Source organism: Eumetopias jubatus, unplaced genomic scaffold, assembly GCF_037043125.1.
Source record: "Eumetopias jubatus isolate StellerSeaLion01/CBP00866 unplaced genomic scaffold, mEumJub1_p1.0 scaffold_4, whole genome shotgun sequence".
NCBI lineage: Eukaryota > Metazoa > Chordata > Mammalia > Carnivora > Otariidae > Eumetopias > Eumetopias jubatus.
Genome location: NW_028274810.1, coordinates 78,044,702 through 78,114,182, shown reverse-complemented (window position 1 = coordinate 78,114,182; position 69,481 = coordinate 78,044,702). Strand labels below are relative to the sequence as shown.

Sequence of the window (69,481 nt, the reverse complement as noted above, 5' to 3'; positions counted from 1 at the left end):
TATGTGATACATTTTTTAAGCTCCTGGAAAAATATCTACCATATTGTTAAAAAGAGTAGACCATGTGCATTTTTACTTTCTGTAATACTTCGGTTTTTCACAATCACAATGTATGATCTTTATAGGTAGAAACACATGAACGTCTGGAAAAATAAAAGCTCTAATACATTCATAAAATGGTATATATGTATAATGGTATCTACTGTAATTTCATTGAGTTATTTTTACAGATACGAAAAGATGGCCAAACTATGTTTTTGTTTTTTTTTTACTTTTTAAAAAAAGACTAAGTAACAGTATATATCAATGATACTATATTTGGGGATTTTTTTTTTTATTTGTGAATATGGACACTGAAAGGGTATATATCACAGTATCTCTGATGGAGCTTGCTTCATACTTTTCTACACTTATATTTTTTTCTACAGTTTTCCTATGACTTTTTAAAAAGCATATATATCACTTTTGTAGTAAGAAAAAAGTCATCTTCATTTTAAAAGTATCTATACTCTTTATTAAACCTCTTTACATCCAGTGACCCAGATTTGTCCACAGCCCCCGAAGCTGACAGGTCTGGAAGTACCCGACCATTTCACAGATGAAGGCACTGGGCTTCAGAAACGTAGCCCTGATGGCCTGATTCTGGGCGGTCTTCTCCCACCGTGCAGCTACTCCAAGATCAGAGGAATGTGGCAAATCAGGCGCCAGCTTTGGTCAAAACCCCTGTCATTTTAGCAGTCTTGCTACCCCCAGCCACTTACTCTCAGACGGGGTGGGAGGACAACTCCTCAAAGACAAAGCTCTGAGCCTAACTCATGCTACACCACCTCCCCCTGGTGGCGGGCTCCGGAAACTGTCATGATGGCTTGGAGCTACAGCAGTTGGAAAACAATGACACACTGCCCTGACCTCAGATGGTTCGACTGGGGATTTTTCAACTCTTCTGTCGCTGCAAAAGGCAATACGTGTCCACCAGAAACCGTACTTCACAAACGTGGGTCTCTTCCCAAGCTGGCAACATGCGGCCCGCTCCTCTCTCGTGATGCTGGGCAGCAGCACACACACCACAGCTCAGTCCGCCCCCAGATCACGAGGGTAAACAACTGACACAGCCATTCGGTGCCCATACATTGTCCTGTTTTTCAATCAATTACAGAGATAGTCAACATTTCATTATAAAACAGGCCTTGTGTTAGATTATTTTGCCCAACTGTAGGCTAATGTGAGTGTTTGGAGCACATTTAAGGTAGGCTAGACTAACGTTTGGTAGGTTAGGTGTATTAAATGCATTTTTGACTTACAATATTTTCAATTTACGATAGGATTATCAAGATGTAACCCCACTCTAAGTCGAGGAAGAGCTGTACTGTCTTCCATCAATTATCACCTTTATTTCTTTAAATCATCAAGAATCATCATCTTCCATCAAAGAATCAGGGACCGACACAAATACACAGAACAGGGCCGGGTGTCAAACAAGCTCAGAGCTCTGGGTGATGCTCAGGGTGGTGCCACACCCCCTCCCCTACCACTTCTGTGGCAGTAGTCCCTACCCCAGTGTTCTCCTGCATTGCCTTTCCTGCATTCTCTCTGCCTCCTCCACTCTGGAGCCTAGGAAAGGGCAATGTGCCCTCAGCCGTGACATCACAGGGAGAGACCCCAGCATCAGAAGCCAGTAGTCCTCAGGCTCTAGGCACTGATTTTTCAAGTATGTCAGGTTACCATACCAGAAAGCACCAACATCAGTCTTCAACTGTGTCCCCCTAGTTTGCTGGTAAACACACGGCTTCCTTACTCTTCCAGGAAGAAGGAAACATTCAACAGGGTATCTGGAATAGGAAGAGAGAAAAACTGGCATATCACCTCTCCAGAGAACACAAAACATCCGATTTATAAAAAAACAGGGGCACTGCAAGGGCATCTCTGTAATGCTTCCAAAGAAGTGAGACCTACAAAGAGACCACAGACATGAAGGAATAAATGAAAACCAGTACCTTGTACAAGGCTTTGGTGTTCATCTTCTGAAATTTGGTTCCAGGCCTTGGGCAAAGCTTGGATGTTTGCTAAATCTCCCCACTGGATCGAGGACAGGAGGTACTTCCTCTTCAGGTAACTTCCTGGAAGTTAAGGACTGCTCAAAAAGCAAATGAGGGTGCCTGGGTGGCTCAGTTAAGTGTCTGCCTTTGGCTCGGGTCATGATCCCAGGGTCCTGGGATCAAGCCCCGCACCAGGCTCCCTGCTCAGTGGGGAGTCTGCCTCTCCCTCTACCCTTCCCCCCCTGCTCGTGATCTCGCTCCCAAATAAATAAATAAAATATTAAAAAAAAAAAAGCAAATGAAATATGCTGAAGGGGGAAAATGCCCTGGGGAGAGCTACAGGAAGCAAAGAGTGAAAGAGGGGCTATCATTCTATTCACCAGGTGGCAGCACTCACCTACACCACCCATCTTTACCAAGCACCCCTTCACTCACAGTCCTATGGGGGTGGAGGGATGAAACATCGCCCCAACAACCTAGGATCTCACTGTGGTGGGGAAAAAAACCAGCAAATGAAAACAAAGAGTCTCAGTGATAAAGAGGACACTGCGGCGCCTACCTCCCACTTAGAGGGCGGCAGGGAGATTCCGGCTGGCAGGAAGAGCATAAGCAAAGGCACAGAAGTGGGGAAGCATGGATTAGTTTCAGGGCCAAATCCCCCAATCTGGCCGGCAAAGAAATGTGTGGAACAGTAGGAAAGGTGGCTGAGTCATTTGCAACGACATGGATGGAACTGGAGGGTGTTTATGCTGAGTGAAATAAGTCAACCAGAGAAAAACATGTATCATATGACCTCACTGATATGAGGAATTCTTAATCTCAGGAAACAAACTGAGGGTTGCTGGAGTGGGGGTGGGGTGGGAGGGATGGGGAGGCTGGGTGATAGACATTGGGGAGGGTATGTGCTACGGTGAGCGCTGTGAATTGTGTAAGACTGTTGAATCACAGACCTGTACTTCTGAAACAAATAATGCAATATATGTTAAGAAAAAAAAAAAGATAGCAGGAGGGGAAGAATGAAGTGGGGGAATCGGAGGGGGTGACGAACCATGAGAGACGATGGACTCTAAAAAACAAACTGAGGGTTCTAGAGGGGAGGGGGGTGGGGGGATGGGTTAGCCTGGTGATGGGTATTAAAGAGGGCACGTTCTGCGTGGAGCACTGGGTGTTATGCACAAACAATGAATCATGGAACACTACATGAAGAACTAATGATGTAATGTACGGTGATTAGCATAACAATAAAAATTTTAAAGAAAAAAAAAAGGAAAGGTGGCTGAGAGGTAGGTTGAACTAGCACACAAAAAGGCATGTAATCACCATCCACCTTTTTCAAAGAAATGGAACAAACAATCCTAAAATTTGTATGGAACCAGAAGAGACCCCAAATAGCCAGAGGAATATTGAAAAAGAAAAGCAAAGCTGGCGGCATCACAATTCCAGACTTCCAGCTCTATTACAAAGCTGTCATCATCAAGACAGTATGGTACTGGCACAAAAACAGACACATAGATCAATGGAACAGAATAGAGAGCCCAGAAATGGACCCTCAACTCTATGGTCAACTCATCTTTGACAAAGCAGGAAAGAATGTCCAATGGCAAAAAGACAGTCTCTTCAACAAATGGTGTTGGGAAAATTGGACAGCCACATGCAGAAGAATGAAACTGGACCATTTCCTTACACCACACACAAAAATAGACTCCAAATGGTTGAAAGACCTAAACGTGAGACAGGAGTCCATCAAAATCCTAAAGGAGAACACAGGCAGCAACCTCTTCGACCTCAGCCGCAGCAACTTCTTCCTAGAAACATCGCCAAAGGCAAGGGAAGCCAGGGCAAAAATGAACTATTGGGATTTCATCAAGATAAAAAGCTTTTGCACAGCAAAAGAAACAGTCCACAAAACCAAAAGACAACCGACAGAATGGGAGAAAATATTTGCAAATGACATATCAGATAAAGGGCTAGTATCCAAAATCTATAAAGAACTTATCAAACTCAACACCCAAAGAACAAATAATCCAATCAAGAAATGGGCAGAAGACATGAACAGACATTCTTCCAAAGAAGACATCCAAATGGCCAACAGACACATGAAAAAGTGCTCAACATCCCTCGGCATCAGGGAAATCCAAATCAAAACCTTCCATGAGATACCACCTCATACCAGTCAGAATGGCTAAAATTAACAAGTCAGGAAACAACAGATGTTGGCGGGGATGTGGAGAAAGGGGAACCCTCCTACACTGTTGGTGGGAATGCAAGCTGGTGCAGCCACTCTGGAAAACAGTATGGAGGTTCCTCAAACAGTTGAAAATAGAGCTACCATACGATCCAGCAATGGCACTACTGGGTATTTACCACAAAGATACAAATGTAGGGATCCGAAGGGGTACATGCACCCCAGTTTATAGCAGCAATGTCCACAATAGCCAAACTGTGGAAAGAGTCAAGATGTCCATCGATAGATGAATGGATAAAGAAGATGTGGTATGTATACATAATGGAATATTATGCAGCCATCAAAAGGAATGAGATCTTGCCATTTGCAACGACGTGGATGGAACTGGAGGGTGTTATGCTGAGTGAAATAAGTCAATCAGAGAAAGACATGTATCATATGACCTCACTGATATGAGGAATTCTTAATCTCAGGAAACAAACTGAGGGTTGCTGGAGTGGTGGGGGGTGGGAGGGATTGGGTGGCTGGGTGATAGACATTGGGGAGGGTATGTGCTATGGTGAGCACTGTGAATTGTACAAGACTGATGAATCACAGATCTGGACTTCTGAAACAAATAATGCAATATATGTTAAGAAAAAAAAAAGAAGATAGCAGGAGGGGAAGAATGAAGGGGAGTAAGTCGGAGGGGGAGACGAACCATGAGAGACGACGGACTCTGAAAAACAAACTGAGGGTTCTAGAGGGGAGGAGGGTGGGGGGATGGATTAGCCTGGTGATGGGTATTAAAGAGGGCACATTCTGTGTGGAGCACTGGGTGTTATGCACAAAGAATGAATCATGGAACACTACATGAAGAACTAATGATGTAATGTATGGTGATTAACATAACAATAAAAAAATAAAAAAAAAGACTTCCTGAAGCAGCTCTGGACACTGAAACGTGTGCAAAGGATACGAATTTCGATAATGTCTCTCAATATCTTGCAACCATTCCAACATGTCAGCCACAGAAGGGCTGACCACTGAAGCCTGCAAAACAGCATCAATGCCAATCGAGTCTGCATGCTGCTCATAGATCTCAAGCACCTGCTCCACGTGCCTGCTGACGGTGTCACGCACCTTGAGGAGGGTGGCTCTGGGGGAAAAAAGGCTATTAGACAACACCATGAGAAGGCCTGAGGCAGGATTCCTCAACCTCAGCACACTCACATTTCGACCTGGATGGTTCTTTGTGGTGAGGAGCTGCCCTGTGCATTTTAGGGCACTGAGCAGCATCCTTGGCCACTACCCACTAGATGACAGGAGCAAACCATGCCCCATCCTCCCCAAGTTGTGACGATCAATAATGTCTCCAGATACTGCCAAATGTCCAAACGGGAAAAATTGCTCTGGGTGCACATAGACTACTGTGGAATTTAGGAAAGTTACTTATCCTCAGTCGTGTATAAAAACGGTCTGTTTTGCTCACTGCACACCCTAAGTACCTAGAATACTGAGATTGGCACATAGAACGACAAACACTTGTCCAATGAATGAATGAGTGAAAGGGTTCTTGTGAAGATTAAATGCAATAGTGCTTATAAGGTGCTTAGGGAAGTGCCTAGCTCACGGTCAGTATTATTATTCCACTGGTGACTCCAAGGGACTCAGCCACCGAGAAGGCCACAACTTCCCAGAGGGCAAAGCATGCCTTAACCTAGAATTGTGGCTTTCAAAATGTGTGGCCACAATTAAAAAAAGAGATTTAAAATAACAGCCCAATACTCACACACAAAAATATGCCATCAACTAAAATAAAAGTTCACTACCTCAGAACATACCACAACATAATTTGACAGTCTCTCCTCTAATCAGCTAAGAAACTAAGTCTGGTTCATTGTTATATTCCCAGCACCTTGCGCTTGGCATCCCATAGGTGCTTAGTTATTTTGTACAAATGCTACACAGAAGGTCCCCATATTTGACCATTTCCCATTAGTCTACAGCACAGACTATATACACCAGAAACTTCTTTTGTTCTAGTCAAGAAAAGGCCTATGTGCGGGGCGCCTGGGTGGCTCAGTTGGTTAAGCATCCGACCTGTGATTTTGGCTCAGGTCATGATCTCATGGGTCATGAGATGGAGCCCCATATGGGGCTCTGTGCTCAGTGCGGAGTCTGCTTGAGATTCTCTCTCCCTCTCCCTCTGCCCCTTCCCCCACTTGTGCTCTTTCTGTAAAGTAAATAAATCTTAAAAAGAAGGAAGGAAAGAAAGAAAGAGAGAGAGGAAGGGAGGAAGGGAGGAAGGGAGGAAGGGAGGAAGGGAGGAAGGGAGGAAGGGAGGAAGGGAGGAAGGATGGAAAGGCCTATGTGCCAGGTCTCTTGTCTATCCTCAATACTTACAACTGTAAGATAGAGGGTCTCACTTCAGAGTTTAACTGTTTAACAGAGTTAAGCACTAAGAGTTTAGAGATGTACTATTACTGGCACAGAGACACCAATGTACAGCAGAACAGAGTGGTGGTTGAACACTCTGGCCTTGGTGTCAGGCAAACTTGAGTTAGACTCCCAGCTTTACCATTTACTAGCTGTGCAACCACAGGCAATCTGAGCCTGTTTCCTCACCAGCAAAATGGGATTAAGTGCGGTTAAGTCAGAGATGTTGAAAAGATTTTATATGAGAATATATGTAAAACCCTTAGCTCTAGCACCTACTAAGTTTAAAGTACAATTCCTCATTGCTTTTGACAAAAGAAGACAATAGAGAAGGGCTTAGTAAGCTTTCTCCATTGCTTTTCTTTTCCACTTTTGTAACTTCTACTGAGACCACCACTGCCGTGCCCTACGTGACAAGGGAAATGCCATAAAATGAGTTTTTAAAAAAAGACTGATTTATTTATTTGAAAGAGGGAGAGTCTCAAGCAGACTCTGCACCGAGTGCAGAGCCCAACATGGGGCTTGATCTCACCGCCTGAGATCACGACCTGGGCCAAAACCAAGAGCCGGAAGCCCAACTGACTGCACCACCCAGGCACCCCATAAAATGACTCTGACAAGAGGTCCCATTGCAACAAGCAAGGTTGAGACACCTCCAAATACCATGTTCTCAAGTAAAGGGAAAAACACTCTTCTGACTGATCCTCGCTACTTATTAAACACCAAGTTTTTCAAATCTTTCCACCAAGAAGGAGTGGCATCGAACTCTTACAGCCTCTCCCCTAACTTGTCCAAGACAGTGTCGCCAGCCGCCAGCTGCTTGCGCCTCAGCCGCTCTTTTAAGTCTGGGAAGGCCCGAAGTGGAGGCACGTCCCCAAACCGCAGATTGTGGGCCGCCTGCAGCTGCTCTGCCAGGTTGCTGAGGGAGGCCAGGAGGGGCTGGCTGTCCCTCAGCGTGCTCTGCCACAGGCCCTGCTGCTCCTCCACCACGGGAAAGCATTTCCTCAGGGCCTCGTGCACAGCAAGCAAAGGCTGCTCTGGAGTCATCTTCTGCCGAGATAAACAAACAACAGAAAGAAAAACAAAACAAAACAAAAAACAGCATTAGGGTCTCAAGTCGGAAGGGGAAGTAGCGGGTCCAGTGATTTCCGTGCGCAAGTGAGGTCCCGCTAAACCAGGATCCCCTCACGAAGGACTGTGTATCCCTTCCGACAGGACGTCCTGACGCGAGGCGTTGTCTTACCTTTAGAGGGGCTCCGGAGGCCGGGCCTTGGTTTCCCACCTCCGGGAGGGCTTCCCGACCAGCCCTCGGAGGAGGTTCGCCCGCGGCTCGGGTAGTCTCCAGCTTCAGACTGCGGATTCCCCGGGCCGAAGCGCTGTCTCCGAACCCGTACTTCCAGAGCCAGAATCTTGTCTCCTTTCCCGGAAACTGCCGGTAGCTTTCCCTAAACCAGCGGGAAAACTTCAATCTAACTTCCTCAAAGTTTCAGGACCCGCCAGGGCCGCCACCAAGCGCCCGCGGTCTCTCTGCGCATGCCCCAACGCAGCTACCCAGTCGCGAACGTATGTCGTAGACCGCAGTGCCTTCTGGGTGCGGTAGTCCTACGTGTGCACCGGCGGCCGGGCCGCGGAGCTTCCTTGTGATTGGATGCTATGGGACCCTCCTAAGACGGCGACTTCTCATTGGTCAGTCTGTGGCAGTTTGAATTTGGTGGCGGCCGTCGCACGTCCGGTTAGGCACGGAGCTGCTCCCTCCCCTCAGCTGGAGGGGCGAGGTTTTTCTCAACCCGTTTCGTGACACGCAGGTACGTGCCTCGCGACTCCTTTATGCTCGGGTCTGCAAGGGCAGGGCCCCCCCATTAGCCCCGTGGGGCGCCCGTCCGCCCTCTCCCGCTCCTCCGCGGCCCCCTTAATCTCCCTCCCCAACCTCGGCCGCTGACCCCCCAGTGGCTGCATCCCCCGCTCCCCTCAGCCTCCACCCAAGCGCCATGGCTCCGGCTAGGAAGGGCGGCAGTCGGGTGGCCAAGACCAACTCGGTTCGGAGCCGGAAGCTGGCTTCCTTTCTTCGGGACTTCGACCGTGAAGGTAGGGGGCGGAGCCCGGGGCGATCGCGGGGTGCCGGCGGATTGGGGTGCGGGCAGCACGGGTTCCAGGCGCCGTTCACCCGCCAGTGACCCGTGTTCTGTCGGCTTGGCCCTCTCGCAGTGCAAATACGATCCAAGCAAATTCAGTCGGACAGGCAGAACCTCCTCAAGGAGATGGATAACCTGTACAACATCGAGATCTTGCGGCTCCCCAAGGCGCTGCGCGAGATGAACTGGCTCGACTACTTTGGTAAGAGCTGCTCCTGTTTCCCCAGGCCTCGGCCTGGGGCGCCTCTGTGGTCACCTGAGTGAGGTCTTCAGGATCACTTTAAGGAAATTGCAGCCTTACCGCTTACCCCGCTCCTTATCTCACTTCCTTGCTTTACCTTTCTGCATAGTACTTAACGTCATCTACCCCTGCAGGTAGGCGAACGTCTTCTGTAAAGGAGCAGATAGCAAATACTTTAGGCTTTCTGGGCTAGAGGGTTCTCTATTGCAGCTACTCAACTCAAGCTGTTATATGTCCAGAACAGCTGTAATGAATGGGCAGGTATGTGTCCCAGTAAAATGTGTTTATGGACACACTGAAAAGTGAATTTTGTGTGAATTTCATGTGTCACAAAACACACACTCTCTCTCTCTTTTAAATACTTTTGTCCAATCATTTAAAAACAAATAAATGAATAACTTGGTTTGCTACCAGAGCTCAGATGGGAGGATAACCCCCAAGCAGTGCTTTCTGCATCTTATGGAAACTGTCAACTAAAAAATGAGCAAATCAAATTGTGAAGTGCAAGGACTCTATTCTTTCTGGCCAGAGAAAAATTGCAGCCTGTTCTCCACTCCCTTGTTAAATGTCCAAGGACATGCAAGAGGCTTTCATTTCTGCTGGGTTACCCTTTTCCTATTTTCCTTATTATTACCCATTTCGTAGGCTCCTTCCTGAATAGAAATGCGCATTCTATTCAAATAGATATTTAATGATTCTTTGACTTGCCCTTTTATTTGCATGTTTCTACAAATATTCATTGAGCATGTCTCAGTCACAATGCTAGGGGCTGAAAATGCTTTGGGAAATAACACTGATGTTGCCTACCCTGAGGAGCTTATGAGTTAGTAGAGGAGGATCCTTTTAAAAGTGCACACGTGATTATATAGTCAAAATTATAAGTACCAGAAAAGGGAAAGAGTAGTAGTCAGTAGGTACATTTATATAGTGCTTCCTATGCCAGACAGGTATTATCCTGAGTGTATTGCATATGTTAACTAATTGTATGTTCATAACAAAGGTATTCATTGTTAACATTGTTCCTCTTTTGTAGATGACAAAATTAAGGCACAGAGAGGTTGGTTACTTTGCTCAAGGTCTCATAAGCTAGTTAGTAGCAGAGTGTATTTAAACCAGGCATTCTGGTTCAAAGTGTGAATTCTTAACCGTTCTACAGGACACTATGAGAGTTTCTGAAGTAGGCTTAACCGAACTTTATTCTACATCTACAACTTGCACAGACCTCTTCATTCAACACACATTGGCTACATACCTACCCCATGCCATATTTTTGTCCGAAACTGTCTTCAAGGAATTCAGTTCAAGGCAGGGTGGACACTTAAACAGCTCTGAGTAGTTGTTGGGTATGATGAGGGTGAGCAACTAGCTCAGCACTTCGGCGCAATCTGTTGTGATAGAAAAATAAAGACTTTTGGATTTGAACTGAGTTTTGAGAGATGAATTAGAAATTTGTCGGGCGCAGAGGAGCATTTCTGGTAGAGGAAATAATAAGTGCCAAGGCACAGAGTCATGAGAGATGGCGGCACATTTGGGAAATAAGGACTTGGGTGTGGTGGGACCTAGAATATGTGATAAGGCGGCCAGCCAGATGTGGAGAAAAATTAAACAAGGTTGTAAAGTTCCTTGACTGTTGAAGCCAGGGCTTAATCTGGTCCAGTTCTAGACAGATAACGGGTTATATCAGGGAAGATGGTTTATCATTAAGATCTGAGAGTAACTAAATAAAATGTTCTTTTTAAAGCCCTTGGAGGGAACAAACAGGCGCTGGAAGAGGCAGCAACAGTAAGTGATCTGTCCTAATTTGGAACTGTGGTTAGTTTTTAAGTTTAATCCTGTCACAAAGTCCAACCAGAGGGTGCTTACTATGGAAGCGGTTTCGCAGGGGACATATCCTGTTTTTGTCAACTGAAGATCTATGGTGGTCAAATGCTGAGTCCGTGAAGCCCAAATACTGTCAAGTTCTACAGAGGGAGGCAGTTCTGTTATTGGCCGGTTCCTTGTAGCTCTCTGCCCTGACCTCTCAGGCAAAGCAGAAGCCTCAAGCCCAAGTCCCTCTAAGCCCCTGGGTCATTACCTAATGGCCTGGTCTGCTAGGTGTCAGAGACCCCAAAAATCTACATTCTTCTATGCGTTATTAGAATCTCTTGGAATCTCAGGGTTTGAAGGGACCTGACTACCAAGGATTCATAGTAGCATGGAATAGCAGATCTCTACTGGCCTCAGAAGTTACAGGTGTTTCAGAGCCAGTTGTTCAATCAGGAAAAAGAGAATTTGGGGGTGAATATTGTAGGAGAGGAGTGGGGATCACTGAAAAATAAAATCAAGAGCTAGTAAAACATTCTTAGTTCTGGCTTTCTCTTTCTTTGTAATATGTTCCTGCCTCCACCCACCCAGATCTAATGTTTCAAAAGACTTACCTCTGAGGTGAATTATACTCATTAGCTAATACATCACCCTCTTTTTTAATTAATCAGACATATAGAACTACAAATCAGAGAGCTTCTAATGTAATATGAAATAGCCAGTATCATCATACCAAGCTGAGAGAATTGTAGCCTTAGCTAATATGATTTAGAACTCAGGAAAGGATTGATACTTTGGCACAAAAGTTCATAAAGATTAGGTATGTGGCGGTCTCCCAAGACCACTTCCAGGAAGACTCAACAGGGCTCAGCATATAGTCATACTCATGGCTATGATTTATTACAGTGAAAGGATACAAAACAAAATCAACAAAGGGAAAAGGTGCCTGAGCCCCTGGGTTCAGAGGAAACCAGGTGCAAGCTCCCAAGAGTTCTCTCCCAGTGGAGTCACATGGGACACCTTACTTCAACACATGTGAAATGTTTTCTATCAGGAAAGCTTATTAGAGACTCAATGCCCAGGATTTTTATTGGGAGCTGGTCACATAGGCATCTTCTGCCTAGCATGTACCAAAATTCCAGACTTCCAAGAGGAAAGCAGGTATGCAGCATAAGCCATGTTGTTTGTACAAAGCTTAGGCCCAGAGACCCACTCTAACCAGGGAATGGTGGGAACCCTAAAATCCAAGTTCTCATGCAAGCCACCAGCCCATCCGTGCAAACAGGCCCTTCTGTGGATATCCATCTTAGGCCTGTTAACTCTTCTGCACGAAGGTGATCAGTGGCCTGCCACCACCGATACCTTCATAACATGCCAGTTATTTCTAGAGATGGCACATAGTTGGCCACTATCTATTCCATCAGCCATTTCAGACCTCGCTAATCTCCTAGAGCTCTGTTTCTTGCTAAGATTGGACAGCCTCAGGATGCTCTTCTGAGCACTTACCAGTCTGGAGATGAAACCTGTCATCCCTAGTCTATAACAACTCTTCTGATATTTACATGTGCCCTGCAAGGAAAGGCATAGAATCATGCCTGCTTGTGGCTATTCTCATTCACATAGGTAGTCACCACTGGGAACACATTTAATTAGAATGGCAGCGACTAGAAGCCTTTTTGAAGGGCCCGTGGGTGCAACAGAAAACCTTATTGACTCTAGACTGGAAAAAAGTCTACTACAGCACCAATTGTAGATAATGTGAGTCATTAGCAACTTGTATTGTTTGCCGATGGGACATAATGAAGTGCAACCACTTTGGAAAATGATTTGGCATAATAGGTGGAACAACCCTCCAGTGCTCCATCCCTACAGCCAAGAGAGAACTTGGGCACATGCATCAGACACATGTAGAAGATGTTTGGAGTAGCAAAAGACTGTTGACAGGAGATTGGAGAAATTCATTGTGATAGAGTCACACAGTGGGATGCTACATGGCATTGAAAAACAAATGAACTACAACAACAAATAGTGGTCAGAAGCAAAACCAAATAAAATATTATTTAAGCACATATATGTTTGTTTAAAAAAATGCAACAAAACACACACACACTTTCTTTTAAGCAAATGGAATGATAGTGGTCACCTCTGGAGGAAGACAAGGATATAGAACAGGGAAGAATACGGAGCTAGAAGCAAGTAATCAGCAATGTTTTAGCTCTTGGGTTGTATTGTGCATTTATAGGAGTTCACTATATCATGTTATGACTAATACATAACAGTCTTTTGCATGTAATAAATAATGTTTTTGAAATTAATTGTTTTGAGTCTTAAACTATTCCCCATATTTGATGGAATATGCCTGGTGTTTTCTGACTGTGTTTGTCATAGGCCGACCTGGATATCACAGAAATAAACAGACTAACAGCAGAAGCTATTCAGACACCCTTGAAATCTGCCAAAAGTGAGTACTTTTTAGAACCCCTTGTTGAACTGGGAGAGTGGAGGCCAGGTGGTTGGCTGGCTGCTCAGAGGCCTCAGTGGTGGGGCCTCTTCCCTCTAATGCCTGGTCCTCGGTCTTGCAAATCCAAGAATGTGATTTTGGCCCACTGCATTGAGTTAATTGTATGCAGGACTAATAGTGCGCAAGCTCCCGGCCAATGTGGGAGCAAGAGTGAGAGTGGAAGGAGAGGGAAAGCTGTGTGGGAGCCATGACTGCCATCAGCTGCTCCAGTTAAAGAGGTTGGTGGGCCTGAGAGGCATTCCAGAACATGGTGGTAAGGCCCGCCGAGGCAGTCCCATGTGATCAGAAGGGTTGAGAGAGAATTGTGAAAGGGCCGGTATCCTCCAGGCGCCCCCCACGTTCCTGGATTCAGTGCCCTGCTGCGGAAAATCATCTCTCCCGCATGCCCCACACGCTGAGAAATGCTGTCCTAGAGGGAACGTGTTTGGGAAGCCCGGTTGTAATTGGTGAGCGTGGAACCAGGACAGGATGCGCTCTGTTACAGACTTTATGTCACTGTCATTAAGCTTTCATAGCTCAGTGCGTCCACATCTTGCGAGGACAGGCCTGACCCAGGGCCTGGATTTTGGGGCTGCCCTGGTCAAACCAGGGCACTTTTCCACTGGGTTGGGCCAGAAGCACTGTCCAGTTCTTATTCCATCTTGCTTCCCATCCGAATGGCCTTGTAGCGTGAGGAGAGCGTGAGGATTTTGCTTTGCCGGTGTCATGTCCCAGTGCCGCCTCCATGAGGCGATGACATGATTGGACTCAGGTGTTCCTGGAGCTCCTCCTAGTTACAGTCTTTTAGTTCACTTTGGCTTATCTCCACATTTAGGTAATACCGGTTTCTTTTCTGGATTCCACAAGTTTTGCTCAAGTGCTGGTGGAGGGGGTCTTCTGATTTCATCCCTGGGAACAGACACACCAGGACCCGAGTCAGCCAACAGTAAAAATTGTTTTTGTGCCCTCTTGACCACTGGGCTTTGATTACATTATAAGCTACTTCCAAAAAGAGAAAGGAAAAAAAAAGATAAATATATAATTTAATGTGTCAGGAAGTAAAAAGCTAAAAATTTGTCTCGTCTGATCCCCCACCCCGCTCCATGATCAGATGCCTGAATTTTCTCTGTGGACTCCCTGCTCAAGATTGGCTGGCTAATGGTTGTACAGATTAGCAGTGAGACACTAACTTTCATCACTAAACAGCTGCGGTGCTTAGAAAGTTTTTTCTAATCTATGTAAATGATATTTTATTGTAATAAATAAACTTTTTTTAAAAAAAGTATTTTATTTATTTGACAAAGAGAGACACAGTGAGAGAGGGAACACAAGCAAGGGGAGTGGGAGAGGGAGAAGCAGGCTTCGCATGGAGCAGGGAGCCTGATGCAGAGCTCCATCCCAGGACCCTGGGATCATGACCTGAGCTGAAGGCAGACGCTTAACGACTGAGTCACCCAGGCGCCCCTGTAATAAATAGTTACTTCTTATAACATGTGTCCAGTACTGTCCAAAGGGCTTTATGTTCATTCATTCCACAGACACTTAAACACTTACAGGCACAATTCTAGGGGAAATGAAACAAGAGTAACAAAGATGCTGTTCTTGTGGAGCACATCCCAGGTCTCATAATACCCCTATGAAGTGACTACTCCTTTTTATAGATGAGGAAACTGAAGCAGCACAGTGAAAGCCCCATGACCTGGGCAGTGCTAGGACTGGGCCTCACGCTCAAGTCTAGCAGAGTCCAGCGTCTGCGCTCTCACCGGAACGCTGGGCATCACATGGGCTTCGTTAACCAGTCTGGTTAGTTTTCTCTGTCTAAACCCTCTTTAAAAAAAAAAAAAAAAACTCATCTTGTTTATATTCAAAGTCTATTTCTTGATTACAGCCTAAGATTGCATATGTTTTATTTCCTGTAAGAAATGTGAATGCATGAAAGTTTATTCCTATGAGAAAGATCACTTTGTTAAAACTGTTTCTTATAGCACGAAAGATAATGAAAGTGGATGAAATGATAGTGGAAGAAGAAGAAGAAAATAAGAACAGGAATCTTCAAACTGCAAGAGTAAGTAGGCACTCGGGTTTGGGGCTAGGAGCTGACAGGAGACAAGGAAACAAAAATACCTAACCTCCTCTTGCCCAACCCCACCCGCCAGAGTTCACTGTTTAGTAGAGAAGAACCCATTTAAATGGCTCATAACAAAAGCGATCAGAGAAGTGTGTATAAAGCATATAGAAGGCAGAAGAGGAAGCTATCAAATTTTACCTCCCTGCTTAGGGTACACCCAGGCCTTTAAAAGTGAGGGAGATTTCACTAGCTGGAGAAGAAAGGGAAGGGAAGCCCAGGAGGAGGTAGGAAAGTTCCTTCAAGTTCCATTTAAGGAACAGGGAGCTGTTGGGGATGACAGGGCTGTAAGCTGTGGGTGATCTGCGTACAGGAAGGCCCAACGATGAATGGCCTTGTGTGCCAGACTCGGAAGTTTCCATTTCATCAGGTTGGTCATGGTGAGTCACAAATGGGAGAGGGGAAAAACCGGAGACAAGGAAGCCAGTTGGGAGGCTGTTGTAATTCGTAAACTGAGGCCCAGATCCTATACACAGAGAAGGGATGGTTTTGACAAATGTGAGCAGGACCAGTGGAGGAAGGGAGGAAGCGGGGATGACTGATCTGTCTGTGGCTTAGGCTCGCCTCATCTGTGGAAGGCGGCCCACAGGAGGAAGAGCAGTGCTGGGTTCAGGTGAAGGCGAGCAGCCAGGGTGCCAATTACTTGACATGTCGAGGGATCTATCCTTTTCTGAAATTTCAGCCTGGAGCTCAGGAAGGAGTAGGAGATAGAGGCACACTGACACCCAGCGTGGGCGTCCATGAGGTTGTGCAGAGAGGGCGTGGAGGGGGAGGCTGAGGATGGGCACCTGGGGGGAAGCTGGAAGGAGGGGCTCATGCGCAGCCTGTGCAGGGACAGCCAGAGCAGCAGGGAAGATTGGGCACCCCGGGATGGCCTGAGTGACCTTCACAGCAGCATTTCATGGGGGAGCGGTGGGGGGTCCCGGCCAGGCTGCAGTCAGTTTAAAAGAGATTTACCTTTAATCTTGGCCAAAACCCTCTACTTTGAAGACCCAGGTGGTGGAAGTCCTTAATTGATCGGTCACATTCCGTATTACTTAAGCCACTTACTTCTGGGAGATAGAGCGCATGTTCATCAACCCCAATTTCCGGAGTGGGTCCCCCTCCCCTCCTTTTCTTACTTACCCTTTACCCTCCCTCACTTTCCCCTTTTTGGGGCTTTTTATAACCACAGTGTCATTTGATTGTGAATCCAGGTCAAAAAGTGTCCTCCGTCCAAGAAGAGAACCCAGTCCGTACAAGGAAAAGGCAAAAGCAAAAGGTGACGGGTTTTCCAAACGTCCGTGTGTGTTTTGGTGTTATTGGAGAGCCCCATCCCTCATGGCAGAGACGGGGGTGAAAGGGTTCTTGTGGCTTGAACTTGAGTCTCCAAGCTGGACGGGCCTCTAGAAATGATCTGACCCAACACGTTCTCCAGTTCTGCCCACGTCCTCTATCCTCCCCGACTTTTTTTGTTTGTTTTAATGCCACCAGGGAGAGTGAAGACCAGAAACCTGTCATAAGTGCTGCAAATTTTGTTCATTTGCCTGACAGCCCACGTGCAGAGCTCCCCTGTGGCCAGTCACAAAGTGGCTTTCACCTACCTACTATAGTTGTTTCTTCAAGTGTTCCTCTTGGTCCTAGTCAGTTAAGAATCACCATCGACTTGAACTAATTATGCTGGGCCCTGCTAAACCATTTGGGATGGGGCCCGGAGGCCACATCTCAAGAAGGTTAGAATGTAGTGGCTGGGATGTGTGTCTGTGAAGGAGACTCTCCCTGAGCGGTGGTGGGTGCCTCGAAAGAGGACAGGAACTCTGGCTGAGGGGCCTGCAGGGTGTCAAGAGGCTGTCTCCTTCCTCCTGTTCCGTTAGCCTGACTGAGAGGCCGGACTCTGGAGGCTGACTGCCTAGCTTCAGAGTTCTGGCCCCACCTTCATGGGCTGTGTGATCCTGGCCAAGTTGTTTGACTCATTATGCTCGAGTTTCTGCGGCTGTAAATGAGGATCACAGCCATGTGTCCCGGGTTGTTGGGAGGGCTGCACGAGTTAGTGTACATGAGGCTCTCGGAACGCAGCCACATGGTCAGTGCCCTCCATGTGGGACCTGTGCACCTAATGGCCTCTTCTCACCTGCAGGTCAAGCCATTATAACACTATCACCCCAGCTGTGGGCCGGCTGGAGTTGTCTATGGTGAAACCAACTCCAGGCCTGACCCCCAGGTTTGACTCGAGGTGAGTAATGGGGGCAGCGCCTGCACCTGGGTGGGAGCCCAGCAGTTCACCTCAGTCCATAAGAGGGGCATGTGGGAAAACACTCAACTCCTTGGCCCGGCAAGCCCTCTTGGAAGAGGGTAGCTGTCTGGGCTTCCTAGTGTCTGCCTCTCCCCTGAGTGCAGGCTCACCTGTTTTCAGTGACAAAATGAGTCTATTTGATGAGAGGAGAATATTCTGCCTCTGAGGACTAGGAGGCCTCTAGTGACTCTCGTTCTGCCTCTTCTGTTTCTGACCAACAAAAATATTTTTTCAAAATGGGTAGGTACTCTCCTATACCCTCGGTAAGAGTGAGAATGGGCACCACATCACACCAGGGAGACTAGTGTGACCCAGGCTGGAAGCCAATGTCTTCCACCAGGCTGGTCAACTGGATAGGAAATGCTCTGGGGCCATAAAGAAGCAGTTCTGTATGTGCTGATGGAGCAGCGTCATGACCACGGGTGTCTCCAAGCACGCTGCACGACTGTGTCCTAAATGATCCCATTTGTGTCTATATACAGAGAATGTTTCTGGAAGGCATAAGGAATTGAAAGTCGGGATCTCTGGGGTGAGGAGAGGGAGGAAGACTTCTTTTAATTCCCACTCTTGAACTCTTTTTTCACATGTGCATAAAGCAAAGGACATTTAGAGAAAAACAGGTAGCAGGATTTTAACTGTCTTGAGAAAGTTTATTTGGGAATTAATGTAATGATGTAATCTCTGAATCCTCCTTTTTTGACCCTGGAAAATTCCTCTTGCTGGAAGCACTTAGCCACTCTTGGAAGTGCATTAACCATAGTTTATTTCTAGCTCTGTGGATGGATGGATGACTGGTGTCCATGCAGAGCTTGGGACCTAAGATTTCCATGGATAAGAACTGACTTTGGCTAGATGCGTGTTTAATCATTACACGCTCCCTTCTCCAGCTGTGTGTAGTCATTATCGTTTAAAAAGACTTTTTGCCCTAAATTTAGAACTCGCCTTCTTAGAAATGCAGGATTTGAAAACTACAGCTTGAGGCCAGATGGGGGTTGGAAGAGCTCATGGCGCCTTGTGTCACTCACTCTGCCAAGCCATCTTGACAGAGATCTTCCCACTTCGCAGGGTCTTCAAGACCCCGGGCCTGCGTACTCCAGCAGCCAGAGAGCGGATCTACAACATCTCCGTGAATGGCAGCCCTCTTGCCGACAGCAGAGAGATTTTCCTCACAGTGCCAGTGGGCGGTGGAGAGGTGAGCATCTCACAGGGAGGCCAGCCCGCCACGCACAGCTCCCTGGGCATTTCTTTCCTTGGCCCATCACCCACTCCTCACCCCCACAGTCCTTTGGGTCACATGGATCCTGATGTGCACATTTCTGCGGGACTCCGAACCAGTTTTCTCACCCCGGCTGGAGGCCCAGGCTGGGATCCTTGCCTGGCTCCATGTTCCGTTTGTTCATCAGCTAACATTTGGCCACCTGCCTTATGGCAGGCCCCAGGTGTAGACGACATGATTCCTGCTCTTGAGAAGCCGCTCAGTAGTCGAGATAGGTTCACAGTCAAGTCTAGGGTCACAGGACACGTGCAGTAAGGGAGATACTAAAGGGAGTGCAGAGGAAGGCAGCATCAGGGTGTGTGCTCTAGGAAGGGGAACATGAGCTGTGTCTCCCACTCCGGGTAACTTGGAGGGGTTCTGACTTGGGCTGAGCCCAGTTGCCCTGAGCTGGGTAGAGCAAGTTGCGGACCTCGGGTCCTAGGAGGGAAGGAAGGTGTATCTCAGATATGTCTGCAGGGCACGTCTAAGCTAATGTCCGTGCCCTTAGTCCCCGGGTGGGCCAGCCACGGGCCAGTGAGAACACTGACGTCATTACCTCCTAACTGCCTCGCCACTCCCCGCTCCCCCTGCCCAAAAGTGCAGGATATCAAGGGGACCCCTGGGGCACACTGAGGCACTGGGTGCAGGGTCCTGCCTCAAGGGACACGGCAACTGAACCACTCTACTCTCCACACAGAGCATGCGATTACTGGCGAGTGACTTGCAGAGGATGGACATCGCACAGCTGGACCCAGAGGCCTTGGGAAACATCAAGAAACTCTCCGTGAGTCTTGTAACCCTCCGCACAACGGGATACCTCCAACAGCTTGCTGTCCCTAGGATTGTCTTTTTGGCCTGGGCTTCACACTTAGCATTGTGCTGTCGTCTTTCTCCCAAGGAATTTTTAGCAGCACTTCTGTCGCTGAACTGATGTTGCCTTTCAGTCTGTCCCGGGGTGCCTGCCGCAAAAGTTCCACAGCAGAATCAAAATTCTGCCTCGTTCGGGCAGTTGGTGCCATTATGCGAAGGCGTGATCGACTGCCAGGGAGGGAAGCTTCCTGGAGGGAGGGGCTTGTTCCGAGGAGTCCCACAGAATCAAAGAAAGCGCTGGACAGCCAGGCCCCTGGAGCCGTGGGACCTTCGGTGACAGGCGTTTACGGAGCCCCATTCTGGAGCGCCGGCTCCCGTAGCGCCTCTGTCTCTGAGGCCCCCCCATGCGTGCACTTCTGTGACACTCCGTCATCCCTCCCTCTCCACAGAGAACCCCCTCCACGCCCCGGTGCGTTCTCCTTCAGTACTGGCTTGCACGCGGCTTCCGGCAGCCACACTCCCAACCCTGACGTCGCTGCCCTAATGCCCAGCACTGACTGTCCAGCTTCTTGGCTCCCCTTCAATCCTCAGGAGGGGAACTGAGTTGGTTCAGCTTTGGTCAGATGGGCCCCCGTGGTCCAGTCAGTGCCGTCCCAGGTGGGGGATGGGAGCCCTCTGTGCAAACCTGGCTGCCCCCGGCGCCCCCCCTCAGGGGGTCTGGGAAGGGTACATCCAGGGGAGCCAGCCCCGCGCCGAGGTCCCACACATACCCGGCCACCCAGATCTGGTGACGTTCATCCCCTTAGCTGCACCACCAGCCCTGCCGGCTCATCTGAGGTCTTATTTTACTCCTGTGTTCAGACGAGAAGTGGGGTTTCGGGCCAGTTCATTCGTTTGGGGTACAGAGAACGGAGGGCTGAGCTCACTCAGACTTGCCAACCCCAAATCCAGTGTCACCCAAGGGGAGTCTCTAAGTGGCTACCAGGCAGGCATGGCCAGTGCTGTCTTCACTCGGTGACCCGCCTCTTCCCTTTGTAGAGCCGCCTCGCCCAGATCTGCAGCAGCATACGGACTCACAAATGAAGTTGCCGCGCCGAGAAGCCAAACCTGACTCGATGGACCCTCAACGGGCACTTCCAGGCCTCTGAGGAGACCTCTTCCCTTCCGGCTGTTTGTTTGCGTGTGAAGTTCCAGAGCAGGGAGTGGTGTTCCTCTGGGAGAATTTGGGAAGTGGGGAGACACGCTGCTCCCCCATCGGTTAGATAAAGCTTTGTTGCTCACGCCTCCCAACCCCACTGCCTGCTGCATCCGTGCAGCCGAGATTTCCTGTCATTCTCCCGGCAGAATTCTCCTTCCTGCTCTCAGAGCTGCCGCCTCTGCCTTGTGTAACCCGGCATCCTGTCTGTCCTCCAGTGGCAGTGGCGTGGGAGCACCTCAGGTCCCCAGGAAGACTGCCCGCTCCCCCTCCTCAGAGAACTCTCTGCATCTGCCATTTCCGCTCCGTGTTGCTCGAGGCTGGGAGTTTTAGGCTCAGAGAAGTGAGAGCTCTCTGAGGGGAGAGGACGGGTCCAGGGAGCTGGGAGGAAGCATACAAATGGGGACAGGACAGCAGAATGGGACGTGTCCCAGCAGCGGCCACAGCTGAGCCCATCTCAGCCCGGCGGCCCCCATCCCTGCTTTCCGCTGTGGTGGATACTAAATGGGGCTTCGGGATCGAACACCCGCTGTGCCCAGTCGTTTTTTCCAAGCTGATTGTGGAACCGCGGTTTGTATTTATCCCTTTACCGAAGACCAAAAACTGGTTTGGAGGCAGCTTCCATGTCTGGCACCTCTACCTCTCTAGTTAGTAGGAATTTGGGTAAGAGCATTCTAGGGCTTAGCTTAGTCTAGGGTTTTATGTGACCAGCTGCAGAGGAACTATCTCTAAGCTCTCCATGGTCCAGTGGTCCCTGCCAGGTCCACAGACTTTGCAGAGAACACTTCCCTCTTATGGGGTTCATTGGGGGGCAGGTGTAAATTGCCTGGTGGCCTCATTCCACGTGTTTGGCCTGTGCCCCGGGCATCAGCTAGTTACTCCATACCTCGGTCCCTGTGCCCCAGCCTGTACCTCTGCCCTGGCGAATCATGAGATGTGGTCCAAAAACATGGGAACTGGGAGTTCACTGTGTCCTCCTGTGTGGCTGTGTTCTACTCCGTGTCACTTTGCTCTGTGACCCGCCTAGCAATCCAGTCCTGTAGCTGTATTCCTTGTTTCAAGTTGTTTTATTCTCCCTTTCCTGAAACTTGTGCTTATCGTGTTCCCGATTAATGGCATCTTTTAAGCTGTTGTAATCAGGGCTACTGAAAGGTACCCGTTTTCAATAAATTGTGGGTTTGTTTTTAAAGATTTATTTATTTGAGAGAGAGAGAGAGAGAGAGAGCATGAGGGTGGAGGGTCAGAGGGAGAAGCAGACTCCCCGCCGAGCAGGGAGCCCGATGCAGGACTCGATCCCGGGACTCCAGGATCATGACCTGAGCCGAAGGCAGTCGCCCAACCAACTGAGCCACCCAGGCGCCCGGGTTGGTTCGTTTTTAATCGATATTCAGCCTGCCTGTCCTCTCCAAGCTGTGCTACCTGGACTAGAGGCCATCTGGGAGCTGAAGCTATCCCAGTGGGGGGGCTCCGAGCAGCTGCTTTCCTCAGAAGATATGGAAACCTTCCTGTAGGCAGAATCTCTCTCATATCTGAAGATGGAGCCCTCACCCCAACACGCAGGCCATAGGTAACCCACCCCAAGTAGGTTTACCCCAACACATTTGTTCATGAGCAAGAAATTGAAACATGGGAAGTCTCTAGGCTATCTATAGTATTTACACGTAGAGTCAAGGCTTGTTGGCCTGCAACAAAGCAGGGGCACAGGTAATGCAGTTTTCATGCTTCTCGCTTCCCAGAGTTCCAGGGCTCTGGCAGATCTGCCTGCCTAAAATTCTTTCTGCACTGAAAACCATCCACATGGACCTAATGGCAGAAGATAAAAATGGCTCATCTAGCCCGGTCATCTGGCACTGACAGTGATGGATGGGGAAGGATCCTGTGGTCAGTGACAGCTTTGGAATAAAGGTCACTCGTTTTCAGTCACCAAACCTGAAGCTTACACCTTTTCCTTTATCATCTGGGGCGGTGTCAAGAAGAGCCTGGTATCAAGGAAACACTTAGGACCCAACCTGCTTGACCAAGAGCCATCCTCACCCTATTTCATTCCACTTGCACCACTGCCTAAATGAACCCAGGTGTAGGGAATGTGTAGTACGTAGCAGGTGCCGTACAGGTGCCAGTCATGTGATGAAGATAGAGCAGCCTTTCATTCCATATAAGGGGCGGACTTGGAGGGTAATGAATTCCCCACCCATCCCCCGATTTAAAGCATGGTCTGAACTATCACAGGGTTGGGATGTTGCAAAGAAAATTTAAATCATACTGCCAGCCCACAAACCAAACAGGCTTACTTTCACTGGATTTTGTTTTTTCAAGTTAGTTACAATTTAAAAATTGCGAGATTTCACAAAAATGCTAGCCTCCAAAAAATAAGATCTGATAGCAGCCAGCTGGAGCGGAGAGCAGCTTTCCTTAGAGAATCCTCTCCCCATTCAAAACAACCCCTGGTAGATCACTTCCCTTTGTTACATGCCTCGCCCCGGTAGGCAGTTTACTTTGTACCCTCTGCTGTGTGGATGAAGGGAATAAAAGCAGAGTTGCTCTGGGTTGGAGGGAGCATGGGGCTCCGAGTCCTCCCCTTTACCAGGGCACCTGAGGCAGCCGCCAAGAGTCCTAGAGTTTCAATAAACACCAGGTTCATTCTTGGCCCTGCAGGCTTCCTGATCTTTCCAGAAGCCCTACTTGGGGCTTCCTGTTGAAAGAATTCCAAACGTATGGCCTTACAAAGAGTTAAATTATTCGTATGAAGAGCTAGTTCTTGGGATGTGAATGGTAGGACCTCACCTAAGCGTCGCTCGTTCACGGCGTCAGACACACTTTGTAGCTCAAAGGAACTGCGATCCCCATTGCCACCGATGAGTTTGCATGCGATGGAAAACTGTCTCCGTGCCCACATGTGCACAAGCTCTGGGAAGTGTTTTCCTTTCTAATTTCACACATTGACAGCTGTTGACCCACACCTAAAATACAACATGATACATATGTGCTGAAGGTTTTACTAGTAGATCATTCCTGAGGCTTCAGAAATGGGAGGCGTCGGAGACACTAGGAGAGAGTGTGGTCAGAACTGGGGTCCACGTTGGGCTCTGCACTCCATGGGAGTCTGGAATCCAATTTGCTTTGGCTCAGGCGCCTGCCTCCTCCGTCACAGGATGAGGCATTACCCCAGCCCCCCCTCCCCCGCCTGCATCACCTCCCCAGTTAAACAGTGCCCACCCCCCACCCCCCCATCCCCGCTGTAAGCTGTAATCCGCACTTGCCTTCTACACTCTGCCATCGTCTTTCCCTTAGTTGATCTTAGGGTCTATGAAGTTGGCATCTTCCGATCCTCAGATGATGCAGATGGTGGAGCCCAGAACACACCCTTGGCACCAAGATACTGGGAAGAGCCCAGCTCCCCATCTGCAAACTTTCAGGGCCGTGTGCCACAATGTGCTAAGAGCCATCAGGGTGGAGGCAGGGGACACTCTCCAAGGCTACATGCCTTCAAATCAGACCTCTCTCTTCACCGTGCCCCAGCGGACTGTCGAGGATGAGTGCAGTGGGCGAGGGAGGAGAAGGGGCAAGATGCAGCCTATCTGGGAGGAGGTGTAAGGCGCTTGCAGCAGGGAAACATCTCGTTTTGGTTTTCTAGTTCTTCTCTTCAACTTCCACGAGCAGTCTTAGTCCACACATATTGCCTGGAGCGAGGCTTGAGAGAACCATAATCTGCCCACAAGATGCTGGTAGGCATCAGGGAGGAACCCTGAGGAGACTAGCTGGGTTCTTTCAAGATACTGGCAGAAGCCTGAGTCTAGATGGCGAAGGGCACCAAGAGATTTAAAGAGAGGGCTCCATACAGTGAGGAGTTTTGCTTGAGGCCTGAGCGGTGTGAAGGGGACGATGCGAGGGAGGAGCTGAGCCCAGAACGTAGTCATGCTGAGTAAGGGCAGTGACGGCACTACACGGCTTCCCCCCCCCCCCCCCCGGGCCCTCCTGCATCTCCCCAGGACTTCCACAACACCTAGGGTTTATCCCTCTGTGCCTTTCGTGCTTTTTACTTAACTGACCCCCATTAGGCCGTGAGCTCTTAACTTCCTAGTGGCTGCTACAGGGTAGGAGCTGGGTTCACCGAATGACCAAATAGGGGGTCACACCACGTCAGCAGCCCTGCTGCCCGGAGGTGTTCATTTCAACCCCCCACCATATACTGTATGTCTACCCGTGCACCTTGCTACACCTTGCTAATCCTAACATTTAGTGAGCACTTACTATGTGCAGTGTGAAGGGTCGGTGGGGGTCCCCCATTCCTCGGCTCCATGCCTCCACTCAGGCAGACCTCCACAGAGCAACACTGCCGACAGCCCCAACCTGCTCACTCACTCCGCCCCGCCTGGGAAAGAAGCGACTTCCTGAACGGAACAACCTGCTTGAATTGGCGCCACCTGGCTTGTCCCGCAGGTCCGCCTGCTCGCAAGCGGGGTGCGCGCCGGTCTGCTCCCCACCCTGCAGGACGCTCTGGCAAAGCTGCCCGGGGCAGACGAGGCTTGCAGCTTCCTGGCTCAGCCTGGGACTGGGTGGGTCTAATTCAGAGAAAGGCACTTTGTCCCAATACAGCACAACTCATTTATCGAAGACGTACATTTTATCCATGTTAACGTCTCTGAAATCAGGATGCATCTTCCAACCAGATGGCATGACACAGCTGAATTGGCTGTGATGTTTTCTTAGTGGTACATCTCACACTCAACGGCATCTTCGATTCGAAGAAACGTGGTAAGCAGCATTCTCCAGTCAGCCTTATCAAGGAGCCGGTATCTTGTGCTCCATCTGTCCCGGTGAACGGTGCTCAACTGGTTCCGAGCACAGGAACGGAGGAAAGGGGTGTTCTTTATTGCCACCCCGCCGCCCCAGCCCCAGCCCCACACACTCCCCCTGGCCTAGGCAAATAAATACGACACCTTCTCCAAGCTGTGAACACGAACAGCCTGGTCTAGGGAGAGCAGAAGCACTAGGAAGCCGGAAAGGGCAAGGGCTCACGTGGTGCGTGTGTGCATATGCGTGCACACGTGTGAGCACTCAGGCGGCGCTCCAGCATTCAGCCCACACTCCCACTCCGCCCTGATCACTGTCTTATCCCACCTTCCTCCCTTTGCCGCTCGCCCCAAAATGTTCCCACACTCCACTCCTCGATCCTCTCACGTGGCTTCTGCCCCCCACGATTAAGGCCACTGTTACGGGCTGAATTATGTCCCCCTCGAAATTCACAGGTGGAAGTCCTAACCCCGGTGCCTCAGAAAGTGACTATTCGGACACAGGGTCTTTACAGGGGTTGTCAAGTTCCAGGGAGGTCATTCGGGTGGGCCAGTCTGGTTCGACTGGTGTGCTTCTGAAAGGGGAAATGTGGACACGGAAGGCGGGGTGAAGACGCCATCTGAGAGCCCAGCAGAGAGGCCCAAGTCCTCAGGAAGAGCCAACCCTGCCAGCACCCTGCTCTCCGACTCCTAGCCCCGGGGGCCTATGGGACTGAGCGGAGCTGGGCGGTGCAAGCTGCCGGCCTGCCGTTCCATGAGGCAGCCCTGGGAACAGCACGGCATGGATAAGAGCCCCTGACAGCCGCCCCCACCCCCTCTGCTCACGTGGCTTCCCCGCATTTCACAGCCCCACTCACTGCCCCTTCGCCTCCATGGCTGACTGCTTCCTGGCTTCCCTCCATTGCTCCCCTCAGGCTCTGTCTCCTGCTCTTCTTCACCTGCTGTCTCCCAGTGGCAGACTGCCCCAGCGCTCCCTCTGCGCCACGCCCCCCCCCGACCCGGGCTGGCCCAAGGAGACCTCCTTCTCACTCGGCCTCACCCCCCCGCCCGCACCCCCACGCCCAGGAGCTACAGCCCTCAGAGCTCCGCCTCTAGCCGGCGTCTGTGCCAAGTCCCAGGCCCAGCACCCACCCATCTCCCAGACACCCCCACCCGCACGCCTCAAACACATCTAGAACCAAGCGTGTCATTTTCCGCCTTCCTCCCCATAATGCCTACCCACCCTGCTCCCCTCCCCGTGTGCTGTCTATCTCAGAAAATGGCACCACCACCTGAGTGTTGCCTCCCTTGGGTTACTACTCCCGAGATCAGGTGAGCTCCTTCTCTCCGCTCCAGGGCCACCCTCCCTAGACTGGGAGATCTTTCATGGCAAGGGCTGTTCAATTCATGTCTACACAGAGAGACCTCAGACACACACTCTGGAGACACCACACGGCGAGTGGGGGATGGTGGAAACCTCCCACATAAGATCTTAATGGGTAAGCAATTGCCACTGAAAGAGGTACCCTATCACAGACAAGTTTTTATTACTTTGTCCTGCATACAGAACCCACGAAATATAAAAACATCTCCAGAATTCGTCAAAGGAACCACCCCCCCCCACCAGCCCCTTCCCTCCCTGGATGGGCTCAGATGGGGGAGCTGGAGGGTTGCACGCCACCTCCCTCCATCCAGTGAACAAGTTCCATATAAAAATAGATCTGTAGAGAGCTCCCAGAGAGCCATCAGCCCGCATCTGTGCAGGGCAGAGGTCTGGGACCCCTCAGGGTTATGGGACCTCACTCCTCCATGGAGGGGAGGTCTACCCTGGACACCGAAGTCCTGCCAACACAGCCGGGGGGGGGTCCCTCTGCAGAACAGCCGGGGGATGGGGAGGGGGCTTGGGCCTTTAGAGCATGACCGATGTTGCTGGAGATGGGGATGAGGCTCCCTCCACCCAAGACAGGATACTGGTCCTCACACCATGGCCTTTCTGGGCTTGGGTGGGGGGAGGGGGCGAGGCTGGAGGGCAGCTGGCATGGGAACAGACCCCCCCCCCCCAAGCCCTGTCAAGGGTGGAAGCAGTATCTCAAGCTCAAAGTCACTGACTGGGGCAAGTGCCCAGGAGGTGGGGAGCCGAGGGAGGGGCTCCAAGGAGAGAAGAGCCAAAGGCACTGATGTGAGGCACTGTCCGCCACCATGGGTGCTGCCCACAAATGCGCTGCATCTTCCAGCCTCCCGGCTCCTTCTGGTGCTAGCCCCTCTGCTTGGATGCCTTTTGTCCCAGGCCCTCCATCCTGGCCTGTGCAAAAATGCACCCACCCCAGGGAGAGACACCCTCCACCCCCAGCTTCAAAGCCTTGTTCAACTTATGCATCAGCCTCTCAGCCAAGAAGCCTTTCCAGACACACCTCCACATACACAGATCATGAGACTGTCCATCTGCCCTCGGGCCCACGGCCCACAGACCCCGAGGTCTCCCGTGGGGCCCGGGGCACTTTTGGAAGGCATCCCTGTCGTACTTCTCAGTGCCTGAGCTTGTCCCCCGACCTGGGCTGAGCCCTCCACGGGCCAGCTCGATGTCTCATCCGTCCCCTCTTCTCCCCCTTGGCTCTTCCTTCCCACCCACCCCACCCACCCGCACACAGCCAAGCCCAGAGCAGGCATATGGCAGGGGTGACCTGGACAAACACAGCCCCTGGAATCCTGTCCAGATCCAGCTGCCTTCCTGTTGTCCTCTGAAAGCCCTGGCCTCGCGATCACCACCGCCTCTGGGAAGCCCTTCTGGATAAGGAACTCTGGAGTTAGCTCAGGGTGGCCACTCCCGCCAGAGCCCCACAGAAGCCAGAGGGAGGTGCTCCCCAGGAGGCTTAAGGGGTGCCCAGGAGATAGCGCTTGCGAGAGGCGGTCACCTCAGAGTACCCCTAGGCTTCCTCGGGGAAAAGCGTTGGTATCACAAGGTAGGACCAAGGACTCTCTCCAGAGCCAACCTCAGCCCCGGACTGGGAGTTGGGGGCATGGGTTCCAACCCCAGTCCTGGCCCTGACTCCTCCACCAGCCTCCGTCATTCCTCTGCACAGTGTGGCTCAGAGCCTGTCAGAGAGGGAAGGTCCACCTCTGAAGATCTCTTCACCATCCCCTGGGGCGGATGAGCAAAGCTCACAGGTCCTCCAGGGAGAAAACCTCTCCCCTCATGCTCTTCTCAGATGTCCCGGCCAGTGACTTTACAAAAGGAATGCAAACGGGAGGCCTCACTGGGCCTCAGGGGAGCACCAGAACCTTGATGGCCTAGCCAGGACCCTCACCTTCACCCTGAACTCTCAGCCCAAGGGCAAGGGAGGCAGAAATCAGCTCCTGAGTCTGGGGTCTTGGGGTCCAGCCCCGGAGCTCAGCACCACCTTCTCTGCCTGGGCCTCAGGACCAGTGTGGCCAAGCCCATGCCCAGGGAGCTGAGGACCTCGCCTCTCCAAGCCCCTCAGGATGGGCTGCCAGGCAGCGGCGGTTCCTGCCAGGTCTCATGGGAGCTTATTAGGGACCTATGCTGTCAACTGGCCAATAGGTCTGTGGGAAATAGGGGCACCCACTGGGGTAGGCCCCAGGCCCCAGTGGGTGTGGAAGACAGAAAAACATGAATGAGGCTATTTAAAGCTAGGTCTTCCCTCTCCATCCTGCCCACCATGGTCCCTGGGGCCCTGCATTTTCTCCTGCTGTTATCTCAGAGGTTCTCCCCAGGAATTTAAACCCTCTGGCCAGGGAGACTGAGTCAGCCAAGGTGTTCAGACTGGGGGAAAATGGGAGGAGTAGGCAGTGAAATGAGGGGACCTGTGGTCGCAAACAAGCTCTGGGCCCGAGTGCAGGGAGAGCGCGCTCACTTCCACCCCGCCGGGGCCCGGCGTGCCAGGGTCCCTGTGAGGGCTGGGGTCCTGGCCTGGAAGGATGGCGCGGCTCACACCTGCACCCCCTGGCCTTGCAGCTGGAGCACGCGTGCCCGCAGGGCGCTGATCCCGCTGAGGAGGGCCTCTCGATGTTCTGCCGACGAGATGCCCAGGCTCACCAGGTCCCTGAAAGAAGAGCCGGTCAGACCCAGCTGGCTCAAACCCTCTTCTGCTCTCCCACCCTCCGTCGGGACAGGGAAGGGCCCAGAATTAGGACAGGCTCGGGCCTTCCCAGACAGATTCCTCACACTCACTGGGCGGCCATGGCGGCCACGGCCTCCAGGCTCCCGTAGCCACCGGCAGTGAAGCTGTCCTTGTAGCGGCCCAGGTCCAGGGCCTCCAGCCATGCACCCACGGAGCCGAAGGACGGAAAGGTGGAGAAGGCACGGTCCGCCAGGGGGGTGGGAGGCCTGGGCAGCAGAGGAGCTGTGGTTAGTCGGCAGCAGGGTTCTGGTGCCCAGACCTGGTCACTCTCCTGAGGAGAGGCCAGCCGAGAAAGGACAGGAGATGGGGAGAGCGACCGAGCCCCAGGGCAGACCTGGCTCCACCCTGCTCATCAGAGCAGGTGTGGGTTTTGAGGTACCCAGGCAGGTAGGTAGAGAGCGGGTTGCATCTGAGCCAGCTAAAGGTACTGGGAGTATCTAGGGGGTAGGACATACCTAGGACAGTTTGGGAGATGACCCATGTTATGTTTGGGACAACAAATACTCATTTCACTTATTTTATTTATTGCTACTACAAACCTGTTCAAACTATTTCCACATGTATTCACCCAGTCAGTGGCCATTATACGGGGATGTGTGAGGCAAAACCCAGGACAAGGAGAATGACTTACGTGGAGGACAATGTCCATGTGTCTGAGGCAGGCAGAGTATCAGATCTAGGCAACTGGGTGAGCGGTCCTACCTGGACAGGTGCGGTGGACGGGTGGGGTGGACAGGTGCGGTGGACAGGTGGCGTGGACAGGTGCGGTGGACAGGTGGGGTGGACAGGTGGGGTGGGACAGGTGCGGTGGACAGGTGCGGTGGACAGGTGGGGTGGGACAGGTGCGGTGGACAGGTGCGGTGGACAGGTGGGGTGGGACAGGTGCGGTGGACAGGTGCGGTGGACAGGTGGGGTGGGACAGGTGCGGTGGACAGGTGGCGTGGACAGGTGCGGTGGACAGGTGGGGTGGACAGGTGCGGTGGACAGGTGGCGTGGACAGGTGGTGTGGGCAGGTGCGGTGGACAAGTGGCGTGGACATGTGGCGTGGACAGGTGGCGTGGACAGGTGCGGTGGACAGGTGCGGTGGACAGGTGCGTTGGACAGGTGGCGTGGACAGGTGCGGTGGACAGGTGGGGTAGGACAGGTGCGGTGGACAGGTGCGGTGGACAGGTGGGGTAGGACAGGTGCGGTGGACAGGTGCGGTGGACAGGTGGCGTGGACAGGTGCGGTGGACAGGTGCGGTGGACAGGTGGGGTGGGACAGGTGGCGTGGACAGGTGGCATGGACAGGTGCGGTGGACAGGTGCGGTGGACAGGTGGAGTGGACAGGTGGCGTGGACAGGTGCGGTGGACAGGTGGGGTGGACAGGTGGGGTGGACAGGTGCGGTGGACAGGTGCGGTGGACAGGTGGGGTGGGGACAGGTGCGGTGGACAGGTGGGGTGGACAGGTGCGGTGGACAGGTGGGGTGGACAGGTGCGGTGGACAGGTGCGGTGGACAGGTGGGGTGGACAGGTGCGGTGGACAGGTGCGGTGGACAGGTGGGGTGGGGACAGGTGCGGTGGACAGGTGGGGTGGACAGGTGGGGTGGGGCCAGGTACGGTGGACAGGAGGGGTGGGGACAGGTGCGGTGGACAGGAGGGGTGGGGACAGGTGCGGTGGACAGGTGGGGAGCCCGCTCACCGCGAGGCAGGAGGCCGGCTGTACCTGGCAGTCGGGGATAGGTGGGAGTGAACCTGGCACAAAGAGGCATCAGTTGTACCTGGGGGAGGCGGTCGTGGCACACTTTGGGGGTTCTGGGTCCTGCACCATCTTGCTCAGGATGCTGTGGATCTGGGAGAACCTGGGCCGCTCACTTGGGTCCTTCTGCCAGCAGTCTAGCATCAGACGGTGTAGGAGGGAGGGGCAGTTCCTGGGGGGTGGCAGCCGGAAGCCATCCTCCACTGCCTTGATCACCTGGGCCATGGAGGTTAGGGGCAGACAGGAAGCTTTCAGTCCCTCCAACACATGCACACATCCCATCCCAAGGAAGACTCAGGCAGTGACCAGGCAGGATCGGAAGCAAGTAGACAGTGAAGAGGGGCCTAGGGCTAAGAGGTCAAGGGTCAATGGACAGAGGTCAGGGAGTTGGGGCCCGAGGTCACTCACATCTTGGCCAGACATGTCCCAGTAGGGCCGCTCCCCAAAGGCCATCACCTCCCACATGACGACACCAAAGCTCCACACATCACTGGCAGAGCTGAAGTGTCCAAACTGAAGCGTCTCAGGGGCGGCCCACAGTGCCGGGCTCCGGCCACTCTGCGGGCAGGCAAGCAGGTCAGGGGCAGGGGGGGACTGGCCCGAGGACCTCCAGGGCTCCCCACCCCACGGAGCCACAGCCCCAGCCCCACCTGCCATCCTCCCAGCTGCACCTCTGGGGAAGGCACATAACGACGCCCACACCGGCATTCATTTGGGGCCAAGTGGGGGGAGGGGGGGGCTGTAGGGAGTGTGGCCCCGACACGGCAGGGAAGAGGGCAGCAGTGGGTGAGGGGGACCCTGGTGCAGTCTGATGGGCAGGTTTGCCTGGGAGAAGGGAACCCTCACCATGGTGGTGTAGACAGCCTCTGCTCGGTCCCGGGGGCCCCGCCCAAAGCCAGAGATCTTGCAGATAAGGCCACCGCTGAGTAGCACACGGCGGGCCGCCAGGCCCCGGTGGACGTAGCCCATTTCCGAGAGATACTTCATGGCTGACGCCAGCCCGGGCAGCAGCCCCAACAGCTGCCCGGCCGCCAGCTGGCCCTCATGCCTCTGTGGGAGGAACATACAGTTCCCTGGGGCTGTGGGACCCCAGCAAAGTCACCTGGCCCCCTCTGGGTTTGCCCTGGGACCCACCAGGTGGGCCTGGCCAGTGGGCCCCTTTTTATTTTTTATTTTTTTTACTTTTATTTTTTTTTAAAGATTTTATTTATTTATCTGAGAGAGAGAGAGAAAATGAGAGATAGACAGCAGGAGAGGGAAAGAGGGTCAGAGGGAGAAGCAGACACCCCGCCGAGCAGGGAGCCCGATGCAGGACTCGATCCCGGGACTCCAGGATCATGACCTGAGCCGAAGGCAGTCGCTTAACCAACTGAGCCACCCAGGCGCCCCCAGTGGGCCCCTTTTTAGGGAACGATGCCAAGTGCAAGTCCCACCAAAGAGAAAAGTGAGGGACGAAAACTAACATGGTCAGAGGTACTCCCCGGGACCCAGGCCACTCACCCGCAGGAAGCCATCCAGGGCCCCATGGCTCATGTACTCAGTGACAATCATCAAGGTGCTTCCTGTGCCAGGGATGGGGACACACACGCTAAGCTGCCTGCGCCCCTCTGCACGCACACATGCTCCCCCCACCCGGGCCCCAGCCTGAGCCAAGACGGCCGGAAGCAAGTTTCCCCAGGCGGGCCGCACCCCTGCCCAGGACCCTCTATGCCAAAGAACAAAAGAGAGGACATCTGGAGGAGGACAAAAGCCACAGTCTAGGAGCTGCAATGGGTTTGCTAAGGAAGATCACCCAAGGTCCAAGCGGTCCACCCCCGACAGGGTCAATACCGTTCAGAAAGGTCATTCAAGGTCGGAAGGGTCTCCCTGAGTCGCTGAAAGAGAGCTGAGACCCTCTCTCCAACCTGGGCCGCTTAAGGGCTCCCCGTCCCATGGCTGGAGGAAGGGCCTGGGGGCATAGGAGCACCCCACCTCCCACCCTGTTTCCACCCATCCTTGCGGAGCACACGGCCCTACCTCGGGTGACGACACCCTCCAGCCTCACGACATGGCTGTGGTCGAACTGGCCCAGGGTGAGGGCCTCGGCCAGGAAGCTGAGCCTCTGGGAGTCGGAGCAGCCGTCCCTGAGCGTGTGCACGGCCACGGGGAGCTCCTGGCGGCCAGGGAGCTGCAGGCGGCCGAAGGACAGCTCCCCGAACCGCCCTGTGAGGACAGAGCACCTCAGTCCCCTGGAGGCCACCCCCTGGCCAAGCCAGCCCGGTGAGCAGCGGAGAAAGCAGCTTGGGATCACAGGCTGTTCCTGGCCTTGGGGCTCAGGGCTCCCGAGTTCGATTCATGGCAAGCTGAGACCCAGTGACGTGACATGGGCTTCGCAGTGCCCACCTCGCTCTGCATGAGGAGCTATCGTGCCTGTTTTACAGCCAAGGAACGAGTCCAGAGCAGAAGAGGCACACACAGCTGGTCAGCAGGAGAGCCAGGACTAGACCTCAGGCGCGTCTGGTCCCCAAGTCTGTGAATGCTCCTGCCCACCGCCCCCATGAAGGCCTGGGACTACACTTCCGCCGGCGGCAGTCTGCGGAGGCCAGCGGGGAAAGGGCCAGGGTGGGGAGGCCTCCTCGGTGACCATGGGGAACGGGAGAGGGTAGGAAGGCAGGATCACAGAGTCCTCTGCCATCCCCTTCCCTGGACCCCGGTGGGTGGAGGTCCCGTTTGGTGTGGAGCTGGGGCCTCCTCGGCAGGCCAGGACTGGGGTGAAGGCAGGGCTTCCAGAAATGGGGGAGGGCCTGGAGGGCAGAGGGGGCGATGAGGGAAGGGGAGGGCTCTTGGGACGGACAAGGCTTCCTGGGTGCCCAGCTTGCCTGCTCCGAGGCTTTTCTCCAGTGTGACGGTTTCTGCATCCAGCTCCTTGGCAAACAGATGAACAGCCTGCAGCGGGTCCCCACAGCTCTGGGGGTCTAAGAACGTGCGGCGCGTCGGGACTTTGACTGGAATGCAGGGAGAGACAGACGTGGGCTGGAGGAAGGGGTTCTGTGGCCGGGGGTGGGAGGGGTCATGAAGGGCAGCAAGGAAGAGGGCTAAGCAGGGGCAAGCGACGACTCACAGTGGAAATACAGCTCCTCCTCATCATGGGCGTCCTGACCTCCTTTGCCATAGGGGCAGGACCTGGGGAGGTGCAGAGTCACTCTTTGAGCCAGGCAGCCCCAGACTTTGGCCTCTCACCAGACCCAGGGTGGCAGCTCCTTAGCCCTTCAAAACCCTTAAGATTTGTGCCCTAGGGGAGGGACCTTCTTGTCCTGCTTTGAGAGCTCCTCCCCACAGCCGACACGGAACCCCAGCCCTAGACCTAACCCCTCATCCCCACCCACATTCCTAATTATTTTCCCTCTGAGACACAATGCACATTCTTGCAACTTCAGAGGCACCCAAATCCATACCCCTGACTTTGAACCCCTAAACTTTGAGCAAATCAGGTGGCCCATGCAGTCAGGGACAGCCAGGGTCTGGCCAGGTAAACAAGCGCTGAGCATCCATTGCAAGCCCGCTCACAGGTCCAGGCAGAGGAGAAGGCACGCACAGCAGATGGGCCTGACCAGTCCCAGACCTCCAAGCAGGGTTTCCTGAGGCAGAGGTGGCCATGGACCAAAAACTGCGTCACCATCACCAGAGCCCACAACCGGCATTTAGGGGACCCTGAGGGAGGCCCTGCTGGCGCTGGCCCAGAGGAGAGCCCTGGTGGTGCTGAGCAGGTGAGCACCATGACTCCATCTGCATTTTAGAAAGATCATGCTGGCTGCAGCTGCCACCCCCCCCACCCCCCACCCGCAGGAGCTGAGGGGGGCTCAGTGGCTCGGGCTACAGGGGGAGCATGGACCCGGAGAAAAGAGGACTCGAGTGCTCAAGTGACATTTAGGTGACAGGGCCACAGGGCTCTGAGACTGCTAGAAAGCAGAACGGAGGAGGGAGAAGGCCAGAATACCTTGGGGGTTCTGCATCGCCCAACCATTGCCGGTGGTGCCATTTACGAGGACGGGGAGAGAAGCTCACGCTCAGGCTGCGCCGGCGGGAATGTGCAGAGCCCGCGGGGGTTCTGCATCGCCCAACCATTGCCGGTGGTGCCGTTTACGAGGGCAGGGAGAGAAGCTCACGCTCAGGCTGCGCCGGCGGGAATGTGCAGAGCCCGCGGGGTGAGCGGGGAGTAGGGAGGCAGAAATGAGTGGGGCCGGGGGTGCAGGAGAGGTCTGCCCTGGAGATGCGAGCACGGGAGCTCTGAGCATTGTCCAGGAAGAGGACAGATCCTGGGAAGTGGGACCGTGGACAAGTCTGAGGACCCGACATTTAGAGACCGGGTAGAGGAGAAAGAGGCCCCGGAGGAGATCACAAAAGAACCACCAGATGAGTCAAAGGGAAACAGAAGGGAAATCAGTGGTGGCCAAGTCACAGGAAGGCAGGAAAGAAAAAAGTGGCGCAGGGGAGAGAGATGGTGTGGAGGCTCGGAGGAGGGGGCGCGGTTAGGGAGATGTTTCTATACGGACGGGAAAGGGGGCTGAAGTGGTCACGATGGTGGTTAGCAGCATGGGCTCTGGAACTTCACGCAGCTTCCCAGCGCCTCTGCCTGGTAGCTGCGGGACTGGGTGGGCTCAGATTTCTCTTTAATAAAACCGGGATAAAGACAGCCCCGCCCGACACAGCATGGTTGCACAGAGCTTACTAAGCATTCACTAAATGTCAGCTGTTACGTGGGGCAGAGAGGGACATTAGAAATAGTAGGGTTCCTGAGATGGTGAGAAGGGGCGGGGTTCGGAACACAGCAGGAAGGACTAGGAGGAAGGCACCTCCTCTAGAGCAGAGGGAGGGAGAGTATGGGTGCAGAGACAGGCAGGTGTGCAGACTTGGGGATGAAGAGCCAGGCAGCCAATGATGCATTGAAGGAGCAGGTGCAACAGATGTGGCCGAGGGGGCAAGCTGTAAGGACAGGGCACCTGCGGGGCATAAGTGGAAGAGCCAGCCGGACAGAGTATTTGGGTGATGGCTAGGTCCATGGCAGGATATGGGAGAGGGAGGCCGAGGTGGAATGGAACAGAAGGTCCTTGGGAATGAGGAAGTCAAAGAACCGAGAAGCCAAGGGGTGGGACAGGTTATCCAAGGGCAATGAAGTCACCCAGAGTGGTGACAGGACTTCCCACGAATGAGGAGAACATCCAGGAAAAGTGGGTAGAGAGAAAGGGGACAAGACCAAGCGATGGAGGAGTGGCAGAGAAACCGAGAAGCTTCCACTGGACAACACCCTCTGGTGAGAAGTGGGATGAGCCAGGATGGGGTGGGGAGGGAAAGCGGAGGGGAGGAGACCCGCAGAGGGCAAGTTCTGCAGGGACTCAGAGAGAGATCAGCCTGTGAGGCTGGCTGGACATGCCCATTGGCACCTGACCCACAGATTCTCCCCGTTTCCGTGCCATGGGATTTTGAGCAGGTTTTGAGGCCGACCCCTGGCTTACTCGACCTGCCCTAGTGCCTCTGTCTCCGAGGTGCTCCTGGACAGCTCCTGTCCTGCACAGCCCCTGCCTGGAAGGCTGCTCCTTATACCCCTTTCTCCCGGTTCCTCCGCCTGCCTCCCTGAGCCCTTAAGCTCCCAGCCAGGACAAGAAGCTCTCAGCTCCTGTCCATTCCTACTTTCCCAACCGGTCCAATATGGGCGTCTAAGCACCAGAAAGGAGCTTACTACTCCTGTCCTGCCTCCCTGACTGTCCTGGCCCAGGCAGAGGGGCTCCAAGACCCCCAGGTCAAGGCTCTCCCCTCCTCAGTCACTTTCAGTGCTCTAGTCAAGGCCAAGCAAACAGTGCCGTGTGAATGCTCCCTGTCCCTCCAGCCCACAGGCAGTTCCAGGATGCTGAGATGTGCTGGGATGCGGCTCCCCAGCAGCCGTCCCTCGCCTCTGCTCCCCCCACCACCCGCCCCCGGCCCATCACATACAGACTTTCCACCCCTCAAGTCTGCTGACCTCAGCCCCAGCCTGGTACCTCTGCATGCAGCAGAGTGTGGCCCTGGGGAGAAGGTGGAAATACATGCTATGAGCTTTCTCCTGCATGTAAAAGGACTGGAATCTTCTCTGAACCAAACTCGAGCTCCACATCCTTCCCCCTCCTCCCACCCCCTTTCTCTGCCCACTCCCCTGCAAGCTTCCTCCTGGTGAATGAGTTCCCCTCCCTGGCCTCCCCCCTCCCACACATAGTTTCTGCCTTTCTTCCCTTTGCCTGTGTTCAAGGGCCTCAAGATCCCTTGCGGGCAGGGGCTGGGGGCCTCTGAGCACCTCAGGAGAATCCTAATCACACTGGAGCAGCCGGAGCTTGATTCCATCCTCAGTGATGCCTTCTGACATTTAATGAGCTAAGGAGCTCAATCCCCTTCATCCCAGAGCGGGCTGAGCTGGAGGCAGTGCCGGCTGCCGCAGGAGCAGTAAGTGGGGGGAGGGGCCGGGACCGCGCTAGCCCTGCCCGGATCTACACCACAGGATGCTTGCGTGGGCAAATCTGCATGTGAGCGAATGCAGGCACAGACAGAGCGGTCATGAGCACACGTGAGTGTGCCCAGGGCCACGACCCACCAGGAGTCAGCCAGGCCGGGACCAGCCACCTACCTCCTCCACATGGCCAGCACGCTCATCACAGAGCCCAGGACGAGGAGGGCTGAGACGGTCACCACGGTGATGACGACCGCAGGGTTGTGGTCCCTGGACCCTGAGGCAGCTGGGGGTAAACCACGAGGTTGAGGCAGGCCGTGGGCCAGGCTCTGGGGGCTGCCCCAGTGCAGGCTCCTGCCCCGCCCCCACAGCAGAGGGCCCACGGGGGGCGCCTGGAGCTTCCTCCTCTCCCTGCAGTCCAGCTCTTCGAGAGAGGCCCTGGGGTCCAGACAGGCAGGCCTGGGTCTCCCTTTGGGCCTTTCAGATGGGCATGACTTAACGTAGCTCTGCAGGGGGAACGGCCTCTCACCTGAGTTCCCCAGACCCATCCGGACCGCGGCCACCGCCAATTACAGCAAGGTAACATTGAATGCACACTTACTCCACTCAAGATACTGTTCCACGTGCCTTAACTAAATGACCCTGTTTCACTGTCATAACCAGCCAGTAAGGTGGTGGTGTCTCCCCATCTTATAGCTGAGAAGACCGACATCGAGAAAAGTTGTGCAGTTTGCCCAGGGTCCCACAACTACTAAATGGTGAACCCAAGATTTGAGCCTGATTCCAAAAGCCTCTACTGTGAACTATTTCCCCAAGAGAGGGGTCTAGAGGACCCCAGGCTCCCAACCCTGTCTATCCATCCAACATGTGTGACAGGCTGGCGCCAGCACTTGGAAGGCAGTGATGAATGAGCCAGAATCCCTGCCCTGGAAGAGGGTAGAGACCAGTGGGGGAGACAGAAACAAAATTCCTAACTGTAGAATGAAAACAGAAACAGAGAGCTCGGCAGAGACAGTCTCATTTCTTCCTAAAGCCAGTGAGGAAGGCTTCGCAGAAGAGGTGTGGCACCTGCACCAGGCCTGGGAGCTCGGAAAGGTTCTGGTGGTGCTCGGGTGCACAGGCAGGGTCTGGAAAATGGCAAGCCACCCCGTGGGGCTGGGAAAACAGGCCACATGGGGGCCAAGCGGGGCCAGATGTGAAGCTGGACAGTGCGAGGAAAAAGGGAACGGGGGTGGGGGGGGGGGAGGAGACAGCACCTGAAGGGCCTGGGATGCCAGACCAAGGAGCAGGGACTTCATCTTGAGGGTGACAAGGGAGCCAGGGAGCAATGGACAGAGTTCCTGCCTGAGGGGAAAGGGGTGAAGGTATCTGCTGGGTTGGGAGTGGGGATGGACAGGAGGTACCTGAGAGAGGGGGAAATGTTTGGGAAAACTATTGAGAATGGGGGAGATGCTGCGCAGCCCTGGAGACTCAGCTGAGATTAGATGAGGCTTGGGACACAGGACTCAGGCCAGCTCCAGGCTCCAGGCTCTGGGGCAAGCAGGGCGGGCACAATGCAGCATCCAGGGAGTGAGGGCCAACACGGCTGGGGAGCATTTCCCTGGGGAGGATCCGCAGCGGCTGGGGCGATGTGGGACCAGGAGGGGCTCAAAGCCTGGGAGATAAGGTTGGATCCCCAGGGCTGTTAGGAGGATGTCACAGTCAACTGACAAGGGACAGAGGAGGAAGGGAGAGTTAGAGGCCAGCAAGGCCAAGGTCAATGAGGGGATTTTAGAGCCCATGGTTCCAGGGGTGGGGACAGGACCTGGGGGCTGGCTGGGGCAGAGGTGGGTGGAGTTGCCAAGAACTGTTTGAAATGAGGTGTCCATGTGGACCTGGAAATGGAGACAGGGCGGTTGTGGCAGGTGGCTTCTGAGATGTGCCCCCTGGATTCCCCACCTCCTGGTATTCAGTCCCCTTGAGTGTGGGCTTGACATAGTAACTTGTTTCTAATGAAGAGAATGCAGCTGAAGGATGGGATGTCACAGACAAGAGACTGTGGCTTGTCTTGGGCACCCTGTCTCTCTCTCTCTCTCTCAGTCTCTGAAAGAATCGAGTTGCTGTGTGATGAGGAGCTCTAGGCAGAAGCCCAAGAGGCAGAGAACTGCATGCCTCCAACAAAGAGCCAGCAAGAACCCGAGCCTTGAGATGACTGCAGCCGTGAGGGACCCTGAGCCTGTGGCACCTACTTAAGCTGCACCCAGATGCCTGGCCCACAAAGACCACGAGAGAACAAATGTTGGCTGTTTGCAACTACTTGCTTTGGGGTAATCTGTTACGCAGCAATGGGTAGCTGATACAGGGCTGAAGCAGGATCCTTCATCGTGCTCCTGAGTTAGGGTCACAGATCACTGGAAGAAGGGGTCCACAGACTGGGAGACCTGTTCCCCCAGAGCCTGGGCCACAGCCAAGGAGGCCGAGGGTCCAAGCAGGGTCTAGTCACCAGGCAGCACCAAATGAATGGAAATCATCGGCCCATTTCAGCTAACAGCCCTCAGCCTCCCGCCCCCGCCACACTCACTGCAGCCAAACCTGTGCGCCTTTGTTCGGATGGATTCGTCTACCCCACATGCCTTCCCTGCCCATCTCCACACATTCAAATGCTCCCTAGCCTTCAAGACAGAGCTCTAATCTCCTCCTGCCAGCACCTGGCCGAGGTCTGGCACAGACAGGCATTCGAACAAGAAGTGCTGTCTCTCTTCCCAGAACCCAAACTCCCTCAACATTTTATCTCCACCTCCCTTTGGGCTCCGAGCTCTTCCTATCTTGGATTAGACTCATGTAGCAGGTTGGAAAGAATTATTATCTTGACAGCTGGTGTCAGAATGCCTCTTAGGGGAACTGCCTTTGTCTGGGAAAATACTTTCGTGAACTGCTCAGGGTAGATAGAGGTGAGACCCTGAGGGCAGGGTTAGCAGCAGGCAAAACCACCAAAGCCACAGCTAAGCTGCTCATCTCTCATCATGAAAGGGAATTTGGGGGTGAGGGTGGGGAGAAGAGGAGCCAGGGGAGGGAGGTGAAGGGCGGAAGCGGGTAGCATAATACCACGGGGGAGAAGCCAGAGCCATTTTAGAATCAGGGCATCTGATGTTTAGCTTTTGTTTTGTTTTGTTGTTTCATCTTGATAATAGCTTTATTGGGAGAAATGATTCACGTACCATACAATCCCCCCACTGAACATGCACAACTCTCGCTCTGTTTTGTTTTATTGCTGTGGTGCGACCCCTTTGTGTCCCCAACCTTCAGTGAAGTATGCTTCTCACTCTAAGGCCGAGTGGGGAAAGGGACAGCATCCCATGTTTGAGTCTATATCATGGTAGAGAGAAAGAAGCAGAATGGGAAAGAATTTAGCCTTCGGAGCAAGACGTGACCATGAGACTACAACTCCTCCCAAGAAAAACAGCAAGAATCTTGGAGAGGGCACAGGATGTTTCTACAAGACACAGGAGGTCCTGGGAGGCTGGGAGATCCCAGCTGAGACATGGCTTATAGCTGTTCATGAGCCCCTCCCCTGTGAGCTCCCCCAGGACGAGGCCCTCCCATTTAATTCATGTCACTGAATAGGCCCTCCATCAGTGGATTCCAAATTCATGAATTATTTAGGTTGTAATTAAACTGTTCTGTGGGCTCCCTTAATTGCATGGATAACCACCCCCTCCCCAGCTGGTCTCCCCACCTCAGCCCCTCCCTACAGACACACATCACTTACCCTCCCCTGGGGTCTGCACTTCAATGGAGGGATTGAAGCTCTGGGTCTCCCAGGAGGGTCCTGGGGAAGCCGCCCGGATCTGAAAGACGTAGCGGGTAGCCGGCTTCAGGTTGGTGACTGTGACCGCAGGTGCCCCTGTCTTCACCGTGGAGTAAGTCTGCTCACTCTGACCCTGAGGAAGGACCAAGAAGTAAGGCCCAGACCCAGGGCCAGACCCGCGCTCCTTGGAGAATGACGGGGGCAAGGAGCAGGGGGGCGGAGAAGCGCTGAGGCAAGCGCGGACCAGGTGGGAGAACCCGACTCCGACAGTCTAGGGAGGGCTCCGCGGGCTTCCACAGGCTCTCCAACCCCTCCCTGCACCCAAGTTCCCAAGTACACTCAGTGGTACTTGTGGCTAAGAACAGTAAGAGAAACTTGAGAGAAGACGCTAGATCCCCCTTCTGGGGGACAGACGGCAGGGCCTCGTGGTCCAGAGAGAGGGTGAGCTGGGCCTGACGCCTCGGAGGAGTGAGAAACAGTCCTGACACCTGCCCGGCCATCGGCTCACACGGACCCTTCTCTTTGTCATCTGGTTTTCACAGACAAGGACTGAGGCACAGAGGGGTGGAGAGACTCGCCCGAGGCCTCTGCTGGACAGTGGGGACAGCCGTAGCTGTCATGGAGGGAGGGCTGGCTCACTGCCCGCTGCTGAGCTAGACTCTTCGGAGGCCTGGCTACCTACAGCGCCCACAGTAGCAGTTCTCTCTTCCTTTATAGGGGACAGTCGCATCAGGGAAGGGTCAGAACAACACCATCTTGATTCCTTTGGGTCCCGTGCGTACTTCATATCATACTGCCTCCAGCACGTCTGATAATGGTGTATACTGGGGATGCAGCTATTGTTTCGTCTCTGCCTGCCCCCCCCAACCTTATTAGAGCCCCTGCCACGCTCACAGCCCCTCATTATCATGTGGTCCAGTTCTTTGGTCACGGTATTCAGGAATGGGGAAGACTGTGACCCGAACTGGGCCAGTAGGAATCTCTCTTCCAGGTATCTGAACCACCCAGGGAAAGACAGCGAGACAGGGGCTGCGGGCGGGACCTCTGAGAGACGGGCGGGGTAAGGGCGGGGTGGGGCGAAGAGGCAAGGCTGCCGTCCTGGGCCACCCTCATGGGCCCTGAGCAAGCCCCTGTGCAGAGGACGCGGGCACTGGTGTGCACAGAGAAGGGCAGATGAGGAGCATGTGTCTCCAGGACTTGTGGTCCCGGGCTTCTGTGCAATGCCCCTGAAGCTTTTCACACGGAACCCCTTTTGTACAGGCTCCTCTTTTCAACGGTTTTGGTTCCCTGCAAATTCACAGCCCCTTAGGGCCTGGAGCACCCACACAGCTCCGCCTCAGGACTCTGTCTCCTATGCTCTGACCCCCACCCCGTGTCAGTTCAGTGAGGCCTCTGTGAGCAGCGACTGCGTGCCCAGCTCCTTCCCAGGGTCCTCTGCAGTCTCCTAAACCTCAGGGCTCCTCAGAGCTCTGTCTCGGCCCCTCTTCTCACGCTCAATGTCCTTCTTGGCCTTCTCTTCTGGCCCTTGGCTTCATTCAGCTCCCAGCCCTATGCTGAAGGGCCCCACCTCTCTTTTTCCAGGACAGGCCTCTGCCTTGAGCTGCAGACCCCCAAGTCCACCTGGATGTACCAGGGACCCCCTGAACATTGCATGGGCCAACCCCAGCTCATCCACTGAGCCCAGACAGGCTTCTCCTCCTCCATCGGTGGCACCCCATCCCCTAGATCTCCCAGCAGTGACTCAGGAGTCCCTCCTTCGTGTTCACTCCCCACCCACACCCGACTCACAGCTCTCAGTAAACTTCCAGTATTCAAAAACTATCATCTGATTCAGCTAAGAAGTCCCTCGAGTCACTAAGGGGTGAGTGAAGTTCCGACACATGACATGCTGAAGATGAAAGCCAAGGTTTTGCTTGAATGAAGAAAACTGGCACCAAGGCGAGAAAACTTTAACAGTAGATTACATATCACATTTAAAGACGGTAAATTTATGGGGAAAAGAGACACTGGACTGGGACATATCTCCATTTGTCAAGTTGAGGTTGAACTGCAACCATACATTGACAACAGATACAAGAAGTCAGCAAAAATCGGCAAAAGCATCCTATAAGGATCAATCGGCTAGATGGAGTTTATAATACGGACACTGTATATCTTTTTTCTTATTTGTAAACGATGCATTACACATCCTGTATATCAGTAAAACCGTAATAGTAATTCATACATCCATTCGTTGTTCTGGAGAGCAGGACGTTAAACATTTACCAGCACAGGGCCAAGTTCCAGTGGACCACCTAACCTAGGTCAGACATTTTTGTAAATTTTGAAACAATACGGTATTTCTGCATTCTTTTTCTTAAAAGGGGTTGCAAATTGTATATAGTCTGGCCATGCAAGATCTGGATCAGCCCCCAGGAAACGCTCTTAGTCAACTGTAAAGAAGCAAAAACGGTGACAATGGAGCTGATGACTGGTGAGGAGCAGAGAGGGGGCGACAGCGGATGAGCAGTGGGGTCCATGCACGGAGTGGAGGTGACAGGAAGAAACTCAGACCTTAGGAGGCCAGTGGATATGTTCACAAAGAAAGTAAGGAGGACTTTTTGCGGCGAGAAGGTAGAAAAGGAAGCGGCTGCTGGAGACAGACTGCAGCCCCTGAACGCAGACCCGGGTCCCGCCCAGACCCCGCCTCACCTTCTCGTAGTATCGGATCTCGTATTCGGTGCCATTAGCCCCCGCAGCTCCGACGGGGATAGGCTCCCGCCACGACAGGGACACACTCTGGGGCTCCACTCGGTCCCTGCGGATCTCATCCTCCTCCCAGGGCGCTGAAAGTAAGTAACGCCGGGTTCTCCACGGGATCCCACTGTGGGGCAGTGCCCGTGTGGGCGCTGGAAGGGCGAGGCATGCAGGGAGTGGGGGCGGGGCCGGGTGGGTGAGGCGGGGCCAGAGGCTCCTGAGGGGCGGGGTCTGAGCTGTCGAGTCCTGAGACCAGACGGTAGGGAGGCCGCTCTCATCCCACAGCTCTCAGCTTCCTGGGTCTCTGCGGGAGGGGGGGAGGGGGGAGAGGGGAGGGGGGGCCCAAGCCACCTGCTGCTTGCCCACCCCCTGCACTCCAGCTGCCCTAGTGGTGTTTGGTTCTAATCCCCCAGGTTCTTTCTACACTTTCTGTGGTTTGGAGACATTAAAGAGCACAGGAGGCAGGAAAACAACCTACTCAGGTACTCTGACGGTCTGGTGGAGAAGCAATACACTGGACGCACTAGGGACCGCAGGAAACTACCTCATCATAATAAAGACCATATATGAAAAGCCACAGCCAACATGCTCAAAGGTGGAAAACTGAAAGCCTTCCCTTGAAGATCAGGACCAAGGCAAGTGGCACACTTGCCACTTCAATTTAACATATACAGAAGCCCTAGCCAGAGAGCTTAGGCAAGAGAAAGAAATAGAAGGCATTGAGATTGGAAAGAAAGAAGTAAAATTATTTCAGTCCACAGGTGACATATTCTTATATGTAGAAAATCCTAAAAATTCCACAAAAACACCGTTAGAACTAATAAATGAAGACAGCAAAGTTGCAAGATACAAAGTCAACACACAAAAATCAGTTGTGTTGGGGCACCTGGGTGGCTAGTCGGTTAAGAGGCTGCCTTCAGCTCAGGTCATGATCCCAGGATCCTGGGATTGAGCCCCGCATTGGGCTCCCTGCTTGGTGGAGAGCCTGCTTCTCCCTCTACCTCTGTCTGCCGCTCTGCCTGCTTGTGCTCTCTCTCTATCTCTGTTAAATAAATAAATAAGTAAATCTTAAAAAAAAATCAGTTGTGTTTCCACACACTAACAATGGACAATCTGAACAGGAAATGAAGAAAACAATCCCATATACAATTGCAGCAAAAAGAATAAAATACTTAGGAGTAAAGTTAATGAAAAACGAGAAAACATTGCTGAAAGAAATTAAAGAAGACACGAATAAATGGAAAGACATCGTGTTTATGAAGTGGAACACTTAATACTGTTACAATGTCCATGCTACCCAAAGTGACCTACAAATCCAACTCAATTCCCATCAAAATCTCAAAGATGTTTTTTGCAGAAATAGAAAAGAAATCCTAAAATTCATCTGGAAAAATCAAAGGACCATGAATAGCAATATGACCTTGAAAAAGAAAAACAAGGCTAGAGGCCTCACACTTTTTGACTTCAAAAACATTACAAAGCCACCATAATCAAAACAGTTTGCTACTAGTATAAAGACAGAAACACAGACCAACTGAACAGAATAGAGAGTCCAGAAATAAACCCTCACACGCACAGTCTAATGATTTTTGACAAGAGTGCTAAGCTGACACAATGGGGAAAGGACAGTCTTTTCAACAAACAGTGCTGGGAAAACAGATTATCCACATGCAAAAGAATGAATTTGGACCCTTACCTTATACCACATACAAAATCTAACATGAAATAAATTACAGACCTAAATGTAAGACCTGAAACTATAAAACTCCTGGAAGAAAATGTAGAGGAGGGTGCCTAGGTGGCCAGTCGGTTAAGTGTCTGATGCTTCTTTTTTTTTGTTTTAAGATTTATTTATTTTATTTTAGAGGAAGAGTGAGAGAGAGAGAGTGCAGGGGGAAGGGCAGAGGGTCAGGGAGGGAGGGAGAGAGAGAATTCCAAGTGGACTCCCTGCTGAGCGCAGAGCCTGGCGCAGGGCTCGATCTCACAACCCTGAGATAATGACCTGAGGAGAAATCAAGAGTCTGAGGAGAAATCAAGAGTCGGACACTCAACTGACTGAGCCACCAAGGTGTCTCTGTATCCAACGACTTGATCTCAGCTCAGGTCTTGATCTCAGGGTTGTGAGTTTGAGCCCTGCGTTGTGCTCCATGCTGGGCATGGAGCCTAATAAAATAAAATAAAATAAAATAAAATAAAATAAAATAAAATAAAATAAAATAAAATAATAAAAATATATTTAAGGGACACCTGGGTGGCTCAGTCAGTTAAATGTTTGACTGTTGATTTCAGCTCAGGTCATGACCTCAGGGTCATGAGATCGGGCCCCACAACAGGCTCTGCACTCAGCAGGGAGTCTGCTTGATATTCTCTCTCTTTCCCTCCTCACCCTTTGTCCCTCCCCCCCTCAAGTAATAAATTTTAAAAATATATTAAAAAAAAGAAAAGAGGGGGCACCTGGATGGCTCAGGCATTAAGCGTCTGCCTTCGGCTCAGGTCAGTACCCCAGGGTCCTAGGATCGAGCCCCACATCGGGCTCCCTGCTCAGCGGGAGGCCTGCTTCTCCCTCTCCTGCTCCCCCTGCTTGTGTTCCCTCTCTTGCTGTCTCTCTCTCTGTCAAATAAATAAATAAAATCTTTTTAAAAAATATTTTAAAAATAAATAAGTAAAATAAAAAAGAAAATATAGAGGAAAGCTTCCTGCCATTGGATTTGGCAATGATTTCTTGGATATGACACCAAAAGCACAGGAAACAAAAGCAAAAATAGACAAATGGGACCACATCAAACTTAAAAACATCTTCACGGTAAAGGAAACCATCAACAAAATGAAATAGGGAAACCATCCCTATGAAATGGGAGAAAATATCTGCTAACCACATATCTGATAAGGGGTCAATATCCAGAATATATAAAGAACTCCTACAACTCAACAAAAACCCCACAAATTCCCCCAATTTAAAAACAGGTAGAGACAGGGGCGCCTGGGTGGCTCAGTCAGTTAAGTGTCTGCCTTTGGCTCAGGTCATGATCCCAGGGTCCTGGGATGGAGCCCTGTACCTGGCTCCCTGCTCAGCGGGAGGCCTGCTTCTCCCTCTGCCTCTGCCCCACTGTTGAGCATATTCCAAGAAAATGAAATCACTATCTTGAAGAGATATCTGCACTGTCGTGTTCACTGCAGTATCACTCACAATAGCCAAGATACGGAAATTACTTCAGTATCTGTTGATGGATGAATGAATAAAGAAAAGAAAATGATATCTATAAAGGAATGTTATTCAGCCATAAAAAAGAAAGAAATCCTGCCATCATCAAGAACATAGATGGGGGCGCCTGGGTGGCTCAGTCCTTAAATGTCTACCTTCGGCTCAGGTCATGGTCCCAGGGCCCTGGGATCAAGCCCCACATCAGGCTCCCAGCTCAGCAGGAAGCCTGCTTCTCCCTCCCCCACTCCCCCTGCTAGTGTTCCCTCTCTCGCTGTGTCTCTGTCTGTCAAATAAATAAAAATCCTTAAAAAAAAAAAAAAGGATGAACCTTGAGGGCATTATGTTAAGTGAAATAAGAAAGACAAAGACAAATACTGCATGATTTCACTTATATGTGGAATCTAAAAAAACCAGACTCATAGAAACAGAGAGTAGACTGGTGGTTGCCAAGGGCTAGGGGCTGGGGGAAATGGGAGATGTTGGTCAAAGGGCATAGACTTCCAATCAGAAGATGAATAAGTTCTAGGGATCTAATGTAGAGCAGCAGGATGACTCTAGCCAATAATACTGTATCATATACTTGAAAACTGCTAAAAGAGATCTTCAGCGTTCTCATCATACACACACACACACACACACACACACACACACACACACACACGGTAACTCTGTGAGGTGATGGATGTGTTAACTAACCGTATCATGGTAATCATTCTACAATATATACATACACTAAATCAACACATTGTACACCTTAAACTTACACAAGTTATATGTCAATTATATCTCAATAAAGCTAGAAGAAAAAAAAGAAAATGTGATATAGACGTACAATTTTTCTGAATGAACTCATTCAGAAAAAAAAAAGGAAATCCTGTCACAGGCTATGACATGAATGAACTTGGGAGGACGTGATGCCAAGTGATAAGCCCGTCACAGAAAGGCAAATACTTCATGATTCCACTTTATGAGTCATCTACAGTCATCAAGCTTAGAAACAGAAGGTAGAATGGGGAAAAGAGGGCAAAGAGCTTTTGTTCAAAAACAAAGAGTTTTGCTCAACGGGCGCAGAGTATGAGTTTTGCAAGATGAAAAGAGTTCAGAGGTCTCCTGCACAAGGATGTACATATAGTTCAAACTACTGTATACTATACACTTAAAAATGGTTAAGTTGGTAAATATTATGTTTCTTTCCCCACAATAAAAAAAAAATATTGATGCCCAGGTCACACAACCCAAAACAATTAAATCATCTTAACAGAGAGGGACTCGGGCATTTTTCTTTTTCTTTTTTTAATCTTCTCGGTGATTCCAATGTGCAGACAACTTTGAGAATCACTAGTCTAGATAATGTTGAATGGACAGTACTGAACTAAAAAAAAGGTAATAATGCCTGATCTGAGGCAGGGACCACAAAGTTACTGGGAGGTAAGACCATGGCCTCACTTCAGGTGTGTTGAATAGAGGGGTTTCCAAGAGAAGATACTGGACAGGCAGCTGGAGAGGTGGTTTCAGGGCTCACAAAAGGCATCTGAGAATGAGATGAAGATCCAAGAGCCATCAGAGGGTGACTGGATGTAGCTGCCCAGGAGGATGCAGAGAAAGAGAAAGAAAGCTTTTAGGAACAAGCACTTACTTTAGGAGGCAGGTAAAGGAAGAGGAGCTCAAAAATGAGGAGCCAGAGAGGTAGCAGGAAAACCAGGAGCAAATGAGATCACAGAAGCCCAGGGAAGAGAGCATTTAAGAAGGTTCCCTTCTGACTCTTCCGGTTTTGAGCTACTGGTCCATGAGCAAGAGGCTCTGTTTCCTCACGTGTAGAATGGAAAGAATGATGACCTCATTGGGCTCACTGTGACAATTTTATGAAGTCATGTGTATGAAGAGCTTAGCACGATACATGACACAGAGCACGCACGCCATGCAGGCTTACCCACAAGAGGAACCCACGGTTGACAGTGTCATCTGCTGAGAAGAGACAGGGTAAGACCACGATTCAAAGTGCCCTCTGGCTTTAACAAAGTGGTGAAGTCCTGGTGACTTCAGGGGATTGAGGGAAGGAGATACCAGGTGGCGATGGGCCAAGGAAGTGGAGACGGGGCGTATGTAGCTCACTCTTTGAAGAGTGCATGAACATGGCTTCTAGTTGTAAATGGTAACCATCTAGCAGCCCCCACCCTCCAGTCTCTCTCAAATTCTAATTAAAACATAAAGGTACAGAAAGAATTGAAAACCTAGAACATCGCCATAAACTAGTCTTGACAGCTGATTGCCAGAATGGGGGAGGGTGGTGGAGTGGCATTATCTCCACCTAGGAGAAAACCAGTGAAACTAGATTGAAAAGTACAATTGTAGTGAACCCCCAGGCTATGCTGCCCACAGAGTGACCCTGCCTCCCATCCTAAAAATAACTTGAAAGATCTTTTATCCCTCCTCCCACTGTCTGACCCTTAAAAAAAGGCAAGGTCTTTGTCAACTGGACAATGCATAGCCATCACTCTCCTGCATAGTTGCTCTGGAGGAAGAGTGTTCCTACCTATTCCCCAGGAGTACCTCTCAGCCTAAATCCACTTGGAGATGGTAACTCGCAGAAAAGACATGGGTTCAAGGGGGGAGAAGTGGGGAAGCATCCGAGGAAGAGGCACAGCCCCTTGCAGATACAGATGGGAAGAGGCTAGGCATGTCATTTTTTGGAACTGCATTTGTTGAAAGCATCAGAATGGCCAGGATACAGAGGTGGGAGAAGGTTCCATTTCAACCCCACAGAGATACATTAGATGAAAGCCTGATAACTCCAGAGAATGGAGCTGAAAACCAAGCCCAAGCACCTGCTCTCCCACTGCAGATCAGTGATGAAATTTGGCCAGCGCCCAAGTGGGACCAAGAACACAGCACACATTACTGGAAAACCATTCAACAGCCATGTCCCCCTTCCTTGCCTGCGGAGCCCAACTTTTGATTCAGGGTGTACTGTTTCCCCCCATGGGACTCAGGTTTTCTGATTGTTCTAAGGTATCTGTGCGCACCCATTTCCTGTGCCAATGATTGGGGTCGGGCTTGTAAGCCAGTTCTGGCCAACGTAAGGAGAAATCAGCTAAGGGGAGGATGGATTCTGGGAAAGGTTTCTTGCTCTTAAAATGATACCTACAAGGAAGAAACAGTTCTTTTTCTGCTCTAGATGGTAAGGATGTGATGTCTGAAGCTGCCGCATTCAACTTGCCACCATAAGGGAGCTAGCCTAATGTGACAAGGATGGCACAGTAGAAAGACAGAAAGAACCTGGATCCTTGAGGACCCTGATGAGCTACTGAAGTAACCATGCTCTATCTCAACTCAGGTAAGCTAAGAAAGCATTTTTAGGGGCACCTGGGTGGCTTGGTCAGTTAAGCATCTAACGCTTTGATTTTGGCTCAGGTCATGATCTCAGGGTCATGAGATCAAGCCCCATGTGGGGCTTCGTGCCCAGCACGGAATCTGCCTGGGATTCTCTCCCTCTCCCTTTGTCCCTCCCCTCGTTCTCTCTCAATAAATAAATAAATAAAATCTTTTAAAAATCATTTCTAGTTAAACACCAGCGGGATTGAGATTTATTGTTACTTGCAGCTGAAAGCCTTACAAACCAACCCAAGGGACAAGTCACACATTGAGTTTTTTGGCAGACACCAGCTATCTCCTTGTTCAAGAACAAGGAAACAGAAAACACCAAGAAATCGGGCTCATGAAAAAAACCTTTCGGAATAAATGAACAGTAAAATTATTCTGAAGATCCAGGAGGAGCAGCTTCTTCCGAGGGATTTGGTGTGACAGAGAAACAAGTGAGGCGATTGTCTGGCATCTGCAAGAAGAGGAGAGAAAACACTGCCTCCCCATAGAGGGAGCAGAAGGTCATGAAGGGACAACAGGCAGAGAAGAAAAAGAAGATCGGGGGGAGGTACAAGCGGAGAGGTGAGCACGGCCCGGGAGGGAAACTAAAGGTGCATTAGTGAAACCGAAGCATTTAAAAGAAAAGGCACTGCAAACATAAGGAATTTTGACAGAATCACACGCAGGATGGGAACATCAAGTAGACAAGAAGGAGGAGGTAGAAATGAAGAGTATGTTTACTTTATACATGGAGAACGCAAGAGCAAAACGGCAGCATGGAAATAATACATGTTGCTCTCAAGTAGCCATGAAGTAATTAAAATGCTGACCCTACCCTTTCACAACAAAGAAAACCTCAGTGGTGACGTTAAAAAGGAAAAGTTGTACAAACCTCTTTCTCTAAGCACGGAGCAATAAAATCAGAAACAAAAATAAACGCAAATCATCCAGAAATTGAAACACATTCTCTAAAATAAATTCAGGCAAAACAGCACTACGAGAAGAAAACCATAGGTCTAAATCTTCATGACCTTGAACCAGGCAGTGATTTCTGAGATAGGAAACCAAAGGCACAGGCAACCCAAGATTTCACCAAAATGTAAAACTCGGAGCTTCAAAAGACACAACTCAAAGGGAAAGACAGGTGTCTGCCAGCAGCATGACTGGGGGGTGGGCAAAATGGGGGAAGGTGGGCAAAAGGTTCAAATTTCCAGTTATAAAATAAGTAAGTCCTGGGGCGCAATGCATGGCATGGTGACTCTAGTTAACAATACCATGTTGTGGGGCGCCTGGGTGGCTCAGTCAGTGAAGCCTCTGCCTTCGGCTCAGGTCATGATCCCAGGGTTCTGGGATCGAGTCCCATGTCGGGCTCCCAGCTCAGCAGGAAGCCTGCTTCTCCCTCTCCTCCCAGCTTGTGCTCTCTCTCTCTCTCCCCGCTTCCCTTAAATAAATAAAATCTTTTTTTTTTCAGATTTTATTTATTTGAGAGAGAGACAGAGATAGAGAGAGAGAGCACACTCTCAAGTGGGCCCTCGGCCAATATGAATGATGTCCTTCTGAAAAGGGGAGATTTGGACACAGAGGCAGACACTCACGGAGGGGAGACAATATGAAGACACACAGGGAGGAGAGGCCGTGTGACGGGAACATGCATCTACACGCCAAGGAGGAAGAAGGACCGCCAGCAAACACAGGAGGCTAGAAGCAAGGGAGGATCCTCCCCCGGAGCAGTCAGAGAGCTCTTCGCTCTGCTGCCACTTTTGATTTCAGACTTGCAGCTTCCGCAAGTGTGAGACAACACATTGCTTTGGTTTGAAGCCATCTGATATTCGGTACTTTGTTACAGCAGTCTTAGAGAACTAGAAAGGCCTTTGAAAATTTAGAAAAATACCAAGGCCTAATATCCAGAATATATATATTTAAAAAGAGAGAGCGAGAGAGCTCATAACTCAATGACAAAAAGAAAACCCAGCACATGAAAAGATGTTCAACGTCACCAGTCATTAAGGAGATGCAAACCCAAAACACAGTGAGATCCCACTCCACACCCACTAGGATGGCCGTAACCAACAAAAACACAAACCGGTTTCGGCGCCGAGGTGGAGAGACTGGAGCCCCTGTACGTTGCCGGCGGGAATGTCAAATGGCACAGATGCTTTGGAAGACAGCTTGGCAGTCCCTCAAGAAGTTCATTGGTTCCTCAAGAAGATAAAAAGCTACTATATGTTTTAGTCAGCTCAGGCTGCCGTAACAAGACACTACAGACTCTGCAGCATCAACAACAAAGATGAATTTTTTCCACAGTTCTAGAGGCTAGAACTCCCAGATCGAGAGGTTTACAGATTTGTATCTATAGGATTCTGGTAAGGACTGTCTTCCTGACTGGCAGACAACTGTGTCTTGCTGTGCCCTGTCTTGGCCTTCCCTTTGTGTAGGCACAGAGAGAGCATGGGAGCTCTGGAGTCTCTTCCTCTTCTGTAAGGATGCCAGTCCTATGGGCTTAGGGCCCCACTCTTATGATCTCATTAACCTTACTTCCTCAAAGGCCCTAACTCCAAAGAGAGTCACATTGGGGGTTAGGGCTTCAACCTATGAATCTGGGGGAGACACAATTCAGTCTATAACATCATGGGACCTAGCATTTCCATTCCTACGTATACACTCAAGAGAACTGAAAACATGTCTCTACAAAATCGTGTACATGACTATTCACAGCAGCGTTATTCATAATAGCCAAAAGGTAGAAAAACGGCCCATAAACTGATGAATGGATAAACAGAATTGTGGTATACAATGGAATATTCCTCAGCCATATAAGGGAATGGTGTACCGATACACGTTACAACATGGACAAACCTTGAGAACATTATGCTAAACAACAAAAAAAAGGCAGACACAAAAGTCAACATATCGTATAAGTCTGTGTATATGAGATGCCCAGAACAGGCAAATCTATAGAACAGAAAATAGATTAGCAGTTACTAGGTGCTAGAGGGGGTGGGAGGAATGGGGAGTAACTATTAATAGGTTTCTTTTGGGGGTGTTGAGAATGTTCTGGAATTAGATAGTGTGGGCTGCATAACTATGTGATTATATGAAAAAGCACTGAACTGTACATTTTAAAAAGGTATGTGAAATTTTAGGGTATGTGAATATCTCCTCAGAAAAGTGACTATACTAAGGATGTGATATATCAGGTATAAAAACATACTGGACGTGACCAAACTTATACTTAGAGGAAAATTCATAGGCTTAAAATATGAAAACAAAACTGGGGCACCTGGGTGGCTCGGTCATTAAGCGTCTGCCTCCACCTTGGGTCATGATCCCAGGGTCCTGGGATGGAGCCCCGCATCGGGCTCCCTGCTCCGCAGGAAGCCTGCTTCTCCCTCTCCCACTCCCCCTGCTTGTGTTCCTTCTTTCGCTGTCTCTCTCTGTCAAACAAATAAACAAAATCTTTTAAAAAAATATGAAAACAAAACTAAGCACTGAACTCACCTAGAAAAAGACTTCAGGAAAGCAACAGGATGGTATTAATAAAGGTAAAACCATAAAATAAGTGACAAAAGTACACAACACTGGAATTGATAAATTGAAGAACTGATTCTTTATCATAACCAGTAAAATAAATCTCTGGCAAGGATAATTAACTAAAAAGAAATCTCAAACATATAACATGAAGAATGAAAAAGCAGAGTTAACTACAGATACTGAGGAAAGTTTTAAAATGTACATTTCTAGGCTACTGAATAAGAAAAAGATCATCAAAATATTTGCTATGAAAGCACAAATTAACGAAACTGACCCAAAAAGTATGGAAAAGGTTGAGAATATCATCCAACTTTCCCCCAAAGAAGGTGCAGGGCCCCGAAAGCGATTTTGCACACCTTCAAAGAATGATAATTATGGTACTTAAACTGTTGCGGAGCAGAGAAAAAGAAGAGATTTTTCTTGATGCCTTTTCCAAAGCCAGCAAAACTTGACAAATGCCAAAAACTTGACAAAGAACACAACAACAAAAAAAAAGCACTAATCTCTCTTGTAAATGTACATGGAAAGAAATAGTAAAATATAAGCAAATTAATTCAGCAAAATATTAAAAGAATAATACACTCAAATCCAGTAGGATATAATCTGGGAATGCAAAAAGAGCTCACATTGAAAAACCCATGAATAGAATTCATCGTGCCAATAGGTCAGAGGAGAAAAAACATGCAGTCATCTTGAAAGATGCTTAAGAAGCATTTTATAAAATTAACATCCATTTCTGATTTTTTTTTTTAAAGTTCAGTAAAAAGTGAAAGCATTATATGGCCAAGTGGCTAAAAGCACAAGGTGTCTACTTACTAACTGGGTGACCTTGGACAAATCACTTGTGCTCTCAGGCCTCAGTTTCTTTATTTGAAAGATGATTATCCTTCTATTTCAGTGAATGAATGTAGAAAATCATACTGCACAGGGCCAATGCCAACCACAGAGCACCACTCAATCAGTGGAAGCTTAGTATTTTTATTAGTAAAATGGAAACAGCATCTCCTCAACAGGATTTTTAAATCCATCTATATCAAAACAGGATTGTTAATATGAAATACCAGATAAAAATCTCATATCACATATATTATACAAAAGGGATTTTATAGTAGGTGGTTCTAGATATGGATATAGAGATGGCAAAAAAATGTGGAAGGATATACTCCAAGATATTAATAGTTGTATAGCTCTGGGTAACAGGATTACGGGTGCTTTTTTCTCTTTCTATATTGAATTTTTTTTTAATGTAAATGCAATAGCAAATGTTAAGTCACAGTAGAGATAGTAAAAAAACAGAACAAAACTGTTATTCCAGAAAACCAGACAAATTGGAAATCTCTCGCAAAAGGCAGAGAAAATAGATTAAGAGCTAAAAATGATAAAGGGTGTGACAAGATTTGAGAATCAGAAAATGGATGTACAACCTAAGGCTTAGAGAGATTCCTAGAGAGACACTGGAGCTATCAGAAATTCTAGTCAAAGCAATAACAGAAAAAAAGTTCTTTTCCAGGAATAAAAAACTGTGTGCAGATCAAAAGTTTTACTAGGTACCAGCCAAACCCAATGAAGAGAGATCAATATTGGTTAAATTTTATTTTCACTAGTAGGTGAAAGAATTACACAAATGCACACACCCAGGCTACTTACACAAGAATAAAAATCACCCTGGCCTCAGACCTCCGCAACACAGCGGCCAGAAGACTGGGAAGTAGAGTCACAAACCCATCACATCTCAGATAAGAGAAGACCCGGAAACCCTACCACTCACTTATCTCTCTTGCAAAGGACACTTGAAGGATTACTTGAAGGTGTACCCCAGCTGGGCGAGAGACAAATGAAAAGTCAGTTTCAGGAACTGGGGAAGGTGTAGCACGAAAGGAGTGTAGGTCTTTATTTCCTCATCTCTATTCCAGACTCAGAAATGTGACTGCTACGGGTTGACCAGTGACTTCTGGCGTCCCTACAGCCTGACCCTGCTGTGCCTCCTTGCTCTTTTCCAAGACCAGGGAGGAAGGTGACCGATGCGGCAGGGATAGAGGCTGGGGGACACACGACAGAACCCCTCTTTCTGAGACAGGAGAGGAGGAGGGACGATTCTGCTCTTCTGGCTGAAATTTTTGAAAAGGGCGGGCAAAAGATTGCGGGGCTGCCCGCCTCTGTCCCCTGGGAGAGGAGAGGCAGGGCGGCCGCGAGCCGGGTGTGGTGCTGGGGCTCTCTGCCAGGTCGGGAGCTGGGGCGCCCGCTGGCTCCCGCAGACCCTCCCCCGAGACGCCCGCCACAGCTCTGGCCCAGCGGCACCTAGTCACCCGCGTCCTCAGTCCCTCCCCCCCCCGGGGGGCCTCCGGGAAGGGCCCGCCGTCGGCGGGGGTCCCTGCGGTCAGGGATGTGTGCCGGGGGGGGGGGGGCGGAGGGGTGGCTCGCCTCCTGGAGAGACGCGGCGGGCGGCCTTACCCCCGGGCCCCGTAGACACGGTGACCTGAGCGTAGGTGGCTCCCGCGGCGGCAGCCGGGCCCGACACGCCGTTGAGCGCCGCCACGCGCACGGTATAGCGCGCCCCGGGCCGCAGGTGGAGCAGCGTGGCGGCGCGCTCCCGCAGCCCGGCCTGGCGCGGTACGAAGGCCACGCGCGGCCCGCACGGCTCGCACGCGCCCCCCGGGCCCTCGCGGCCGCAGCGCAGGCACAGCAGCGAGTACGTGACGTCCGAGCGGCCGCCGGAGTCGGCCGGCGGCAGCCAGCGCAGCCTCAGCGCCAGCGGCGAGCGGCTCAGGCTGTACTGCAGGTCCCGCGGCGCCGATGGCGGCCCTGGGGGGCGGGGGGCGCCGTCAGCGGGGACGGGGGTGGGTAGTGGAGGGGGAGGGGCAGAGGGGGGCGTGGGGGGTGTGGGGCCAGTGAGGGGGGAGGGACAGGGGAGGGGGGCGCGGGGGCCAGTGAGGTGCGAGGAGGGTAGTGAGGGGAGGAGGATGAGGACGCACGACGGCGCACAGAGTGTAAGGGGCCCGAGTCCCACTCCTGGCTGGGGCGCAGGGTGAGGTGACGGCGGGCGTGGGGGGGGCAGTCCACTCACGACCAGTCGAGAAGCCTGACCTCACCGCTCGGTCTCGGGACTCGTACTGGTTCTTCCAACCGCAGGCCCCGGCCCGCATCCGCCCCCCCCCCCCCGGGCTCCCCTCCCTCCGCCCCGCCGTCTGGGTCGCTGGTCCCCATGCGCCCCACGCTCCCCAGTGCAGAGCCCCCTGCCCTCGGCAACCCCTCCACCAGGCCTTTCCGGACTCCCCACCCCCCCAGCCCACCCCCCGAACGCTTGCGGGAGGGGAACTCACGGGTGCAGGAGGCCGAGGGCGGGTCGGTGGGCGAGCGTGCGTAGCTGTCCTGGCACACGCAGAACGTGGAGGCGTTCTCCAGGGCCCGGCTGTGCTCTGGGCACGGGGAGCAGAGCAGCCGGCGCGGGGACAACTTGTAAAACCCTGGGGGACAGGCTGCGGGGCAAAGCCACGTGAGGAGGGGGTCTCCTCCACAGCTTCTCTCTCCCCCACTCTCTTGCCTGCCCCATTAGGGTGAGTTTATGTCCTGGAATTGTGCCGGGAAAGGGGGTCTCAGCTACTCCAGCCCTGCCCCATGGGGTGGCAGCTCCTGACCCAACAGCCCGGTACTATCTAGCCCTTAGTAAGTGCTTACTGTGTGCCAAACACTGAGTATTTTACTTTTAGTAATTCACTAAATCCTCACAACAGCCCGTGAGGTATGTACTTTATCCTTATTTTTAAAATGAGGAAATTAAGGCTCAGAGAGGTTCAGTAACTTGCCCAATGTCCCACAGCTAGTAAGTGGTGGGATTCCAACCCAAGCAGACACCATGCCACCCTAATGCCCATTGGAAGAAAATGAGCCCAACTCTCTAGTCTTGATGTGAGGCCAGAAGAGAGGTGCCTCCAAGGGGTGTGTCACAGCTCCCCAGGGACAGACACCCACAAACTCCTAGTTATGGTCGCGCGTGCGTGCGCGCGCGCGCACACACACACACACACACACACACACACACACACACACACTGTTGTCGGAGCCCATCCTCCCACCACTAGCATTTGGGGTTCATCATCACAAATCCTCAAATGACACCCTTGGTTGCAGGATGGAAGTGGAGCCAGCCAGGTGGAGGGGAGTAGGCAGGAGGAGGGTGAAGTTTCCCTGGTTCTAGTCTTGACACCCTCCTCAATGACTTTGCTTCCCTCACTTCTCTGCTTCTCTCGCCTCACCCAGAACATAGGTTGTTAAGAGCACAGGCTTTTGTATCTGGACAACCTGGGTTTGCAGCTGGGTTGTACCGCTTAGTTGCTGGTGACCTCGGGCAGATTGCTTGACCTCCCTGAGCCTTGCATAGAATACCCACCTCAAAAATGTTGGTGGGGGACTAGCTGAGATGAAGTGTAAGCCTCTTAGCCCAGTGCAGGCAACATGTACACTACAGTGGTCGTAATTACCGTTCCTCCATCACAGGCCTGAAGTGGAAACTGCTAAACACCCACTTGAAAAATTTTCTCACCAGTTGGGCCAGGCGGGAGGGAGGCCATGGCTCCTGGCCCCTCTTCTGGGAGTTTGGGTGGCTCTCACGTTGTTCCCTGCCCCCACCCAGCTGGCCTTCTTTCTAGTTTAGCTGGTTCTGGACGGCTGGCGGCTCTCCAGCCCCAGGAAGACACTATACAACAGAGGGGATGCAGACGAGCCCTCAGGAAGAATGTTCGGGCCGTGGGAGGAAGAAGAGGGTTTCCGTGATCTGGAAGCCTTTAGGCTTGGGAGGTTCCATCTTGTTGAGTCCTTGGGCAGCACAGCTTAGGGCAGGGTCTCTGAAGCCCCAGGGGCTTTGGAACTATCTGCCTTCAGAACAGAGCATGGGACTCACTACCATGGTGGTCTGGTGGGCAATAGCAGCCCCCACTGGGACTCAGGTGGCCTGGGGTCCCCTGTTAGCCCCACCCCTCCCTATGCTTCTCTGGCCTCAAGAAACCATCAGTTAGGTGCGGATAAAACCATGGCCTGCCAACCTCCGTTGTGAAGCCAGAACTGGGATCCATTTGCAGGGTCTCACAGCGGTCGGAAAAAAAGACCAGAGGCTCCTTTTCTCTGCGTGTTTGTGGACATCTGCGGTCCCAGAGATGTGTGTCCCAGCAGAGACAGCAGTGTGTTATCTCTACTTTGACAGGCTCCATTTAGAAGAGGTTTGTGTTGAGGGGCAGACTCCTGAAGCCTCCTGACTCCCGGCCCCTCCCCCTCTTCCTCAAGGTCAGAGTCAAGTGTCAGAGATCACCTAGTTCAACTCCACTGGCCCGGTCCTCCAGCAGCTTTCCTAGCAGGAGCCACAGTCTTTGCTCAGAAATGGCAAGCCCACCTTCTTCTGTGCCTCTGCTGAATGGCATTAGCAGTGAGAAGGGGCTTCCTTATGTTGAGTCCAAATTAGCCCCCCTGTCTGTAATCCGCCCTCATGCCACCCTGTCTCAGGGCCTCTGTGTGCCCATGGAGACTTAGAGAACATATCTGCTTGGGTCACTCTGCTCCAGGGCAGTCCTATAGAGATTTGAAGACACACCCTGATTCCCCACCCCACCTCCCCAGGGAAGCCCCCAGTCTTTAATTCCTCCAGTGGCTGGGAGAGGGTAAATAAAAGAGAGAAACAAAAGGGAGAACACCTTTGTTCTATCCCCTCCACATGCGTCTACTTTAGAGAGGGCTCTGTACTTAGCTGCAGAAGGCACTGGAAGGCCTTCACTGTCTAAACACAAATCTGACCATCTCACTTCCCTTCTTTTTTTTTTTTTAATTTTATTTATTTATTTATTTGACAGAGAGAGTGAGAGAGCACAAGCAGGGGGAGCAGTAGAAGGAGAGGGAGAAGGAGGCTTCCCGCTGGGCAAGGAGCCCGATGCGGGGCTCGATCCCAGGGCCCTGGGATCATGACCTGAGCCAAAGGCAGACGCTTAAACGTCTGAGCCACCCAGGCGCCCCCTCACTTCCCTTCTTAAAACCCTCCAACAACTCCCCAGTGCCAGCCACCCCACCCATGCCACACTAAACCCCTTCCCACCTCTGGCTCTTGTCCTATAACATTTTGCTCCCCTTCGCTCCTGGCAAACTGCTACATTTCTCCAGACCCCAGTTCAAATTAATACCTCCCTTGTGAAGCTCTCCCTGGCATTCTCCCCAGCTCCCTACGCCTCAAGACAGAGCTGACACCATTACAAGTGGCTTTTGTCTAGTCTCGGCTTAAGTCAGAAGCGGGAGTGGGTTCCTGAGTGTGTGTGTGTGTGTGTGTGTGTGTGTGTGTGATTGCATGATTGCCCACAATGTGTATCCAAGCCCCCTCCTCCAGATCCTGATCCATTCATTGGATGATTTTTTTTAGCACCTACTGTGAACCAGGTGCTCTGGAGTGCGGCTCTGGAGATAAGAGTGCATAAAACAGACCAGGATCCCACTGTCCAGTGGCCCAGATGCCCTCCTCCCACCCACCTCACAGGGAGAAGAGAGGCTGTCAGTTGGTAATTCCCTCAAGGTCTGGCCATCAAACCCACAAACCTCCATCTACACCCACCTTCCCTCTCCTCCTCCCTCCAGGCCCAGAGGAGGAGATGGGCCCCCTCCTGTTGAAGGCCTCCAGCCCCTCCTCCTCCACTCTGGGTCCAGCCCCTTCTCCTCCTCCCAGACTATATTCCATCAGTCACATGGCTCCTAATTCTTACATCACTCCTTCTCTACTGGGTCTTCCTAGTGACAGAACAAGGGAGTGGAGCAGTAAAAGTGGTCCATTCAGGGTGCAGATAGTAAGGGCGTTATCTATACAGTATTAAAAAAACAATAAAACTGGGGCACCTGGGTGGCTCAGTTGGTTAAGCATCTGTCTTTGGCTCAGATCATGATCCCGGGGTCCTGGGATCGAGCCCCAAATCATAGGGCTCCCTGCTCAGTGGGGAGTCTGCTTGTCCCTCTCCCTCTGCCCCTCCCCCTGCTTGTGCACTCTCTCTCTCGCTCACTCTCTCAAATAAATAAATATATTTTAAAAAACAATAAAACTGGCTAAAACATGGCCTGATCTTTATTAGCAACAAGCATCAGCCATTCTAAACCATGTCAGTAATAAAATATATCCCCCTGGGGCAGACTGCTCCCACCAGGCCCCACTTGGTACCCCACTAGCTCCTTCGTCAGCAGATAAACAAGGCTCCTATCTACAGTCAAAATCTTCTCTCAACCCAGTGTCCTCTTTAAGATACCAACCCCTCCCCTCACCTTTCAAATCCAGCCTTCCAGGAGTTGAGTACATTCCCTGACTCCAGCTCCACATCTTCCTCCATCCCCCAACCTACTGCAGCTGGGTTCTCTCTCTCTCTCTCTCTCACCCCCCCCCCCCATTACTCTCTCTCTCTCCGTTGCTGTTGCCTGGGCCACCAAGCAGACACTGTCCAAACCTCTCCTTACCTGAGTGCTTACCAACACTATAAGCTGTTCCTTCCTGGACCCCTCCATCTCCCCGGGCTGCCATGAAATCACACTCTTCTGGATCTCCTCTAACCACTGATTCTTCCTCAAAGTCCTTCTTTTTGGGCTTCAATTCTTCTATGTATGCTCCCTTAAATACTGCTGTTGTGTGAGACTCCATCATTGGCCCTCTTGCTTCTTACCTCACCTTTGTCTGTCCCAACCATACCCATGGCTTCAAATAGTACCTATGTCTCTGTTGCTGAGCTCCAGACTTACTTTCTAGCTACCTCTACTTGAACGCACCACAGGCACCATAAATTCGATGTCCATCAGTATCTCGTGTTCTCTACCCCAGTGAATGATCCTCTGTCCATTCAATCCTCTAGAAGCATACAAATCAAAAAGGACTCTCCTCTCCTCCCATGTCACATGGTCACCAAGTGCTGTGGATGTGTCTCATTATCCCATCCATCCTCCTGTCTCAATGATCTCTGCTACTCCTACCTCAGTTCAGACCTTCTGCTCTTTCTTCTGGACCACTGTACCATCTTTTTCTGGCCTTTAATCCTTCCTTCCCCCAATCATTTCTTTGTAATTACAGCTCAAGTGATCTTGTGAAAATATAAATCTGAACATGTCAGATCCCTGCTTCAAATCCTCCACATAGGTCTACAGCATAAAGTCTAAGCTCTTTATTCTAATGTTCAAGGCCCTTCATGATTTATTCCTGCCCCTCTCCAGCCCCATCACCTCTCACACCCCCAAATGCCCTCTGCTCCTAGCCCCAAACATGCCTCCGTGTTTCTGCAGACAATCTTTTAACTGAGAATGCTTTTAGCGGCCTAGAAGAAAGGCCTTCTCACCATCTCTCTCCACCCTTAGAATTGGCTTCTCCCTTCGCCAGGCTTCCTCAACTCTCTGTTGATATGTATCACATGCTATGGTAATCACTCCTTCACCCAGTACATTTCCACTGGGCACCTACCATATCCTGTTATGGACACTGAGGCTGCTGAGACTGATGCAACCATTGCCTGAGGTCAGTTCCTAGTCCAGTGGTGGAAACACACATAAGTAGATCACTGCATACCATGGGGTGAGCACAGAAATCAAGGTTGCAGTCAACTACACTTCAATTTGAAAAAAAAAAAAAGCAAGAAGTAGAGGTTGCAATGGGTGCTGGAGAGCAAAAGTGGATCCTAACCCTACTTGGAGAGTTCAGAAAGGTTCATGCCTCCAAGTCCCTTACTAATCCACAAGTTCCCCCGAGGAAAGAGATGATGACATCATCTAAATACATATAATGAACCTGCCTAAATGCATTTGGTAAGTTCTCAGTTCATACTAAATGGACGATTGAACAAAGGAAAGAGTAAGTTTAGTCATTTCTTCCTCTGTCTTCCCACCACTATATTAATCCCTCTGTTAGATCATATATCACCTTGTGATTTTTAAATTTTTACATTTTTCATCTGCAGAGCTTCTGAAGAGTTGAGACTATGCCTGACTCATTTCTGTTGTCCTGACATCAAAAGAGGTTGTAGCTTAGAAAAAGCATTACCTGATCTTTCTACATTAAGGGCACGCATCCATACCCACCCATCCTTACCCTCAGTCCTCAGAGCCACAGATGGGGGAGAAAAGGAGAGGTCTGGTCCTGGTGCCCACACAGACCTGAGAACCCAACAGGACCCGCACATGAAGGGTCTCCCTCAGGGGGCACAGTGATTCATAGATCAGAGAGCTGGGTGGGATGTTAGTAGTCATCTAGGGCAACCTCCCGATCTCTCTCTCCAGCTCAAGAAAATCCCCCTGCCAGCCTCTGATTTGCATATCATCAGTGAAAGGGTGCTCACTCTTTATAATGTAAACAATCCGTTAGCTAGTAGAGGTGGGTTGCTGTACAGTTCTTCCTTATGCCTAAGGGAGGCAGCATGATGTAATAGAAAGAACTTGACAGTTGGGCAAATCTGGGTTCAAATCCTGGTTCCCCATTTACTAACTTTGCAAGTGAGATGTTAATCCCTCTGGGCTTCCGTTTCCTCATCTGCGAAATAGGGATACTGGCGACTTACTTTATTGCCGAGAATAAAGGAGACGTCTTATGTGAGGTGCTGATCATAGTGCCTGAAATACAAGGCCCTCCTAATGCCCCCTCATACGAAGTCAGATTCACCTCCCAGTAACTTCACTCAACGGTCCTGGCTGGACTCCCTGGAAAGCTCCACAGAAGGTCAGGACTCTGCGCTCCACAGCCCATAGCTTCTCCACTCCCCCTCCTGCCTCTTTCATCTACCGCACGCTCTCTCCCCATTGCCACCTGCGCGCTACGCTCCCACGCCACACCCCCTCGTCCGCGGAATACCTTCACAGATGTCACCACGTTCCTGGAATCCCGCACTGCAGCTGCAGCGGCCCACGGGCACCAGCCACTCACCGTCGGCGCCACAGTGCATGCGCGGGGGGCTGCCGGGCTCCCCCTCTGCGTGCGCCACGCACGTTCCCGTCACCTCCACCAGCGTGGAGAAGGCGCTCTCGGCTGCGGTGGCTGGGAACGCCGCCAGGCCCCGCACCGTGGCGCGGCACTGCTTGTAGTAGACGCGCACGGAGACCAGCGCCACGCATGCGCCCACGTCCTGAAAGGCCAGGTGGAAACCCCGCCGGCTGAGCGGACCGATCTCGCGCACCTCTGTGTTCAGCTTCATCTTGCGCTCGCCCAGGTCGCCCTGCGTGAAGCTCTCATCCGCCGCGATTGTATCAATCTTGCGGGGCCGGCTGCCACCTGGGCGGGGACGCCCGCGGCCCAGGTCAGCCTCTGTTTCCAGGTAGTAGACGTTGAAAGTCTCCTTGCAGGTGCCGGCGGCGCCCGGGATGCTGCTGCAGTCGCGCAGCGTGAACTGCAGCTCCACGAAGATGCGCTGTCCGCGGCCACGGCTGATCCAGCCAGTTTGCAACCAGTTGTCCTGGTTGGGCTCCAGCACGTTGCACACCTGATATGTGCGGATGGGACGGTCATGCTCGTCCACGCCGCTGATCTCCTCCCACTGGGGAGGAGAACAAAGATGTGGGAAGCTCAGAGCCAAGGCGCCCCCAGGAGGTCGAGCCCTGGCGGTGACGAAAGCTGAAAACCCCCTTCCCCATCGTCACGCATTCCCTCTCCCCCACCTCCGGCCCCTGAAATTATAAAAGATGAAGAGCTGGGAGAGATATTGGAGACAACGGAGCCAAATCCATAATTTGATAGGTGGGGAAACTGAGGCTCCAGAGAGAGAGAGTGATTTGACTGGATATGAACGTCGAGTTAGCTGCAGAGCTGGGAATGGTGCCTGAAGTCTCCTGGCTCCCCACCAGGTGCCTACTCAGTGACCAGGCTGCAGTCACACAGCCACATCTCCCCACCCCCAGCCCTAGTTTCCAAGTCTCTTTTAGGATTTTAAATCTTGCTTGTTCTGTCAATCTATCAATCAACAACACTGCTTAGAGGATCTACTACGTGCGAGGCATTGTCCAGCATTGGCTCATCTAGATGACACGTATATTTTGCTAGACACAGCCAGTTTCGCCCTCACTATCTTACCCCCCCCCCCTTTTCTTTTTTCTTCTTGGACTGACTGAAGACTCAACGTTTTCTAATAGGCCACTCTGGCTTGAAGCCAGTGCTCCTGGAGACCACGTGCTCTGAGGAGCATTTTATGCTGTTGTAACCACAAGGAACTAAAGGATTTGAATCCCAGACCACCAGAAGATTCCTGGGACAGGGAGGGAAAGGTTACACTTACCCCATTACTTGGCAGAGCAGTCCAGCCCAGCTCAGCCTGGGAGGCTTTGGAATCCAGGAGGATGACTAGGGAGAAGGAAGAACAGAGATGTCAGAAAACCGGAAGGTCAGGAAGGTGAGAGGGAACCTTTTGTGAGTTCACTGTAAATTTGCTGAGGGGACAGAGACAAATTTTTCCCACTCCATACCTTACCATGAGGGGGTGGGATGTGAGTAGCTCAAGTCCAGAAAGAGGTAGCCACAACAATTAGGGAAGGAGCCTGTATAGGTTTCCTGTAACTGCTGTAACAAATTATCACAAACTCCACAGCTTCAAATAACAGTAACTTATTCTTTTACAGTTCTGGAGGTCAGAATTTGGAAATCAGCTTCATTGGTCTGAAGTCGGGGTGTCAGCAGGACTGGCTCCATCTGTAGGTTCAGAGGTTCCATTTCCACTGGAATTTTTCAGCTTCTTATGGCCACCTAGATTCCTTGGCTTGTGGCCCCCTCCTCCATCTTCAAAGTGCTTCTCTCCAATCTCCTTCTGTGATCGAGGTGCTTTCTCCTCCGGCTCTGACTCCGCCTGCATCCCTCTTACAGGAACCATTGTGATTACATCGAGGTTATCCAAATAATCCAGGATAATGTCTCCATCTCAGGATCCCTACCCACATCTGCAAAGTCTTTTGCCCTTTAGAATAACATTCACAGGTTCTGGGGATTAGGATGTGGACATATTTGGAGAGTCATTATTCAGCCTGCCACAGAGTTCATGGAAGTACTCTAAGACTGGCTCTAAGATAGGGGTGGTGGTGTCAGTGAGCCCCCCTCCCGCCTCCCTAGGCTCCCTAAATTATAGCTGAGTGTCCAGAAGAGGGAGAACATAAGCATATTAGAGAATTTCTGCATACATCCTGAATTACTCATACTCAGGGGCTCTTCTGAGTTCTGAAGTCACCAGGGATGGAAGAGACTTGAACCTTTTCAGTTTGACTCCCAGGGGCTCTGGGAAAAATGAGTGGAGAGACTCTGCCAGCAGCAGGAGCAATAAAAATCTCTTCTCTCCTCTGCTGTCAGTATCAATTCCAAAGAAGCACTGGTCTGGACAGCACAGCAGCAGCTCAGAGACAGGAGCCCAGGCTATCCTGAAGTCTTGGAAGATTACAAAGCTGGAGCTTAAACAAGGGGGCGGGGCTCCAAGGTAAGGGTCTCTAAGAGGGTTGGCTCCAGAGGCATGGGCGACTGTAAACAGGACCACAGACAGCTTCCCGGTTTTGGTATAACTGACTGCACTTCGGAATAGCATATTGGAAAGCCTCAGAGATCCGGCGCCCCAACCCCCCGGTCAGCGATTCAGATTCCAGCTCCTCGGGATTCTGCACCTGGATATGACGCCTCTGGATTTAGATGAGTGTGCAGCTCCCCCAAATCCAGAGTCAGAGGCAAGGCGCGGGCTCTGGTACCGCAGGCAGCCCCAAGCCCAGCAACGCGGACCGCGTCGGGTAGTCTACGCTCCGAATTCAGCACTGCGGACAGCTCCCTCGCCAGCACGTCGGGCTGCTCTCGGCCGCAGCCACCCCTTCCCGACCAGCGCTCCACCTCCTGCCTCACGGTTCGGGCTCCGTCCCGTCGTCCCGTACTTCAATCTCACCTCCACACCTCCCTGTCTCCTCTGCTCTCTTCATCTCCCCGCCCCCACATCTCCCCCCTCCATTCGCTCAGCCTGTCCGTCTCACTGGCCCCTGAACCGCTGCCTCTGGCTCCCACGGTTCCTGGGCTCTTTCTTCCCCAGCCTCCCAGGTCTCCAGCCCCATCTCCTCAATGCCCCTCTCTTTTCCATTGCTTAGCTACCTTTTTTTCTGTCTCTTTAGTTCTTTGCTTCCCGCTGCCCGCTGGCTTCAAACCCCAGTACAGACTCCAGTCTCTCTATACGACTCCTTCCCTCAGAACCCCAGTTCTCCAGCCCCTTATCTTCTGGCATCCCGGCTCCAAGAACAGCCACCAGTCTCCTCACCTTCCTCGGCGGTCCCGGGCCTCCCTGGTCCCAAAAGCAACGCCAGACAGAGTGGCATCAGGCAGACCAACAGGCGCAGCGGATGTGGGCCGGCGCCGGTCTCCATGGTCCGCAGACCGCGCAGTCAGTGCGGCGGCGGCTCAAGCCGCGCCAGCCCCAGCACCGCTGAACAGTGCCCCCAGACCCTAGCGCCTGCTGGGGGCGGGATCTCGCTGGTTACCATCATCCATGGGAACCAATCACTAGGCACCGCCGCGGGAGGTCCACCAATCCTCGCCAGCAGAAGGTGAAGGGGTGGAGTTTCATAGGCCAGGGGCGGAACAGAGAAATGGAGGGGGGAAGGAAGGGGTCCAGCCAATCTCCAAACGTGGGGGTGGGGCAGCGCTGAGCGCTGGCCTGGCTCCTGGGGAGGAGGATGAGCCGTCGACGAGGGCCCAGAGCGCAAAACCTTAGCCTCTCATTCCCGAGAAGTAGACACCGTGGGCGTGGCTTAAGGAGGGGTGACCCTCGGGAGGCAACGACGCTTGCAGCCTCTGAGCTAGCCGGGAAGCTCCCTTGTTCCCCCAGGACTTGCAAGGGATTTTGAAGCCTGACGTCCTGACCCCAAGCTCTGGGGAGCTCTATCTCCCAGCACTTGGCTTCTTCCTATGTCTGCGCTCCTGGCGTCTCCTGGCTGGATCCCGCCCCCTTCTCTCCCCGCCCTCCTCACACAACACACACACACACACACACACACACACACACACACACACACACACACCGGCACACACACACACACACACACACACACACACACACACACCGGCTGAAGGAAGGGGCTAAGCCCGACGACCCTGGGGGCTACTCGAGAAGGGAGAGCAAAGTGGGAGACGGAGTCCCACCCTATCAGCAACGCTTCCGAGGTTGGGAAAACATGTGGACGCTAGAATGGGGTTGGTAGTAGATTTTGCATGAACGACTGGTTCCTCAGGTTCTTGCTCTTGCTGCCAGGACACAGACAGCACTCTGCACAACTACCCTTTTCCCCGGTCTGCTCAGTTCCTGGAGTTCCCCCCTTTGATAATCCCTCTCCGCCCATCTCAGGGGACTGGTGAGGAGCTCAGCGGCGGGGACTCCGAGGCGTCTGCGAGAAAGGCGGACCAATCCTCAGAGTTCAACCAGCGCTGGGGAAGCTGCAAGGAAACGTGGAACACGACCTCTATCTAGTGAAGGTCATTTATGTGGAAGCTGAGGATTTAAGGCGTTGGTGGTGGGAAGGGCTGAAGCCCTCCAGGACGAGGGAGGCGGCTATTGAGCGCCACCATCTGGGCTGAACTTGAGCAGGCAAAGCTCCACCCACCCTGTAGCTTTTCAGTGCTCTTTTCTTGGGGGACCCAAATCCTCTGCTTTTGGAAGCTAAAGTAGCTGGAGAACCCTTGAAAATCAATGAGTCCTGTGTCTACATGACCTGCGTGGCTTGACTGTGCGTTTTGGATATCTGTGTTCTTTACCATTCCAACCAACCCTCCCTGAGTGCCATGCTCTGTGCTGAAAATATCTGGGTGAAT

General features: G+C 51.8%; 3 protein-coding genes across 5 annotated transcripts; 1 reads left to right on the top strand and 2 right to left on the bottom strand.

The window, feature by feature from the left end:
- Positions 1–487: 487 nt before the first annotated feature.
- AIRIM (AFG2 interacting ribosome maturation factor) lies at positions 488–8,171 on the bottom strand. Of its 2 annotated transcripts, XR_003610914.2 has the most exons (6): positions 7,883–8,171; positions 7,412–7,689; positions 5,180–5,359; positions 1,995–2,113; positions 1,728–1,829; positions 488–1,135 (listed from the first exon to the last, which is right to left on the bottom strand). XR_003610914.2 is itself a non-coding variant. In XM_028113969.2 (5 exons), the coding sequence occupies exons 2-5, from the start codon at positions 7,684–7,686 to the stop codon at positions 1,792–1,794; spliced, it is 612 nt and encodes a 203-aa protein (XP_027969770.1). In that variant the 5' UTR covers positions 7,687–7,689; positions 7,883–8,171; the 3' UTR covers positions 488–1,791. The 2 variants fall into 2 exon arrangements, 1 of the variants encoding a protein (XP_027969770.1); XM_028113969.2 differs by having other exon boundaries at positions 488–1,829.
- A 177-nt stretch (positions 8,172–8,348) lies between these two features.
- CDCA8 (cell division cycle associated 8) lies at positions 8,349–22,161 on the top strand. Of its 2 annotated transcripts, none has more exons than XM_028113826.1 (11): positions 8,349–8,444; positions 8,612–8,724; positions 8,845–8,973; positions 10,754–10,794; positions 13,204–13,276; positions 15,301–15,380; positions 16,637–16,701; positions 17,557–17,652; positions 18,778–18,904; positions 19,665–19,751; positions 20,816–22,161. In XM_028113826.1, the coding sequence occupies exons 2-11, from the start codon at positions 8,628–8,630 to the stop codon at positions 20,858–20,860; spliced, it is 840 nt and encodes a 279-aa protein (XP_027969627.1). In that variant the 5' UTR covers positions 8,349–8,444; positions 8,612–8,627; the 3' UTR covers positions 20,861–22,161. The 2 variants fall into 2 exon arrangements, with proteins under 2 accessions (XP_027969627.1, XP_027969626.1); XM_028113825.2 differs by having other exon boundaries at positions 8,587–8,724.
- A 6,228-nt stretch (positions 22,162–28,389) lies between these two features.
- EPHA10 (EPH receptor A10) lies at positions 28,390–68,040 on the bottom strand. The gene is made up of 17 exons (XM_028113833.2): positions 67,935–68,040; positions 65,940–66,004; positions 64,526–65,204; positions 58,011–58,166; positions 57,142–57,492; positions 44,553–44,686; positions 41,823–41,994; positions 38,252–38,360; positions 34,721–34,782; positions 34,479–34,604; positions 33,637–33,822; positions 33,121–33,182; positions 32,467–32,670; positions 32,029–32,178; positions 31,643–31,836; positions 29,934–30,089; positions 28,390–29,805 (listed from the first exon to the last, which is right to left on the bottom strand). The coding sequence occupies exons 1-17, from the start codon at positions 68,038–68,040 to the stop codon at positions 29,691–29,693; spliced, it is 3,027 nt and encodes a 1,008-aa protein (XP_027969634.1). The 3' UTR covers positions 28,390–29,690.
- Positions 68,041–69,481: the final 1,441 nt, after the last annotated feature.

Coding starts and splice junctions, on each gene's coding strand:
- EPHA10 (XM_028113833.2), bottom strand. CDS start 68,040: ATGGAGACCGGCGCCGGCCCACATCCGCTGCGCCTGTTGGTCTGCCTG. Junction 33,823..34,478: donor GGAGAAAAGCCTCGGAGCAG/GCAAGCTGGGCA, acceptor CTGTCCTCACAG/GGCGGTTCGGGGAGCTGTCC. Junction 31,837..32,028: donor GGGACATGTCTGGCCAAGAT/GTGAGTGACCTC, acceptor TCCATGGCCCAG/GTGATCAAGGCAGTGGAGGA.
- AIRIM (XM_028113969.2), bottom strand. CDS start 7,686: ATGACTCCAGAGCAGCCTTTGCTTGCTGTGCACGAGGCCCTGAGGAAA. Junction 5,360..7,411: donor GACAAGTTAGGGGAGAGGCT/GTAAGAGTTCGA, acceptor TTTTTCCCCCAG/AGCCACCCTCCTCAAGGTGC. Junction 2,114..5,179: donor GAGAGACATTATCGAAATTC/GTATCCTTTGCA, acceptor ACTTCCAGGAAG/TTACCTGAAGAGGAAGTACC.
- CDCA8 (XM_028113826.1), top strand. CDS start 8,628: ATGGCTCCGGCTAGGAAGGGCGGCAGTCGGGTGGCCAAGACCAACTCG. Junction 15,381..16,636: donor GGAATCTTCAAACTGCAAGA/GTAAGTAGGCAC, acceptor TTGTGAATCCAG/GTCAAAAAGTGTCCTCCGTC. Junction 19,752..20,815: donor GAAACATCAAGAAACTCTCC/GTGAGTCTTGTA, acceptor TTCCCTTTGTAG/AGCCGCCTCGCCCAGATCTG.